The 72,089-nt window shown below is 38.9% G+C and overlaps 2 protein-coding genes across 2 annotated transcripts; one reads left to right on the forward strand and one right to left on the reverse strand.

Annotated features, from left to right (window-relative positions):
- Window positions 1-5,011: 5,011 nt before the first annotated feature.
- poc1a (POC1 centriolar protein A) lies at window positions 5,012-59,039 on the forward strand. Its single transcript, XM_022192294.2, has 11 exons — window positions 5,012-5,198; window positions 9,273-9,357; window positions 9,480-9,651; window positions 9,897-10,076; window positions 10,294-10,401; window positions 11,352-11,467; window positions 14,374-14,507; window positions 19,225-19,293; window positions 19,396-19,545; window positions 43,143-43,415; window positions 57,654-59,039. The coding sequence occupies exons 1-11, from the start codon at window positions 5,184-5,186 to the stop codon at window positions 57,762-57,764; spliced, it is 1,413 nt and encodes a 470-aa protein (XP_022047986.1). The 5' UTR covers window positions 5,012-5,183; the 3' UTR covers window positions 57,765-59,039.
- b9d2 (B9 domain containing 2) lies at window positions 5,459-6,709 on the reverse strand. Its single transcript, XM_022192306.2, has one exon. The coding sequence runs from the start codon at window positions 6,570-6,572 to the stop codon at window positions 6,045-6,047; it is 528 nt and encodes a 175-aa protein (XP_022047998.2). The 5' UTR covers window positions 6,573-6,709; the 3' UTR covers window positions 5,459-6,044.
- Window positions 59,040-72,089: the final 13,050 nt, after the last annotated feature.

The following is a 72,089-nucleotide window of genomic DNA, read 5'->3' on the forward strand; positions in this document are numbered from 1 at the left end:
ACACACTTGCTTCTCTGTACAGACAGTTGTTAACCTAAAACATGGAGGCGACTCAGCTTTTTTGCCATCATGAGTTCTCCTGCCAGACTTCCAAGCTTTTCCAATGGTTTGACCAGTAATTTCTGAGCTAACCTTGCAGATATCTGAACTGTGAACGCTAAGGCTGCATTTATTAGTTATGATAAAAGTGGTATGATTTTTGGACATTGTCCTAATAAATAAAACATATAATTTACAAGTCATCATTTACAGCCCTTATTTTGTTACTTTGTCAAAAATCCAGTAGAAAAACACACAGGAGAGCTCTATTAGGTAATAGAAATGCATAGTATTGCGTGAGTAAACCCTTCAGACTCTATTCAACCCTTGCCATGAATACTGATGTTGCATAACAGGAGCTTACAGGTCATACTACTCATCACACAGGTGAAAACACAATAAGATGTAGGTGCACTGCATAACAGGAGGTTACAAGTCATACCAGTCATCGCACAGGTGAATACACAACAAGCAATAGGTGCACTGCATATGGCCACAATCAGGTTGCTTAGGCCTCCTCTCTGCCCAGAATGAACCCTGCTGGCTGCAGCTACAAAGCATGGCATGACACTGTAGAACGGTGACACTGGTATGAACATTTAGGTACGCGCCACATACCATTTATCCCACATTATTTATGTACACTCCTTAAACAAAACATTCAGTTTTAAGCTAGACTTTAAAAAGGGGTGTATTATGCTCTGAAACTACTGTTAAAGACTGCCACTCTATGTGTGCTGTGCTGAATGTCAATAAGGAAGATGTCCACATATATTATCACGTAAAGTTCCTTTTTTTCATTGGACTGTTGAGCCAAACTGCGTTGTGACAGACAGCAGTGCAACGGTGCAGACCGAGGAGTTCAGCGAAATGTACAAGTGTTCACATTTCCTCATTCATGAAACAAGTTTGTTTCGATCATGCATCTAAAAATAAAACCACACCAGCAGTCAAGCGTTGTGAGTACTGCACTGGTCATGCCTTTAAGCAGTGGAACAATGGAGCAAAAAATCCAGCATTTACGCTGTTTGGCTCTAAAGGAGTGGACAGAGTTAAGGCGTGCCCTTCAAAACTTGAGGAAGAAGGATGCAGTGGATTGTTCCTCTGCACGCAACCAGTGCATTGTGTGAAAGCCTATTGTGAGTTACAGAGGAGCAGTCAGACATGATGGAGCTGCTACTTTCTTCCAAAGGAGAATGCCAGTCTTTATATAATAATATGTTCAGTGAGCACACGAGGAAGACACTTATTTGTGTGATTCAGATTTTGTCATTGTGCACATTGTGATTAGTCTTTTGACCACAAACTTCACTAGGAACGTGCTGTCATCAGTTGACATCTGCATGTGGAGCATGGCAGCACACTAAGCATTTCAGCGTGAGATAAGTTGTTGTTATGAAATCATTTTCTATTTCCAGGCAAAAACATTATCTCAGCCTCACCAGGAATAATTAAAGTAGCTTCTGGATGTTTTCTAAACCTGTATAAGTAAACACCAAGGACAAAGAGGAAGCTAAATAAAGGAGGGGGGATATAGCTTTTACATTCAAACTGTAAATTCTTTTAATGCAATTGTATTTTCATTTAAGTTTATGATACATAGTAAAGGATTTCCATACTTTTAGGTCAATTTAACTTACAAAAAGTAAGTTTTACTGTATTAATATGGTAACATCTCATTCTAGTATTTACCCGGAAATGATCAAAAAGCAGTAAGACTGTTAAATAGAGGCTCTGACATTTTTGGAAATTTGCTTTATTTGTTTTCATGCTGAGAGTCAGATGAAGGTTTCTCATTTCTCTATCTTCTCTGCAGATATACTGTAGCTCAGAGGCATAACCCAGCATAGCCTAGCTTAGCACAAAAATAATGAAAGCATAAAAATAATGAATAACATTGAAAAAAACCTTCGGGAATAAACATGCAATGCAAAATTTTGTAGCTCAGCAGAGACTGGATGCACTGTAAAACTGGCCTATGTCAAAATTTGAACAGACAAATTCCAACTTTGTGCAGCACAACTGAAATATATCAAGTTTATTCATTATTTTACTAAGTGACTTCTCATTTATTTGGCATGTCTTCTCTGCATTTGTTAACCTTTGTAATACAAAACATACAGCGTGTAAGCGGAGAATGCTGGAAGTGTTGGACAAATATAGGACAAGTCCACAAATGAACATTCTTGAAGCATTGTTGCAAACAGAAACAGCATTTATGAAAGTTCTTAGCTCCATAAAACCCCATAAATCGTGGTGAAATTAGACAGTATAGAAAGATAAGATTAGAGTCCTGAGCAGGTTTAAGAAAGGAGCCATAACTGACTCAAGGACTCCAATAGATAAACATTAACCATCAAAAACATCCTCTCTTACTGAAAAGGAAATGGACCAAGTCCACATTATTTTCCATGAACTACATCCTACTTCCCTCTGTAGCTTTGGACACTGGACTTGTTGAATTTTAAGATAAATGAAAAAGTCTGAATATTTACTTTGCGGCTTTGTAACCTTAAAGTGCAGCTGAGGTGCCGCCTGCATTACAGAGACTTAATAACCTGGGTGCGCCACTGGCGTCTTTATATGATGACTGATGAAAATTTAATTGCGGTTAGAAGGATTTCAGTTCATGCACCTGTTCCTCCTTCCTCCTCCTCCTAGTCAACATCTACTGGAAACATGCGGGTTTTACACTCGTTGAGAAACACAAACCATTCCCGTCACCTGATGTCGGGAATTCACAAAGAAATATCATTACATCTTGTGCAATATGTGTAGTGTAGCATTACAGTGACTGCTTCACCATATAATATAAACATGGGTGTATTTCATACAGAGTATACAGAGCCTACTTTACTGCAATAAAACAAATGTAAGGCTTGGACAGGAAGAAATCGGTCTCTCTAATTGCTTTAATTTCCTGTAAGAAGACATTTAAATGAATCAATATCAATATGTATAAATGGCAGGATACTGGGGAAGTCTTGGGTTGAGTAAATGTGGAATGTGATGTTTGACTCACACTAAGAGGAACAAAAATAAGCAAATATGTTTCAAAAGTGGTCGATGCCTCACATTTGAACAAGTGTAGCAGGTTTTGAAAATGCATTTGAACAAAATAATATATTAAATGTCTTAAACACACCTTCCAACTTGGCATTTTTAGAGAAGTGGCTCTTGAGTTATCAGGACCTGTGCACCAGAAACATGACTGTATACTGTGAAAATAGCATGAAAACAACATAATTATAGGTGGCAATGCCATACAAATATTAAAGCAAGGAGGGGGAATTATTGTATTTGTGGTATGAATTGTTGGACATATGACAAAGCGACTTTGCGGCTAAAATATTCCTCACAAAGGATTTAGTCATAGAAAGGGTTTGGACAGGTCAACACTGTTATTTCTTGAATGAATTATCACTGAAATATCATGCTAATTAATTAAATGAAGACTTGTTTACTTTAATTTTAGTCTTCAATTAGGATAGTGAGTATATTTGAAAACAAATAGTGTGTACACTCCAAGTGAAATGGTGAGATCTGACCTGTATTCGATGAGGTAACCTGCCTTTACTATGGTGACAGCATGCTGTATATTTGCACAGAGGTGCATAAAACTGGATTACCAACTAGGCAACGTGGCCAGGTATCCCAGCGCCCAACAACCATCTGGGCCTGACATGTTTCAGCGACATTAAAAACTGGTAGGATGCTCCGCCATAAACTGACATGATGAAGGCCTTGAGTTGGATTTCCTACTTTATTACCTCAGGTCTTTTCTGGAGGATGCTCCATGTGTCATAGCATATTCTTACATTTATGTATGTGTAAATTTTCTACAATCCAATCTTTTGTTTTCTTTTTTAATAGAAGACATTTTAACAAGTTACAGGAGGAAATACTCATGTCTAAATAATGAACATGTATTAGGTAGGCATTTCAATGAAACTGAGCTACTACTGATTTTCTAACTGTGATAAGTAAGAAAAAAAATCCTTATGCCTTATAGGGCTCAGCTGCTTATTGCTGCCTCCGGGCCCTCTCATAGGGTAATCTGACCATAATAATGCAAACTATTTCTAAAGATACAAGCATTCAAGTAAGTAAATTTTCAGAACTGATGATAGAGTATAATTTTAAAATTTAGTCCTTTTAATTAAGTAAAAGTAGTGTTGAGTTCACAATTTTACACAAGTATAAGCACATGAAGCATTAGCAGAAAAACTTATACTTTAAGTATCAAAAGTTAAAGTGCCTACCCAGTAAGCCTTGTTAGACTTTAATTATTTAATTTTTTTCTACACATAAGCTGCATTTTAGTGTTGTAACTGGGTCAGATGGAGCCAGTTTAAACTGTTTTACAGGAGTAGTTTAATACAGAACAATACAATGCATGTTATAAGAACAGATAAATTAACTGGATTAAACAATGACAGTATTTCCCAAGGGAACGTAGTGAAATGGAACCAAAAGGTAGTGTACTTAAAGTATAAGTGCCTCATATATATATAATGAGCAAAAATGCACTTTAAAAAAATCGTGTTCATCATAGCTTACTCTTGCATGAACACATCCTTGTGTACATTCATACTTCATGTTAAAGACAAGAGTTATAAATACAAGCTACAGCAACAAACCTTTGAAGGACTTGTTGCATACATTTGATATGAAATGTCGATGCACCACTGCTGACACCTGGTGGCCATCGTCGGTTACTACACTTTCAAACGGCCCGGTATTAAAATCTTCATTTAACCACAAAAATGAAATATCATTATGCCAGTACTTCACTCCTGCCTTTTAAACTCTACATACGTTTTATTTGACCATTCATCTGCAGTATTATCAGCGTTTAATATCAGTGTTTGTCGACAGAAACACCATCAGCGGCCCGGCTTCCCCTTTAAGAAATCTGAGCGGCCGCTCAGCGCCCAATCGCGGCGCGTAAACTGAACTTTGTTGTTGTCAGCAACTAGCAGCTAGCTGTAAGCTAACATTAGCGTGCCGGTGAGCTAAACGGCAGGGTATTGTTTATTCCGCTCGTACTAATACCAGAATAAAGCACAGTTATAGTTCGGCTGTAACTTTTAAAACAGCAGCAAGTCGTTCTTACCGGTGTTTGTCTCCGCTATCAGGGAAAAATGACTTCTGCACTGGTGAGTTTTAGCTGGATGGCACTTGTTACTTGGCCGCTGAGGATGAAGTTCGTTTCGTATTCGTAGTTTAACTCGGAGTTCTTGGCTACACCTTAAAAGTTTATTCATGCACTGATTCGTTGCTATTTTTGATATGATCCTCATCATAGTTTACCCAGTCTCATCGTGGCAAGAAAATTTTTTTAACACTTGTCAGGAGTGAAAGAAGCCCAGAGGTCATATAGCTAAGAAAAAGTACAATGACCACAATGTAGAAACGATTAGTTTTAAGTAAGTCATGGATTTAATTATGTAGTTACACTAAAGTACAGAAGCATTGGCAACAAAATATACTTGAAGTACTAAGAGTAGAAGTACTCATTATGCAGAATGGCATATTACAAATGATACATAATATTGGGTAATACTTGCGGATGCATTAATATGTTGATTACTTTACAGTGGGAACTGGTAAAGATGTACTTTCTGCTGGGCTGCTTGTGAATTTGTCCTTGTAAATCAGTAAAATTGCATCCTATTCTATTAATGTAACATTATACCTTATCATAGTTTGTATTGTCATACGACATCTGCTAAGTAACTGCAAATAAAGTAGAACTGTATTATATTGTAAACATATGGAAGGAGATAGCAAAATGTGAGGCATAATTGTGTCGTGGTACATATCAAAAAGAAACCAACTTCGTTAAGACTATAGCTTCTTTATTTACACATAGCGGTTAGCTAGTTAGTAAAAATATTAAAGCAACTTAATAAAAAAATGTACAAAACTGTATTCAAAACAAGTTATCAAGGGAATACAATGCTGCACAACATGTAAACAGTCCCTTAAGTTTTTTCAACGTGTCAGCTCTCGACGCCATATTTATCAAAGTGTCTCATTATAACGCCAAGCTCCAGCTCCACGGTCCCCATGGCTTCGGTGTGCAGCCTGTATCTGTCCGCCCCGCTGTATATGAGGTCCGGGTTGCGGAGCTGGGGACCTCCGCCGACGTACATTTGCGCTAGCTGCTCTTGCCAGGAGCCCAGCGGCCTCCAGGTCGCACAGCTTATCCGGTGGTGGCCGGGGCTGGAGGGGACGTGGCAGAAGCCGTAGCCGTACAGCTGGCAGCGTCCGAAAGAGTCCTGGTGCCACACTTGGAGGTGAAGCTTCGGCCAGCCTTGGAGCCCTTTCGTCGCGTAGTGCAGATCAATGGGGTGGCTCCAGTACGCCATGTCTCCGGTTTGAGGGAGATCCACCTGAGTCTGACCCTCTTTCAGCCCCGATAGGAGCCGCCATGCTCCTCCCGTATGAACTCCCCATTTGCAAAATAGGCTGCTTTGCGGGAAACCACTGGCCCCAACGATCTGTCCTATAATGTGGAGCTCTGCCATGACACAGTTGTCCTCCTGAAGCAGGACATGCGGCGCTGAAACTCCTCTGTTCTCGCCGAAGCTAACGGCTGCTCTAACGGCTAACGGTGACTAGCAACACGGCTCCCGTCTCCTTGGCAACTTAGCCTGAACCACAGTCCGCCCTCAGTTTAGCCTTCCAGGCAGTACTTCCTCATACATTTTAGATTCCACAATCATATTCTTATGTTTTAGAAACCTAAAGCCTGGCATTTTCCACATGACATCATTACAGTCTTTCCAGTGTTTTTCTTTAGCAATAGCTAAATTTAACTGGTGCCGATTAAAACCGGTTGCACAGAATATGAATCAATGCCGACCAGACTAAACACAGAGCCAATACTCTGACTAGACGTTTTTCCCTATTTGGAAATATTCACTAAATCACATTTGTAGACTGGAGACAAAATATAAAATATTTTCATACTTATCATATAATCAACCACTGCTCAAAAATAAGCCTCAAGCTAACCGCATAAACTTTATTATTCTTCTTATTATGTTCAGTTTCTGTGAGATTTAAGTACTCTCTTAAGTCAAGACAAAGGTCCCTGTGAAACAGCGCCACCCTGCGGCTGTATTTATTACAACTCCAGACTACAGGATTTTTGGAAGCCCAAAATACACTAGTTTGTGTATTGACAACCAGTGCTATCCTCAGAGGTAGAATTTTTTAAGTACTGTACTTGAGTACAGTTTCAACGTGATCATACTTTATTATTTAATTTCCATGTCTTAATATACTTTTACTCCACTACATTTATTTGACAGCTTAAGTTACTATGCACTTTACAAAATATAGATTTTTTTTTACATATTAAACACATGATGATGCTTTGTTTTACATTGAACTACCCAAGACACAATTGACATTAACTGGCAGGATTTAATCACTAACTGTTTTGATTATGCAATGGAACCGCAGGGATCCAAATTTCAAGGTTTCTGCTTCTGAAGTGTGAGAATTTGATTAACAGTTCCAGAGATTTGTTTGTTACAGACTCATAAAGTACAATAAATACAAAGTGGTCTGAACATTCTTTTTGAAAGACAAAAGGCATAAATAATAAGATGTAAAGTGAACCTAAAATGCACATTGTGCAAGTGTTTCTACCCTACGATTTAATTATTTTAATCATTTTATTCATTGTTAATCTTAGTAGTAGACTGTTCTTTTAAGAAAACAAACATTGGTGCTTTCAGTTTTGGATAACTCAGATGACACTTCTCAATATTTTCTTTTCTTTCTTTCTTTCTTTCTTTCTTTCTTTTTTTACAAACCAAGCTGAGAAAATATTTTTTTAAATATTCAAAAATATTAATAGAATTACATATATAATTGTATATTTGTCAGAGTGACCAGTTTTGTACATTGGTAAATTTAATCGGACTAATTAAAGTATAATTTCCATAATTTTACTTTACATAGTTTTTCTGAAGTAGCATTTTCAGTTGCAACTGAAATAGTATTTTTGATTGATTTTGTTTATGATTTTCTATCACCAGTTATACTGTTTTCTGTTACCCATCACATTTTGTGACCTAATTAACGATTTCAGCCACCGTCAATGTTTCTGCTGTCCTGTATCTCATATTTTGGTTAGCACTGCCAAATGCGTTCCCACCCAAAGTATGTAATATTTACAGCTGTGATAATAAAATTTGTGACCACGTGTCAACTAAATATTGACAAATGTTCAGGTTAGTGCAGCTATACAGTAAGATTTGAGCTGTCACAACTTTTAAAATTTGTATCTAACTTATATCTATATATGCAGGGTAAAGCATTTTTGAGTGACAGCTATAAAAATTGATGGCTCTGTCTAAATCCAATGGGAGCACCAATTTTGTCAACACCTGTCACAAGTAACAATATCATAGAGGATGGTTGAAAGGCTCGCCCTGGGAATATAGTTTAAATTCACGTAACTGAGGAGCTTCAGAAGTCCCACTGTATTTGTATATGTGTGGTCAGAATCTGTTCTTCATGAATTATCTCAAAATGAAGTGAATAGCTTTCCCAGAAAAGCACAGGCAGTTATGGTAACATATTACGGCCCATGGTTTTGGAATGGGATGTGTCACATGCAGTGGTCCTTTTTCACAGCAGACACTTTGACTTGTCGTAGCAGAAAACAACAAGTGTTTCTAATAATGTGAACAATGACTCTATTGCATTAAAATGTCAGAGAAAGTCACAGCAGTGAGCCAACACCAGGACCCTGAAACTGAGACAGCTACAAGGAGTCTTCAGTTAAAAGAGTGTCCTGCTAATTTTGATAAATGTGTGCATACTGAAAATTTTCACAAAACAATTTTCAGTATGCACAATTTACCAGTAAAAGATTTATCCTGCGCTATTTGCTTCCAAGCTGTATTATAAACAGTCATCTGTACAAACTCTAAACTCATCGCAGGGGATATCATCAGTCTTTAGCTGCGTGTAATAATAATGGGATTGTTTGCTTATGTTGCCAGGCCACTGTCAGTCACATCACACACCCACACAGCCCTGATGAAGCACATTAGCAGTTGTTCAGTGTTAAGCTCCCAATAATTAATACCAAATGATGACCTGTTGGAGGATTTTTTACTTAGATTTCTGCTGTTTAGTCATGACAATCTGTTAATGCAGTGTAATATCAGGTTTTCTCATGTGTCTCTCTCTCTTTGTCCACATAGTCTGATCCAACCCTAGAGAGACATTTTAAGGGCCACAGAGACACTGTGACAAGTGTGGACTTCAGCTGCAACATGAAGCAGATCGGTAACTACCACTGCTTTTCTTTCCTGTCTTTGTTTGTCAGCCTGTTTTCTTTCCATTTTATTTTCTGTGTCATCTGGTCATACACAGTAATCTCACACCACTTGCGCTCCATCTTCTTCCAGCCACGGGTTCTATGGACTCGTGTGTGATGATCTGGAACATGAAGCCTCAGATGCGAGCGTATCGCTTTGATGGACACAAAGATGCCGTCACTTCAGTTCATTTTTCTCCCTCTGGCCACCTGGTGGCCTCCGCTTCCAGAGACAAGACTGTACGTCTCTGGGTGCCCAGCATGTAGGTTTTGAAATATCTCTTCTTTTATGCAGCATTTTTCAGTATTTTCTCTTACTTTCATTGTGTCTCACCACAAAACTCCCACAGAGGACACCAATGCTGACTCATAAAGGCAACAAAACAAGTTCTGCTAAACATAGTTGATCTCCTTCCTCTAGCAGCACAAAGGAAAGCACACATTGCTGAACCCCCACTGGGTTTTATTTGTGTATTTTACACTTTTGTGTTGTCTTGTGTGTCTACAGGAAGGCTGAGTCAACAGTATTCAGAGCTCACACTGCAACCGTGCGCAGCGTTAACTTTTCTGGGGACGGACAGACTCTGGTCACTGCTTCTGACGACAAGACCATCAAAGTGTGGACCGTCCACAGGCAAAAGTTCCTCTTCTCTCTCAACCAGCACATCAACTGGGTTCGCTGTGCCAAGTATGAGACACACATGCATTTATCACAGTGTAATACCATACATCATATATATTGAATGTAATTTCCAAAGCTGGTAGTTTTTCTTGTAATTTTGTTTGTTGTATTTCTGCTTTACTATTATAACTTTTAATTATTCAGCATCTTTTCCACAACATCTTGTCTATATTTAGTGTTTAGCATGTTTTTTTATTTACAATTGTCAATGCTTTACTTGCAGGTTTTCTCCAGACAATCGTTTGATTGTGTCATCCAGTGATGATAAGACTATAAAACTGTGGGACAAGAACAGCAGAGAGTGTATTCATTCTTTCTATGAGCATGCAGGGTAAGGACTTGAGACCAAAATGCATGAGGGGAAAATGCTGATAAGAAATGCCTCGATGTGTGTGGGAGGAACAATCAGTCATCATGTGTTTTTTGTCAGTGGTATTTTGGTAACATCAGAAAAGAGACTTATATGTTTACTGATATCACAGCAATGATGAAAAGTGAAAAATATGACCTATTTGATCCCATAATAATGCATTGTTCTGTTTAAAGTGTTGTGACGAAGTCACTCAGCAGTCACTCAGTCATTACATTACCATCAGCTACAGATGTTGATGTTTTTGATTCATATGTATACCGGGCTTTGCAAAAGTTCTGTTACACTCGGTTTCATGATCTTTAGAGACGTTTACATGTCGGAGTGAAAGGTTCCATTGAATAAACTGAAAGTTCGACCTTATAGGCAGGTGTCCTTAATACAAATTTTTTTCTCTGGTGAAGTTGTATCAAGATGGAAATCAAAAGAGTTGAGATATCTGCTCTCCTTTGTGCTGAACATCAGCCGGATGACCGTCCACAGAGTTGCGGAGAGGCTAAAGAATGGTGAAGATCTTTCAGGTCTTCACCATTCTTGAAAGATCACTGGAAGATCTTCACCATTCTTCAGCCTCTCCGCGACTCTGTGGACGGTCATCCGGCTGATGTTCAGCTGCTTGGCTCTGTCAGACTTGTTGTGACCAGCATGGAGGAGAGCAGATATCTCAACTCTTTTGACTTCCATCTTGATACAACTTCACCGGAGAAAAAAATTGTATTAAGGACACCTGCCTATAAGGTAGAACTTTCAGTTTATTTAATGGAATTTTTCACTCCGACATGTAAACGTCTCTAAAGATCATGAAACCGTGTAACAGAACTTTTGCAAAGCCCGGTATATAAATATGGTGCTTTCATTAGTTGGATTAAGCTTCTGGAATAATATTATGATGTTAATTTTTTTCTCCCAAGTTATGCAAACTATGTGGACTTTCATCCCAGTGGAACATGCATTGCTGCAGCCAGCACAGACAACTCTGTCAAGGTTTGGGACATCAGATCCCATAAGATGCTACAGCATTACCAAGGTAAAGACACCTCGAAAACCTGCATAAAGATAATAGTATAATTATGATCTTTTGATGGAGCAAAACCCACAATTTGCATCTAGTCTTCACGTAAATCTTTGGTTTAAAGCAGAACTGTTTTTAGTATTAACTATTGTGAGACATTCTAAGGGAGAGACTGGCCCTTTAAGGAATCTTAAATAGAAATCTACAGCAGTGCTCTGTAACAACAGAGATGGCAGCTGTATGACACATGTTCCATGCCTCCTGCAAAACCCAATTGTCTGCTTCAACAGCCAAACAATGAGACATCCAGACAATTTTGTCGTTGCATTGATGCACGTTTAGTGTTGTGAAATTGTGAACATAAGTAGTAGAAATATCACGTGAAGAAAAATGCTTTTTAAACTCAAAAGCCCATGCTTTATAAGTGTTATTTTTATCAGAATTGATTGCTTTATGGTTCTCCCTCTGTCATTTAAATTGGGGTCTGGTCTTGTTAGCCTGAAATAACCACCCCAAGATGGCTGTTAAGTGACACAACTTGCCTGTTAGCTCTTTGAATTGATCATTTTTACAACCGCATCAATCCTAAAGACACATGTCGGCATTTATAGAAGAACTTAATGTTTCTAGGTGTTTTGTTTTGCCACTCACCAACACACCTGCAGTGAATCCTCACTTTTAAATGCAAATTAGGTGGTTGACAAATAATTAAAATAGCACCAAGGTAAAATTAAGTGTTAACGCTTGTGATTAGATTGATAATCACATTTTCTTGCATATTCAGGAAACCAAATGGTGATGCCATTTTGTCAGTCTGCCACTCAGGCTGATTGTTCTAATCAGCTCTCCTAAATAGATTTCAGTCGTGAGATCTAATAATGGATAATCACATCTGTCTGAGGAGATTGGCCATGAAGATAACAGCTTCTCCTTCTCCTCTCCTCTTTCACTCACTGAGTAAAATTATGGTTAAAATGTGGTGTGGTTGCTGTTAGACACCCATGAGAATTATTAATAACTATAAACACTTCCAGGTAAATGCATATAATGTATGGCTTATGCTGCTTGATGAGAAAACCTTAACCTTAGTCCTTTAAGGGATCGTGAATGAATATGTGGCCAATACCACAGTGGCAGAATGGTGCTTAGCTGTCTGTTAGGCATCTCTTCTCATTAGTGGGCGCTTTGCTGGTTAACTGTGTTCTCTGTCCACGTTTGAACCTGAGCCACACTGAGGTTACCTCCTCCTGCTCTTTGCATGTTTGCAGCTCTTCAGCATCTTTTCACAGCCAGAGATATCAGTGTTTTGTTCTATGTTGTTGCATCTACAAGCCAGCAGAGGGACCTATCGCTTGTTGAATGTCTTCTGTCCTCATTTTGCCCAGAACTCATTCATCACATGGCAGAATAATTACAGTCTGGGGAAGTTGTGATTAGTTGCTGTAGACTACTATACCTGATATAAAAGCGTATGTTAAAATAAACCAGACTTTAGGTCATTTTCAGTTACTGGAGAGGTGTGATGTATAGCAGTACACTACTGTGGCAGCCGTGCTGGTCAGCATCTGCTCACTTGGTCACTTGAAAAAACTGACCGGATCATCTGGCGTCTTGTAAAGAAAGGAAAAGGAAAGCAAGACTGCCCCTAAAAAGCAGGAAATCACACAGGAGTAATTATGACCAGTTATATATTTTCATTATATTTTTATGTGATACACACATATACCTAGAGTTTATTGAAAGATAACTAAGCAGAAACTAATTTTAAGTCACTTTTAAGCAAAAATATCAAACCAGTGATGGTTCCAAGTTCTCAAATGTGAAATCTTTGTTATTTTTGAATTTATATTACTGTAAAATTAATACTTCTGGGTTTTCAAATGTTGATTTGGCAAAACAACACATGTGATGATGTTGCCTTTACATGTGATCGTAAACAACCAGGCCACATCTTGATTCAGGCTGGCACAATGTTCAGGCTGTCAGGGTCCCAAAGATGGGATCTAACAAGAATCAATCATCCGTTCACTTGCCACCCTCCTTGCAGTGAGAGCCATGCATTATTTACTGAGCATCAGTTAACATCGACCCCATCTGTCTTAACTGCAGTGAAAACCGTACTCTACATATACTGCTTCAAAAACTCTGTGATAACAAAACGACAAAAGAATCAGCTTGCTTTTAAAAGTAGAAATACAGTAAATGAATGAAACTAGTTTTAACCCGATTTGTGTTTTTAATTTAACAACTTGCCTCAGCTGAAGCCATTTTTCTTTGTTCCTGTAAGTCTAAGGCTACAGTATGTGTAGAGCCTGATTTGCTCAGCTCGTTTTGTTTTTTTTTGTTTTTTTTGCAATTTACACAGTGTGAAATGGAAACTTCAAGCCTCAGCTGCAAACTAAAAATGGACTTTTCAGTGAAGTAGAAGACTTATTGTGTCCCACACATTTCCACATCTGTAATCTGGATTATTAAATGAGTGACAATAATGTGGAAAATGCATATCAAATTAAAAAGAAATCATCTTGAAAGTGAATATGTTTATGTTTAAAATTATATCTGTAAACTGTTGGAAGCTGGAGAACCCTAATTCCAGGATTTTGTGACTGGTATTTTTCATTGTGTTGTCTGTTTTAGATCACACAATTGTTAGAATAGGTGGTTGGATTATAATAATGTGGATCACAATTATTTTTAATTATCCCCTCATATTTTATCAGCAGAGAAGGTGCAAATTTAATACTGCAATAAGTATTGGTGTCTAATAAGCAACGTGATTTCTGATCATTTGTAGAAGGGCATTTTTCAAGTTGAATTACTGCAACAAAAAGTTTGTTCAAGCCCTGATTTTAAGTTTATCTCCCTCTCTGTCTTTGTTTGTGTATGTGTTTGTGCATGTGTGTATATGTCTTTTCTTCCAGTCCACAGTGGTGTGGTGAACAGTTTGTCTTTTCACCCAGCTGGCAATTTCCTAATCACTGCATCCAGCGATTCCACAATGAAAATACTGGACCTTGTAGAGGGCAAACTGCTGTACACACTGCATGGACACCAGGTAGACACACACACACACACACACACACACACACACACACACAATCCTACATGCACACACTGATATGCGCGTGACACATAAATGCTGTTTACTTATCCTAAAGTCTACCCTAGCAGTTCACTTTACCCGGTTGTGATCATGATAGGTCAAATCTGTTGTCTGCACTGCTTTTACAGTGTGTGTGTGTGTTTGTGTGTGTGTGTGTGTGGAGTTCAGTGTGGACAGTTATGTGTGAGAGTGTTTGACATCTCCTCTGTCCATGTTTGATTCTCTGAAGTGTGTCCGTGTGTGAGTGTGTGCGTATGATGCCTTTTTTGTATGTGGTGTATTTTAGTACTCGCCTGGCGAGCGGGCAGCCCACTCATGATGACTCATCTCAGGGTTGTTGGAAGGAAACAGGACTATGTTTCTGCCTCCATTCCTCTGGATCATCTCCTCCCTTTCTTCTCTTCCTTCTCCTCTCAGTTTTCTTCCCATTGTATTTTTCTCAGACCTCAGCACACCTCTCTCTCAGAAGCATCCACATCATGCTCCTGTTCTTCCCATGTTTTGCTCTTTCCACCTCTCTTTCCCCTACATCTGATGCACTCACAATTTGGCTGGCTGGACTAGCTGGCTGGACGGCTCACTGACTGTATCTGTTTGTTTGAACAGCTGATGGACTGGCTTGCTGGCTAGTCGTGGAAAACAGTGGCTTGCCAGTACCACATGTGGTCCATCTGTTTATCTATCCCTCTGCACACTTCGCCTGCCTTTCATTCTGTCTTTTTTTTGTCTGTGTCACCTGTGTTTCTCTCCAGCCGCTTGCCAAGACTCTTCTCTTTGTCAAGATAAAAAAAAAAGCATTTTTTCCCCTTCTCTCTTTACGCCTCCAAATTTGTCATCTCCTATACTTTGTCTCATTTTCTGTTGTTGTTCTTTTTGGCTCAGTGGTGACTCCGCCAATCTGTTGGTGCTGGGAGCACTCAGAGTGCTAATTGTCTCTCCAGTCGCATAACTAGAGATGGGAGAGACCCCCATCTGCTCAGTGTGGGTGTGCAGGTTGATGTGTTTATGGGATGTGTAAGTGTGGACCTGTGTGCGTGTACTTTCTATGAAAACATGTCAGTGTTTTGCTGTTGGATCTGACAAACGTGTTGTTTACCCTGCCTCAGGAGGACCTTACCTGGCAGGGTTGATTTGTGCTAATTCAGGTTAATTTGTCTCCGTGCTCCACTGTCTGACAGCTGACATTCACTGGGTGGTCCGACACTTTTTAAGAAGCAATTTCTCACCGACATACATAAGAAAATTTTATGTTTTAAAGACCCCAAAACCAAAAAGAAATACTAGCCATCTCCTGTAGCTTCATTGCCTCCTGCTTTAAACTGGATGGGGCATGATGTCAGGTGAAGATTGATTTTAGAGGTTAAATAAGAGGCATAAAAAAGACTAAAAAAAACTTCCAGTCTGCTGCATACACAGTATAGTTAAGTACTCTGTGGAGTTTCTGACCATGAGAAGTGCTGCGTGGCAATGTCTGTAGAGTATATCCCAGCTTTGTTTATAGCTCATGCACTACAAACACACAAGGCTTGAACCAATTGACAATCAGACTAACTATTGATAATTGCAGACATAAACCAATTGTCTTATCGATCAGCAGTCACGGTTAATCAGCACAGGTGACTCTGCTCCTTAATTTAAATCCAGCTATTTGTACTTATTTTTCCATCAGTCGATCCTGACAAGTGGCTCCATGGGGTCCATGAGCTATTAGGCCGGGCGATATAGCTGTAAAGTCTGTCACAGTTAAATGGTTTATTTCAGCAAATATCAATAAATATTGAAAATCTTACCCAGGCCTACATGATACTGGCTTTTTTCTCCCAATATGCTGTCTTTGCCTCAGCTTGAAACTCTGGCTAAAGCCTAAAATTCAAAAGCCTTTAATTATTGACATTTATCTTAGATTCATTTTTCAATTATTTGCTTCATTTGTCACCAACTTTGTCTGAATATGTATGCAGGACATCAAATTGTTTGTGAGCTAGTGAGAGTCTGTGTTCATGAGAACTAAATTGTTGCTGCAAACAAATTTATAATTTTTTAATAGTTGGAAGTTTGATAAAATAAAGCTAAATACAGATTCATGACATTCTGTCTTTTAATAGTAACCAATATTGACAATAGGACAACATAAAAACAGTGTCTGACCCTAAAATGCACATGTACCGTTTGTGTCTGTCTATGGACCGGGACCAAAACTGAATGTAAACATTGTATGTTTAAAATTTGTTTTAAAATTCTCTTTGCAGGTTTTTCTTGAGTAAGAAAATGCATTTAGTGTGTTTTTAGGCTTTAAAGTCACACACAATGTGAAAAAATCTCTACATGGACTCCCTATAAAGGCAGGCACATTTCCTGAAAGTTTTTCCAGGGTTCTGCATTTATAATATATTTGTGCATAAGGGCCTGCCAACGTTTGGCACATGGATGTCACATTTTTTCAATTTATGATGGACCTAACAAAAAACATTGTGCATATACAAAGATACATTTTTGAATGTGTTTGGTGCTCAGTAAATTTTCCATGTTTGTTTATACGGAAAACGTCTTTCTGACGTTTATCAAAGATATCAGACATTTTTCTGAGCCAGCGTGCACAGCTGATATTAGTAATACTCCGATCCACATACAGACCTTTTCCTGTTACTGTTTTAAACTCTAGTTAAAGGACGAAGTAAAATCTTTCTGTGGGCTTATTATGATGCCCAGATTTTACTGTAAACATCCTAAAATCTGTGATCCTTGTGCTTCTGGTTGAAAATAGTGTAATGCATGTTTACAGGATGCGACAAGGACAGAGTTTTGATTAAAAACTAAACAAAATGCATATTTAGGTATCTTTAGACCAGATGTGTCAACTTTTCCCACTCTTTCCCCAATACCAGTTCCGACATATAAAGCATCAAGCAGTGTGATGGTTTGTGCTCTTGTGCAAATTATTTGTATACAAGCATTACACAGCTTTAAAGCTGCATTAACTATACAAAACAATATTTCATGTGAATCAGTGATACATAAAAATAATGTGTTTATAACTGTGCTTAGAGGGAGATTTTAGAGAAATAAGAGTTTACAAAATAATAACAGTAAAAGTATGCAATAATTTTTATTAGCTGTTCCTTTATGGCGAGCGCCATATGAGACCTGTCTGGTTTAGGCAACCTCTGTTCATTTAACAGTGCATAAAATGGGCCAGTTAGGTTCATTGCTCTGTCAAAGTGTTTGTTGTGTGTGTGAGTGTGTGTGTGTGTGTGTGTGTGTCTGGCCATGGCAAGTGCCAGCCTGGCAGCAGGCATTAGTCAGAGCAGAGACAGAACATGCTGTCTGTCAGGCCGTCGCGTTACCATAGTGACACTGTCTGCTTCTCTCAGGTGCTTCTGGGAAACCATTCCTCACCCAAACCAGCCTGTCTGGGTGCCAGCCACAGGACACAGCTCCTTTTTTCTTCTCAGCAGTCTCCCTTTTCCTTTCTTTTCCAGTCTTTTGTTGGTTCTTTCCTCCATCCTCTCTTTGAACGCAGTCAGGGGGCCCGGGCTGTAATCGTTGACCCCATTCTACATCACGAGATGGAAAAAAAAGACTAAACATAAAAGACAGCGTGATTTTAGGGTTTTATTACCTGGATCCTGTCAACATTCCAGGTTCAGGCACGCACACATTAACGTACACGAAGGGTGCCAAAATCCTGACATCCCCAGGTGAGCCTACTTGGCTCTGACCATGTGTGACCTCACCCCTCCAGAGTCTCTGCTTTTTGTTATTGATTGCTCTGCTGCAGCCCCACACACCCACTCCCTCCTCCACACACACCCACACACCCACACACACACACACACGCTTTCAGGAGCTTCTGTTCTCAGCCTAATTTTGTTTGCTGAATTTGTTTAAAGATGTGTTATGAGCTTCTGAGACAAAAAACACTTAACTGTCTCCAGCTCTTGTCTTGTCTGTTACATATAACTTAATCAAGCACGAATCTATTCCCATATGTATATATATATTATCGTGATCTGCGTTGTGTTAAATTGTGTTGTGTTTACGCCCCCATGTTTACATTAACACCTACACTTTAACTGCAGCTACGTTGCTCGGCTAAAGAGAAACATTTAAATATTTATACTATTCAAAGTTACTATGCTTCATACATAATGAATATGCTGAATGCAAGATGTAAACAGTGTCATTTTCACAGGGTTTGTTTTGTCACTACAATTATTTCTGTTAGCTGATAAAACGTTCATCACCACTTTAAAGGTTGCAGAAGGTTACCAAATACATGAGTTTATTATCAAATAAAAACAAATATAAGAAGCAACGCTTTCACTTCAGGACCTGGATTGAGCTCATGTTTCTGATTTCAGCTCCAAAAACACTGACCTTATCAAGCCAAATTAGATGGTGATTAGTTAATCTTTCATTGCACTGATCAGTGATTTGACAAATAATTGTAAGCTTCATAGTGAGATTTAGCACAGATTTACCACGCTAATTACTTTATGTTTTTGACAGATTTTTTTGGAACACAATATTTCTTGATGACAAGAACGTTTAGAAATTTTGCCCTTGTTGGAATGACAAGAAATTTAGAAATGAAGTCAAATTAGGATATGATTTTATTGCATTATCGCCTTCATTCTTCGTGTCTCTGTTTTTCTGTTCCTCACTCCAGGGTCCAGTCACCTGTGTGGCCTTCTCTAGGACAGGTGAATACTTTTCCTCTGGAGGCTCTGACGAACAGGTGATGGTTGATTCTTTTAACTGATCCTAAACACTGAGCATGATGCAACCAGACTGTGACTTTGATGTATTATTTTGAAATACATTTCTAATTGCTTTACAGGTAATGGTGTGGAAGAGCAACTTTGACAGTGCTGAAGGCAGCGGCGGTGTCAGACTGCAACATAAAACATCCTCCAGCCTGCAGACGCCACCAGCCAGCTCCACAGCTCGCTTCCCCCTTAACTCACATCCATCTGTGCTTCATAGCCAGGTGAGTCCAGAAAGACATGGCAAGATTTTCTTTAATTTAGTTTTCCTGTGGTTTTAATTAGATAAAAATCTTTGGAAAGCCTGGAGTCAAACCAGGGACTATTTGGCGAACATTTTAACCACTTGGCCATTTGGTTGTCCCAAATGACAGCAATTCTGCTTTGATGGCCTATTTAGATTCAGCATTATGTGTTTCCTGGACGGCACGGGTGTAGGCGTGAATGTGAGCCAGTGGTTGTCTGTCTTTCTGTGTTGGCCCTGTAACGGTGATCCCTCCAGGCAGTACTCAGCCTCTCGGCCAGTGTCAGCTGGCAGAGGTTTGGGTAAATCTAATACTTTGGTATTATGTGCATCCCCTTTGCTCCTTCACACAAACAAATGTTTATCCCAGCTAGAGTTATACACCAGTTGCATACCACGCATCTTTTCCCACACGCAGCCTTTACATGCACACATTACTAATATCCTGTCAAATGATTCTGTTCATGTGTGAGATTTTTGACCATCTCTATTTAGATAGTTTTTCAGTGAAAAATGGGTTTTGTCTGATTTAGACTTCAGTAGGACAGAAGAATGAAAAGATTTTTTGAATTTATTTACTTTTCATATTTAGCGCTTTCGTGAATAATTTGACAGTACATGCATACACACACACATAGGATAGCTGCAGATGTGTCTCTTATCCACAAGGCCACCAGGATGCCGCATGTCTCAGACAGATTCCGCTGCTTTAAAATATGTTTGGTTAAACTTTGTGATTTCAAGCACGAGCATTTTGATGAATGTAGCAGTTCTAAGACCTGCTGCTTTCAAAGACTTCAGTATATATCATTTCAGAAAAAAGGTCATGAACATCACATCGATGATTTACATATTTTTTACAGCTTTGCTACTAGTGCAGTTAAATGTAGTATTTGTCATACGAGCAACTCAAGCAAAACTCTTAGGAAAACTCTAAAGTGTTGAGAAAAGGTCGTCTTATAGTTGGTTTGCTATCTATATACACACATACTCAGATACACATAGATATGTTTAATGCATTTACTGTAAGTGCTCACTTTAGCACAGACAGACTAACTGAAACAAGTGTGCACACCTATTTGCATGCATGTGTGCTGACCAACTGAAAACTCAAGCGAGACATGCACGTGCACAGTTGCCCCTCAGCTTATTTCCTCCATGCATATCCTTCCTTTGAAGTCTGCACTGTGGCCCAAAGCTACATCCATATCTCATATGCAGGGCAGGAACTGCCTGCTTTTTCACACGTCTGCATTTTGATATGGAGGTTTGGTATGGGAGTTTGTTTTCTCCTTTTCCATTTCTGGCCACTTAAAAAAGAGGAACAAATACAGAGAAAATTTATTATACTACTGGTTACTTTTAAAAATATAGATAATGACAAGTTATGAAAATTCAAACCAAGCAAGCCGTGATGAAGTGTGACTGTGTTTAAGTGTTCTCTTTGTATTACTAGCATAGTAATACAAAGTGTTCTCTTTGTATTACTAGCATAGTAGTTAGGTATTAGAGATGTCCTTACCACGTCTTACTGTGATTTTTGTGTCTTTTGATGTGCTGAAATAAGGCACCAGAAAAACTAAAAGTAAAGATTCGCAGTGCATGTTATGCTAAGATGTGTGAGGTTCTTTCTCATTTGGTATTTCCACAACAACTTGTAGGTTATGCTTAATGTTTTCTTGTCTGAGGATGTGTCTTTGTTTGGAGTTTGTAACTGAACAATGCACCAAAACACATTTCTAATGTCATTACAGTAACTGAGATTTTGTCCTGCTTCATACCGTTTTGACTTAACGTGACAACAAGAGTCTTTGGATAATATCCTGAGATTAAATTGATGCCAAAGTCAGCTATATTATTAAAAAGTCTTTTGATGGAAATCAAGCCTTACTGGCTCTCAAGTCCATTTTGTGGCACCATCGTCTCCAATTTCATGAGCGTAATTCAATAGAACATCATTCTGTTTTTCAGTAGGAGTCTCTACTTGCTCTGCCACACCCTGTCTGACTGACGTGTACGTCGATAAGTGGAAAAGTATAGTTAATAAACTGTTAAACAGACACTTTCTGTGGCTCGACTGTAAAACTTAAATAATGATTGTGATTATACCGTTTTAAAATGTGGGTAGAAAGCATTCTTTTTTGTATGACTTGCACTTGAACACATCATGAAACCCAGTGTTCAGTCATAAGTGTGGGTTTACTTCAAGTGTTTTCTGAGGAGTGTAATTACAGGAATTAGCTGCTATAGCAAGCTAACAGTTTAGATTGATAACTTATCAACAAGCTAAAGCAGTGGGAGCAGATAAATCAGAGATGGGAGCTTTTTTTTATGCCCTGTCAGTGCTGAAAATGATTATAGATGTTGATGTGTGAGCTGTATTCGACAGTTAAAGACTCTTTATAGCTCTGTATGACAACCTGTTAGAGGTGTACACACACACATATATATATATACACACACTGAAAACAAAAAATCCCCACCAAAGTCATGTTTATGACATTCAAGTCTGATGGGCTTGTTGCTTTTACATTTTGCCTGCTTGATCACAGCAGAAGAGAGGAAGTTTGGTTTTGTGAGCAACCACCAGCACGTCATTGGAGCCCAGTATACGAACTGACAATGGTAATTTTGTTTTACAATTAATTTGTTGACATTTCAGTTAAATGTTTAAAAATATCAGAAAGTACTTCATTTATAATAGGAGGAAATGCAGCACATCCTTACACTGAAGAAACAGGAATGAGAAATTCATGATAGTATTTAATTGATAACAGCCCAAATAGTTATGAAATACCACTAATTATAAATAGTAATTGCTAACCAAATGTTCCAGCATTTATATAGTTTTTTAATGATATGTTCAACTGTGCAGCCTGGTAATTTAATTCAGGAGCACTTTATCGCTAATCAGAAAAGATTAATTGTCCGAAGGGAAGTCTGGGATACAATCTTCCCTGTGGTTCCTGGTAACTGATTGTAACAGATGAGATTTTCAACTTTTACAGGACATGGCCAGTAATAGGCGAAGCAAAACAGAAGGCAAATAAATGTGGATAAACATCAATAATTTCACAGAGGAAATAAAAGCTACACAGCTTGACTGGAAAACATGACATTTTAACATTTTTTTTCTCTGTAAATGTAATGCAGTTGCCTGTAGATCCATGGCTACAGTGTGAACAGGAACCGCTAGAAGCTAATTCAGCATATTTTTAATGGCACCAATTTGACAAAATGTAAAAAAGAAGAAACATCTGTTTCAATACTTATCAGTATCTGACATTACAACAACCAGTTTATGAGCTTATGTGGTGGAAGATTTCATTTCTTTCTGTTGCTCTATTGGTTGCAAAATCTTTTTTTTTTTTTTGCATTTTTCCATCAGATTTCCATGCTAAAGCTCAATGTTACACAGGGTTAAGAACATGAAAATTAAAAAGGAAGGAAAGCCTCAGAGAGTATGTGTAAAATACAACAACAAAGCTTCAGATAGGACGGAAATTATATGAGGACCTGGGAGTTCCCTGACAAAGGTCATATTGGGTATCAGTTTACTTTATATTACAATCATCCGATCTATAAAAATGAATCTTGCACATCTGTGGCTTCTGTGTCACTTAGGCTAAGAACAGAATGAGTCAAAAATGTGGAAGTTACTGACAGGATTGAACTAAAAGAAAGAGTTTGACCAAAAGATAAACGAGAAACGATCAGATAGATAGAGCAGTGCCGCCATTAGAGATGTTTAAATATTAAAAGACCTGGAGGTGTCACGCACACACACATAAAGGAGACAGGGTGACACAGGCGGACTGGGGAACCTCAGGGAATGGTTTGGATTTCAACCCCTTTGACGCTTACTGTCTTACTTACATCAACAAGGGCACAGTCAAGGTCTTCTCTCTTTCACACACACACACACACACACACACACACACACACACACACACACACACACACACACACACACACACACACACACAAACACACACACACACACAACCTCCCAGTCTCTCCTTTCTCTTATCGATTGTTCTACTACAGTCTAGGCCCACCCACAGTGCTCCTTCCTCGCCTCTATATTTTACAATCCAGAAGACAAAAGCATCTTGAAGTCCTCAGCAGGTCATCCCTTTGTCACTTCCCCCCAAATTACGCCCTCGTAATTTTTGCAATAATGTTGTTGATTAATTGCTAAGATTAAAAGGCCGTCATGAACAGCATATGTGTGTTTCTTTCAATGCTAATTTTCATTTAGTGCTTACATTTCCTCAGTGCTTGTTTTTACCTCATGCTGAGTTCAGACCAAACAATTTTGGTACAAAAATAGCCTGACCCCAAAGACCAAACCAGTTATTAACAAAACCACTCGTGAAAATCGGCCTTTGCCCAAATATGTGTTTTGGTCGGTGTTACTTATCTTGAACATAAGTTTGTTGTTCCTCTGTGTGCAGAATAGTGAATGTTCAAAGTTTGACACCAGGAGGCTGTTTTCAAATCTATCCGTTGATGGTGAAAAGCTGCTCTCTTCACTTTAAGTCGGAGTTTAAGGTGTGAACTTGCAAGCAGGATTTGTAACATCACAACTGGTTTGGCAGCCAGTGCTGATCGAAAAGGCCATCAACACTAGTGGGATGTGAAAACTTGATGCCTGCTGGGCACAGACAATGAGAATGCACTTGGAGTGATGCAGGAGACATCTTACATCCAGCAGTTCAACTTGTGTATCTTAAAGAAAGATGATATTTATCAGAAAACCGCATAAGTTTTGATGGTGAAGAGTATTTAAGCAACGTCAGCAACGTGAAGGTGATTATTTTCCTTCAATTTACAGTGTGAATACATAACTTTCACTGTCCTTTAAACACCGGCTTTCTACATTTGTGGAGCCTTCAAGGCTTCTTTTCCTTATTCTCTGTCTGACTGTCTTTTTCTGTCTGTGCTGTGAGCTTGTAAATGGCTTTTAAGAGTTCTTCCACTTGACAGCCGTTATTACAGATGTGCCTAAAAGGGTGATTAGTGAATGGGCAGCTGGACCATGTGGAGAGAGATGATTAGCACGATGTATGAAACATATTCTCTTCTTCTGAGAACTCCTGTTCTTGTACACCCCCACTGAACCCTTTCACTGGGAAATATTGTTTTTCAAATACAGCTGTCTGAAGCTTCAGCATTAATGGAAAAGCAATCTGCTTGATTAAGTAATGACTGCAGCTCGACTCTGGGGTTTGAGTTGGCTCTCTGTCTGCTAAAAAAAGATGCGCACTCAGAAGACACATGTTCAAATGATCGCGAATGTATTTTTACTCGATTTGATGTATTCGGTTTTTACTCTAGCCCTGGCGACCTGTCCAGGGTGTCCCCTGCCTTCGCCCGAGTCAGTTAGGATAGGCTCCAGCACCCCCTATGACCCTAGTGAGGATAAAGCGGTGTATAGAGAATGGATGGATGGATGGATTTTCACTCTATCAACCAAACAAATGCAGTCTGTGTTTTGACAGCTGCAGAATTTAAATCTAAAAAATGTCAGACCCATCCAGAGGGTTTCGGTTGTTGTCTGGTCATTTTTACGGACTCATGCAGCTTTTAGGCATGAAGTTTCATACTATTTTATTGTCCTTTCAGTCTTTTTAGTACTGTATAGTGACAAGAACATATGTGGAAAAATCTAAAATTAAGATAAATTCTGGTCTGTGGTCTTATAACTGCCCTTTTGGGAAATGTGGGCATACACAGCAAGTAGCTGTGGTTATTTAAAATTATTCAAATAAACGTAAATTTTGGTAAATTATTTTCTGCACATAGCGTGAAATTATGTATTCCAATAAAGTATTAGTAAGAAGAACAAGTGTGACAACAGTCACATGGATAAATTAGCCATAATTGTGAAATTAAGGCATAAGTCAGGTTTTCTTTTAACTCAGTTACAGAAATTATGTCACTATCAGACATGTTGAGACTGTCTTCTTGCAAAGTACAATGTGGAAGTTAATCACATCTTGTTTCAAGCATTTGGCACACATCTCCAGGAATTTCCTGTAGTTAGTAAAGCTCCACTGACCACAAGTGTCCTGTTTTAAGAAAATGAAAACTTGCAGAATCCACAACTAAGTGGGTATTTAAGGTAGATGGTTTTTACAATGCCTGCCATGACAGTGGCTGCAGAGATAAACACAATGAAAATGATTTTTTTAGTCTTCCTTTAGTATGAAAAGTAAATATAAGAGTACAGCAGTATGCGCTTTGTTTAGTTTTGTTTTTTTATAACCTGTATATGAGCACAACATTTCACAATCACATAATCTTAACAGGGCTGCACAGTGTTGTAGTGGTTAGCACTTTCGCCTTGCAGCAAGAAGATCCCCGGTTCAAATCCCGGGGTGGGTCTGGGATCTTTCTGCATGGAGTTTGCATGTTCTCCCTGTGCATGTCTGGGTTTTCTCCGGGCACTCCGGCTTCCTCCCACAGTCCAAAAATATGCTGAGGTTAATTGGTTACTCTAAATTGCCTGTAGGTGTGAATGCGAGTGTGATTGTTTGTCTGTAATGTAGACTGGCGACCTGTCCGGGGTGTCCCCTGCCTTTGCCCGAGTCAGCTGGGATAGGCTCCAGCACCCCCCGTGACCCTAATGAGGATAAAGCGGTGTATAGAGAATGGATGGTTCATTAAATTTTTGCAGTGTTTCTAGTTGTACTGATTAGATTGCCTAAAATTCTATATATTTCATCTGATGTACAAAACAGAAACACCTCTAAAACCAGATTTTTTACAATAATTTTTTTTCAAATTTAATTGAAACATGAAGTCATTAAAAACAATAAAGACACACTTACTCTTTATATGCTCCTTTTTGTTTGATTTCACACAGTTAGTGCTAATCCCAGCTAAATAGTTTGACTGCAACAATCTTTCTCTCTCTTTCTCACGTGCGCGCGTGCGCACACACACACACACACACACACACACACACACACACACACACACACACACACACACACACACACACACACACACACACACACACACTAACATCATTAAGTTCATTCCTGGCACTGACATTTCTTTCATCTCTGTTTATAGATTGTCATCTGTCAGTTGTTACAGTTAAAGTAATGCAGGGAGCAGCACCTGGAAGTGAAAGCTTCCTAGATTTTTCTTTTCATGTATAATTTAGCCATTCATAATTTATTATTAATACAAGCCCTTTTATCTCTCATATACTGCTGCAAGTCTCACCCACGTGCCGCCTGAGAGGAAGCAGAGAAGAGAAAAATGTCACCTGCTCACCTAAATGTGATCGTTTCCTTCGTACTCGGAAAAAAAATTTCAAAGACTTCATGACTTTAAATGCTGAAATAAAAACAGAGAGAGACACTCTAATATAGCAAAAGTGGATCTAATGTGCTTTCATACATTGATTTATTTTCAGAGAGGCAGAAAAGAAGTAAACAGGATGTTCTCTGGCTGAAAGCAGCATGGCAGAAGCTGTGGAACACTACTGCCAGTCATAAATCCAAATACCTGATGGCAGCCTAATTAAAGAGATGCACAAAATGTAACATCAAAAAACTGTAAACCTAGAATTAGACATAAAAGTCACATGTCTGAAAATTTCAGTATCCTTGAAAAGAACTACGTTGTACACAGATCAGCCTCAGCATTAAATCCACTGTTCAGAGAAGTCAGTGACATTGATTTTCCCATTACAATGGGACCTGTTTATGGGTGGGATGTATTAGGCAGCAAGTGAACAGTCAGATCTTAACGCTGATGTGCTGGAAGCAGAAAAATGGGCAATTAAGGGTCTGAGTGACTTTGAAAAGGGACAGATTGTTATACCTCTCCAAAACAAGGTCTTTTGAGGTGTTTCCTGAATGCAGTGGTTAGTACCCACCAATAGTGGTCCAAAGAAGAACAACCAGTGAACCGGAGACAGAGTCATAGATGTTAGGGGTCAGTGGTAGGGATAGGGAGCAGAAGCCAGCCCATGTGGTTGGATCACTGTAGCACAAATCACAAATAGTATTCACTGATGGCAGTGCAGCCTTTTAGCAGGATAATGCGCCCTGACACATAGTGAGAGTGTTCCAGAGATAGTTTCAGAAACATGAGAAAGAGCTCAAAGTGATGACTTTGCTTACAAATATTCCAAATCTCAATCTGATCAAGCATCTTGGAATGTTCTGGGAAAACAAGTCCAATCCACAGATGCCTCACCTCGTGACTTCCAGGATTCAAACGCTGTGCTGCAATGACACCACAGGATACTCCCAGCAGCTTTGAGTCAGAGCCTCAACGGGTCAGTGCAGTACAACCTTTAGCAGCTGGTTTTAATGTTGTGGCTGATCAGTGTTTGTCATGTGGTACAGTCATTTAACTATATTTGCCCTACATCAAACTAGAAATAATGAAGAAAGTAGAGTAAACAAGTTTTTACAGGTAGATTCTACATTTGCAAACAAAATAGCTGTTACAGCAGTAATACATAAGAGGGCATTTTGTATAGTTATTTTTGGTACAGTGATAGTTTTAGATGGAGCACGCACCTCTGTTTTCAACATTCGACTTCAAAGTCACTAGAATTTACATGAATCTGTGTGCTTTCTTGTGTAAATATTTGCTAGATAAGGAAAAATCAAGATATCTATAAATTTTGAAAAGCTTAGAAAGCATTGAAGTAGATCTCAGATGTCAAAAAAAAACAAAACATGCTGATAGAAGTTGATTAACTAAAAATGGAATAGTCTTATTAGTAGACTCTATGCACATGATCGTTGTAGTTAAGTTTGTTAGCAGCATCACTCCTGTAGCAAACTCTACTGCTACTGTTCCTACTGGGAAGCTCACTGTCCCACGATGAAATAAAATAAGACAAAGTATAAATTATAGTAAAAGCATAAATGAATTAATGATTTCAAATCTCTCCATCCATTTCCTGTTTCCTATTACAGTACAGGCTGCATTAATTAGATAACTAAAAATGACTGCTATTTCCTGCTGGAATTTAAGTAATTTCCAATTAAATGGCTTAGTTTGTCTCATATATCAAAAACTGTTCACAGAAAAATTAATTAGGTTTTGCTGGGCATTAACTCAGTCATGCACGTTGTTGTTGTACCCTCAGTTTCCAGGTTGTCAGTTACACCTAGCTAAAATCACTACAATCTAACACAACAATCCTGCAATAAAATTGACCGTCACAGAGGTCATGTTGTTGAGTGAAGTTTTTGTTTAAACTGTTGCACAGGAGTGCCACAACTTTATGGTTGTTTTGGAGGAGGTAGCTTGCAGTGGTGTTAAATGTATTGCATTATAGAGATTTTTTATTTGACCTACCCTCGTTACCAGAACTTGCATTGACAAAATAGTAGAGTCAGGACTTTCTTCATAAACTAGAACTGAGTCTATCTTCTATGTGTAAAAATATTTTTGGTTTAGAACAGCATGGAAGAACATGATAGAGAGCAAAAGACACAGTTTGAGTGTAAAGAAAACACAGTTCAACACTTTTCTCATTCACTTTGCTCCACAATTTTGGATCTATGTCAGACTGAGATGTCCATAAAAATAAAACCTGTGTAACAATACATAATAATAATGATAGTGACTTCAATAAATACTTCTAATTATAAATTCTCCTCGATGTGGACACAGTATCAGTCAGACTCTGGTGGCAATTCACTACAATTATTTTAAACTATTTAAAATCTACATCTACATTATTTTTTATAGCAACTATTCTCAAGTTGAATAGTGTTTAACATTACAAGCTGTTGGGATGTTTTTATTTACTGTTCATCATAACAGTAAATATCATAAATGAACAACACTATTAGTTATTTGGGCAATTTGATGACTCCTGTATTAGTTTAGATTATTATTTATTTCTTTATTAGTACATTATCCTGCATTATGCATCAGTTGGTGCCCTACCTAATACTTGCATGCATCATGAATGACTCTTTGTTATTGGTGTAGGTATGTTTGAATGAAGCTGTGAGAAACGCCACATGAAAGTGACTTATGTCTGAATGACATAGTACTGTCACTTTTACAAAATTGATGAAGCCAGCACTGTTACATGCGCCATTTCTGAAAGGGCTAGACACACATTTATCTCAGAATATGGTCAGAACACCGTACGATAACATTAAAGCGTTTCATATTAAATTAAAGAATCCCTTTTATGACATGATTCCAGCCTGTGTTTAAATTGCCTAATATCACCTGGGTTATAAAAGCATCCCTTCTAGCTCTGCTGGATACCCAGTATTACACAATACTGCCTTTGTCAATAATTCACTCCACCAGGAAGAAATTGACTAATGAGACAGTAATGCTCTGTTTATTCATACAGAAGCAAAGGCCACCCATGCCCGCTACCCTCTCAGAATCAAATCCACAGGGATTTCATAAGTAGCTAATTTGATATGCTTATCCTTTAATGTACTTGGATGTGTGTCTCCATGATAATTTGCCAGCAATGGGCACTATAGCGGGAACATGTAGGCCTATTTTGTTGAGCACAATAAGCCAGCTTTAAAATGAGATCCCTCCAACTAAAGATGGAGAGTGTGTGTGTGTTTCAGTCAGGTTGTTTCTCTGCTCAACACAGCTGAGCAAATCTTAATTTGCTGCTGTTTTGTTGTGTGCGCATAGATGCATCAGTGCATGCGTCTGTGTGTGTGTGTGCGTGCGTGAGTACCAACCGCTGCTGACAGGCAGATCAGCTCCCTCTGATCACATCCGCCATAATCCCTCCATCCATCCCGCACCCCCTCCTCCTCCTCTTTCTGTCTCTAGCTTCACATCTGGGTCTTTCTCCCACTCACGTGTGCAGACAGACGAGCTGCACGCTCACAGCAGGCTTCCCTTCACAGCTCAACACACACAAACCACTGCACTGCTCTGCTCAGCTTTAGGATGTGGCGTGGAGAGAGAGAGAGAGCGGGGAGGGGGTTCAGAGACTGCAGTAGCTGTATGAACTTTTATCTCCTGCACCGTATTTAACCCGTTTTCTTTTAAAAATACTTTAAAAAGATTAAACCACAGTGGTATCCGTAAACATCCACCAATCACAAATGTGTCTGATACAGTGTCGGTGGTTGTGTGTGCATCTTTAAGGTACTGGTATAGGAAGGCAGGTGGTATTGTTCTGACAGCGGGAGTTGAATGCATTTGACAGCAGGGGATAAAGAGAAAGGCAGGGGGTGTGACAAGGGAGTGTTGAAGAGAGGATAGCAGTGGAGTCAAACAGAGCCTAATGGCCTAGTGGAGCGAGAGAGCATCGGCGAGGAGCAGGCAGCCTGAAAGGTAGGGAAAGTGGAAAAGCAGAGTGAGCACGTGAGCAACAGAAGCACACTGGAGACAATAAAACAAGACAATAGCAACAAGGGAACATTTAAGAGCCATTAACAAACACTTGCTCATTCCTTTTACATGAAAATGAGAGACGATGATGATCAGGAGGAATGGGAAATGTGAAAGAAGCAGTAGAGGGAAAGCATGAGAAAAGCAGTCGGAGAGAAACGGAAAATGAGAGCGAGAAACGCCCTCCCTTGTCGAATCTGTAAATTATAGTGGAGTCCACAAGCATAAGTCAGGACTGAGTCACACCACAGGCTTCATTCATCAAAAGCATCACTAGCAGTTTGTCATAAAATGTTTGCTCCACTCTAATTAACTGAGATGTCAGCAGCTGGTGAAAATGTTTGCCTACATCTCACTGTTATATTCTGACATGCACACACCTATCAGAGGGGGAAATATTGTCCACAAGAAGACACAGAAAATCAAAAATTGATAAGCGAAAAACATCTTGTTAACTTGAAGGTTGCTTTTTTTGCACTGTATCTTATGATTGCTGGATCCAGTATTCAGCATTTTTCTGATTAATGGTATTGTTATTTTTTTATACCCAATTCTTAATAAAATATTTTATTAAACAATCATTGGTTAACTCATAATTCCCATCGCTACAGGAAAAAACAACAGCGACCTCCAAGCCTACACATTGAAATTGCCAAGTTTTCCAGTAAATTTAGAATAGGCCATAAAATGTTTTTTGATTTAGTTTTTTTTCTGTGATCTAACTATTTCATGATAATACTTGCGTGCAAAGTTACCAACACTACAGGGGCCCAGCTGCTGCATCATGGGCTTAGCACTGCCCAAGATGATTGTGACTGGTTTAAAAACAATTGCACACAAATCAGAGAATTTCCCCCATTTTTAACAGAATGATAAGGAGGCGTAGACAGACCATTGTCCAGCACTGTCACGGCTGTGTGCAGATAGGTGGCTATGCAAGACTACTTTTGTTCTGGTGCTGATGGTCTGTCACTCTTCTGTCTCTTCTTTCTCTTTCTGCAGTACAGTACTGTTCAAATAATGATCTCAAGGGGTTATAAGTAATCATGAAAAGTTGGGACATCTGTAGGATTTGGTTGCACCAACTTTCAAGGCTTGATCAATCTTCATTGCTGCAGAACAAATTTAAGTTGTTAACCCATTTTCTTGTTCCCTGAAAAAAGGCCTTTTTGTGTAATTCTGAAATGTAATTTATTGTTCAATTTTGGGAATCCTCGCCTTTTTTTTTTTTTTTAACCCTTTGGCAGTTTACCACTTCCCTTTGCGCCATTTCAAGCTATTCATTATACTTGAAATACTTGAATTTCAATAGAAAACTGGAAAAATTGGGGCGTTGTACAATTTTTGACCGGTGGAGTATACAGGGTGTCCTCGGTTTACGACGTCCTCGACCTATGGCGTTTCGCCATTATGCCGAACTGGTTACGTGGAACTAGTTGGCGAGTGGACGAATACATGGACATGCGGCACTATAGAAGGAAGACAGCTTTGTTTTCATTCACCGGTTGTACGTCACATTGTACACTAGAATATGATTTTGCCACTGTGTTATGAAAGCATGAGAGAGTAGGAGAGTGTGAGTTGTGACATACACGGAAAATCGACTTATGCCACGCCATTGGAATGGAATTCCAACCTTTGTCGAGGACCCCCTGTATTGGTTCTAAATTTCAATTGTTGGCCATTTTGATTACTAATCATCCACATGGGTATTGGCTCTGGAAGAAACGTATTGGTTCACCCCTAAAAACATACTTCCTCTGTAGCACATCAAGAAGACTTGTTATTGCCAGCTATGCCATCTGTACGAGGCGCAATGTAAAGGAAAAGGCCTGTCTGAATGATTGCCATTAATTTACAGTAAAAACAGACATTAACCTTAAACACTCGATTAAAACTCTGAGGCTTGTTTAAAAGCGACAGCTGGTGTCAACACATTGAAAGCCTGATACCATTTTCTTGTTCATTACAGTGTTTTTTCTTCTTCCATTGGCACGAAGCAAGTGGAACATCACATTATTATGTTTCTGGTGACTCTTAAATGGAATTTACAGAAGAAAGTCTAATAGTATTTTTTAGCCAATATTGGTATTAGAAATTAAATTGCTTTTATTTTTAGCTCCATTAATAGCATTCTTAGTTGTTAAGATAAGTTGTAGCCTATTGGTGTAAAAATACGAAAATAAATTCAAAAGGCTCATATATATGTATATATATATATATATATATATATATATATATATATATATACACACACGTGGACAAAATTGTTGGTACCCCTCAGTTAAAGAAGGAAAAACCCACAATTCTCACTGAAATCACTTGAAACTCACAAAAGTAACAATAAATAAAAATTTATTGAAAATTAAATAATCAAAATCAGCCATCACTTTTGAATTGTTGATTAACATAATTATTTAAAAAACAAACTAATGAAATAGGGCTGGACAAAAATGATGGTACCCATAACTTAATATTTTGTTGCACAACCTTTTGAGGCAATCACTGCAATTAAACAATTTCTGTATTTGTCAATAAGCGTTCTGCAGCTGTCAACAGGTATTTTGGCCCACTCCTCATGAGCAAACAGCTCCAGTTGTCTCAGGTTTGATGAGTGTCTTCTCCAAATGGCATGTTTCAGCTCCTTCCACATATGTTCAATGGGATTCAGATCTGGGCTCATAGAAGGCCACTTTAGAATAGTCCAACGCTTTTCTCTCAGCCATTCTTGGGTGTTTTTGGCTGTGTGTTTTGGATCGTTGTCCTGTTGGAAGACCCATGACCTGCGACTGAGACCAAGCTTTCTGACACTAGGCAGCACATTTCTCTCCAGAATGCCTTGATAGTCTTCAGATTTCATCGTACCTTGCACACTTTCAAGACATCCTGTGCCAGATGCAGCAAAGCAGCCCCAAAACATTACTGAGCCTCCTCCATGTTTCACCGTAGGGACAGTGTTCTTTTCTTCGTATGCTTGGTTTTTGAGTCTATGAACATAGAGTTGATGTGCCTAACCAAAAAGCTCCAGTTTGGTCTCATCTGTCCAAAGGACATTCTCCCAGAAGCTTTGTGGATTGTCAACATGCATTTTTGCAAATTCCAGTCTGGCTTTTTTATGAGTTTTTTTCAGCAGTGGTGTCCTCCTTGGTCGTCTCCCATGAAGTCCACTTTGGCTCAAACAACGACGAATGGTGCGATCTGACACTGATGTACCTTGGCCTTGGAGTTCACCTTTAATTTCTTTGGAGGTTGCTCTGGGCTCTTTGGATACAATTCGAACGATCCGTCTCTTCAATTTGTCATCAATTTTCCTCTTGCGGCCACGTCCAGGGAGGTTGGCTACTGTCCCGTGGGTCTTGAACTTCTGAATAATATGAGCCACTGTTGTCACAGGAACTTCAAGCTGTTTAGAGATGGTCTTATAGCCTTTACCTTTAAGATGTTTGTCTATCATTTTTTTTCGGATGTCCTGGGACAATTCTCTCCTTCGCTTTCTGTTGTCCATGTTCAGTGTGGTACACACCTTTTCACCAAACAGCAGGGTGACTACTTGTCTCCCTTTAAATAGGCAGACTGACTGATTATGAGTTTGGAAACACCTGTGATGTCAATTAAATGACACACCTGAGTTAATCATGTCACTCTGGTCAAATAGTTTTCAATCTTTTATAGAGGTACCATCATTTTTGTCCAGGCCTGTTTCATTAGTTTGTTTTTTTAAATAATTATGTTAATCAATAATTCAAAAGTAATGGCTGTTTTTGATGATTTAATTTTCAATAAATTTTTATTTATTGTTACTTTTGTGAGTTTCAAGTGATTTCAGTGAGAATTGTGGGTTTTTCCTTCTTTAACTGAGGGGTACCAACAATTTTGTCCACGTGTGTATATAGGTAGTGGCTACATAGATCTCCATTTCTGATAATGATAGTAGAAGTAGAAGTAGATTGGTAACTGATGTCTGAAAATGTTGTGACACCACACTGACAACCCCCAATGCTGCTGCTGACAGCTCTGCATTGTACCTGTTAGAGCTAACTTTAGTTTCAAACTGACAGGACAGACTGCTACACATATCACCTTGTAAAGTGATGAGCTTAAAACAGTTAAGCGCTTAAACGTAGTTTCCAAGAGCTGTTTTATGTTTGACGGTCACCTGCAGCGTTCACATAAAACACTACTCTGTCTGTCACTCTGTTGGTCTTTATACAGAACATTAAGATCAGCTTTTATCCTAAATATCAAAAATTGAAGGAATGCAAAGAGATTTTTACAGGCATTTTATTCACAGAGAGGCTTGGGACTTTTCATAGTAGGCAAAGTGTAAATGTTAGAGATAACATTAACAATGGCTCCGGTGTATTTAAATGTCAAAGTCAGTGAGACAGTGTGTCAGTGAAACACCATGTACAATACCAGGACCCTAAAACTGAAGCAGCTAAAAGGAACACAGCTATCATTCATTTTAATTATTTACACCTGTGCTTTTCCTCCTGTGACATGAGAGGTTTTTTTGTCTTTTTTTGTCAGCTCACAGAATTAACAACTCAGTTGCTTCGGCTTAATTAGATTTACCAGCAAATGTTGTCACTATAATTTAAGATTTCACCTGCTACAGGTCAAGATGCTTTTGATTATCTTTGATTAAGCTCCAATCAAAAATAAAAACAATAATAAAACATCACTATTCAGCTTTTGGTTTGACTTCCTCCTCTCATTCCCAGGATTTTGTACTAATGCTGAAAGCATAAGAAATAATTCTATGGAAGAGGAGAAGATTACAATTTCTTTGTCAGCAGTATGCTTAATATACTTTTCTATGAGCAGTCATTTTGACTTGTTGTAGCACAGGTGTAACTAATAATAGTAGTGACATTAATGATGGCTCCATTACATTGAGATGTGCCAGTAAGCCTTCTGCAGAACATCACAGAGCTCTGGCATCGGCTCAGCTGCAAGGAATGCAGCCATCATTAACGTTATGACTTACACCTGCGTTTGGCAAGTCAGAGTGTCGCTGTTAGGAGGTCTGTAGTCAATTATCTACAGCTGAATACATATATATTACGTAAATGGCATGACCGCACTTTTTCTAAACTGGAAATTCTTACTATTGCAGTCACTGCCGTTGTTCACACATAAAACTCAGCTGAATGCTGAAAGTCATGCAGGGCCAGATACACCGCAGCACCCTTGGAAGGTTTTCAGGGTGGTTTCAGGGAGATTTAAGCCTGGCACATGTTTGCTGTTTCTAAGGAAGTTTATTTTTATAGCATCTTTCTACAGCAGATATCAGAAAGTGCTTTACAGTAAAGACAAAAAAGCAAATAAACGATGGAGCAGCAGAGAATATACATGCTATAAAATACGATACTAAAAACATGACAGGAGCAAATTCTAAACAAGTTGGCCTTAAGCTGGGTTTTAAATGTGTCCAGTGGGGGAAAAAGGACATCCACAGTTTAGCTGCTACAACCTACGGCTTTTTTTTTTTTGACTTAAACATGCTCTCATAAGAATCTTGAACTGGATTCTTCATTTAGTGGGAATCCACTGTAAATAGATTAATGCTTTTCAGAAGACTTACACTGTGTCCCAGAAGAAAAGGCAACACCTTTGACCAATCGCACTTGAAGCACTTTTTGCTCTTACTAAAGGTTTTTCCTTATGTCTGAATTCTTGCTTGTGTTGTACGTCGCTTTGGACAAAAGCGTCTGCTAAATGAAATTGTGGAATTGTAGAAGTTCAGCCTGTTTCACTGGACAACATGTTTGATTGTTTGTCACAAAAATAGGTCACACCTTCTGAATCAGGTACTGTTTGATTGTTTGTCTGGTCAAACTGTCAGGTCCCAGTATATAAATTTCTTGCTTGACCAGAATTCTTTACACTCACAACCAAATTTTGGAAGCCTTTTTACTGTGGCCAAGAGTAAAGGTGGAAAAGCTACTCTTTCAGATTCGGAGATTTGTACACAGGCCATTGCTCTTCGAAATGCAGGAAAAACTCGTCAGCAGGTAGCTCAAGACCTTGGCACAAGGTCTGGGTTCAGAATTGGAGGCAAAAGTACAACAAAAGAGGATCCTTCAAAGACTTACCTCGCTCAGAACGTCCATCTGGCCTAACTGCAAGAGCCAATGATCTGATGAGAAAAGCCAAGTGTAAAAGACACCAGTCATGGCGGCGACTCAGTCAGAGGCTTAAAAATCTTGGAGAAGATGTTTCTAAAAGCACTGTGCATCATTATTTAACAGAAACATTGCAGCTGAAAGCTCACAAGAGGCAACGTACCCTGTAACTCACCAAACTGCAAAAGGAGAGGAGAGTGGTTTTTGCAAAGAAGTACAAAAGACTGGGAGAACTGGATTTTCCCTGATCATTGCCCTCTCTACTTATTTCTAACAGCCAGGCCATTAGGAAACAATCGACCCTGTGACTGAACGGAAAATGTTTGACAGACATTTGGAAATGGTATTATTGCAAGATGGTGCCCTTGCTCACCCTGTCTGTCTGACTCAGTCGCATCTTTACCAGTCCACCACCGACCACCATGAAAAGCTCCACTCGAGGGCTGTAAAGGAGTGGGGAAAGATAGAACCATCCACACTCAAGAACGTCACGAATGAAAGGGGAAAATACTGGTTACTGAAAAAATTGATTATACTTCATATTCAGTCTTTGAGCTTTGTTTTTCTGGGGAGAACAAACTTTTGGAGAAGACTTTGTATTGCAGCTGAAAACGGAACTGTTGAGATGGGATCAAATAAGTGCATGTTATAAGATTGAGTTATCCAGTAAGCATGGCACAGTATGTCAATGCTGGCTTTGTACTGTTAGAACTTAGCATTTTCACATTTGAGTGTCCCTTGCATCAATTACCATATTGACCCGATTATGTTGGAAAAGGGGTTTGTCCAGCTGTTTCCCTGAGATACCATTAACAAGGAGAAGAGAGCTGTCATCACTGAAACTTACTCTCTTGTATGAATGAAACATGAAATATGTTTATACATAAAAATTTGTGCTTCTCGCCAATCGCTCACAGGCTGTTTTGTGTCAGGGGTCAAAATGATTTTCTCTAACAGTTAGCATTTCTCCTAATGTCTTTTGGAGCTCATCATCCGTGACAGCTGCTTGACAGATTTTCTCTCCGGTTCATTTCTGCAGTGAAGAGATGTTTTCAATCTTCATGCATTTATTTCGTCCATGGCAGCAAAGCACATTATACAGGCCTTCAGAAACTGCTGCAGGTTAAACTGAAATAATGAGACACTTTAAGGGCTGACTGACTGAAAAACTAACAATAAATGCATTGAATGCACTCGCCAGTTCAACAGCATTAATTCAACAAACAACCCATAATGCATCTCTCCGTAGAAAACCATGTTACATGAGCACTCTCCTCATTTAATAAGTAGAATCTGATGTTGTGAACACATAATTGCCTTGTCCTTGAATACAGGATGACCTCCACTTTTTCAAACCTTATTTCCGATTAAAAAATGTCTTTATATTTACGTCATTACGGTCGTCAAACCCAGCGGCAGTCACTCTTATCCTTTTGGATAATTGAAGCCTTTCACTGTCAGTTGGTTTTAATTGTCTTTAATCGTGTTCAGTTACTAACATTGACCTGTTTTTGACTCAATATCATCCTATTAAGACTGAAGACTCACTGCTGATGCAGAAACAAGACATATGAGTTTTCCACTTGACAACGGGGGAACCTGCTCTGTGTGTGAATGTGTGTGTGTTGTGTGATGGATGCTCTTGTATGCAGCTTGCAGGGTTTATCGATGGCTGGCTGTGTCAGACGAAGAGTTTAATTTTGGCCTCAGGAAATTTTCCATTGTTGGTTTTTCCACTCCAGGTGATTCATTAGTAGGGTGGTTACTGTGTTTGTGTGCACGCTAACGTGCACGCGTGTTTACACTTGTGCGTACCAGGGTTTTCCTGGCCCCACAGTAGACTGCATCGGTGCTGGACATGTCAGGTTTGCAGAACAATATAATGTTTAAGCATCAACGTCGCTATGTACGTGTCACATTGCTCAGAAATGTCGACTATATCAAGTATTTTACTGCAAGTAAGGTTTGCCATTACATAAATGCTATACAAGTTAGTCATAATAACATCATTTTCGAGTGACATTTAGATTCTTAGCATGCAATAGAAAATGTGACAAGCAGTTTGCATAAATGTTGTTTTTTTTAGAAAATGAAAACTTTTTAAAAGGATGGATTGTTGTGCAAATAGTTTATCTGTAACTTAACATATTGTTATTTAAATAATATTTTCTTTAAGAAAAGTAGGAGTACCTTTAGCAATGACTTTGTGTGTGGTTTTTATATTCAGTTTCATTTTTAAACAAAGCTTTACAGAAATGCTTAGCAGACCACCTTAGAGGTAGCCAGACAATACTACTGTATGTGTGTGCGCGTATGACTCTATATGTGTGCCAGACACATGTATGCACATTTGTCTACATCCATGTTTTTCTGTGTGTGCTTATGTGGTAACCAGTGCCTGCCTGTGTGTGTTTAAGCAGCTGTTTAATACAAAGCTGTAAGGCGTACTCTCAACAGGAGTTAATCCAGTCTTGGTGAAGCTTGTAGGCTCAGCAGAACTGCTCTATTGTCTCTCTCTCTCTCTGTCTCTGTCTCTGTCTCTGTCTCTCTCTCTCTCTCTCTCTCATTCTCCACAACCTGTGTATGCATGTTGTATATACTTTTGTTGTTTGTCATATGATTGACAAAAGACGCTGCTGGTTAAAATACTGTAATGGTAATAAAACATTGTAGTTAAGTGTGTGATTGTTGTATATGAATCTACTTTTTACTGAACGTAGGAAAAAATAGCTTGAAAACTCATCACTAAATCACATCACACTCTGTTTGGCATATTACCAACACCAAAGCATAACTACAATATTTACACACAGATAGGTGACAAATTAAGAATAAAATCATAACCTTGGACCTCTATAGTAAAGGGATGCCGTGCTTTTATTATGCCGTGAGCTTAGCCTAGCCGTGCTAGACAACCCACGGCAACGAATTTAATTCTCTGCCAGGGTGGGTCTCGTTACCCTCCATAAGGCTCGAGGCTGGATGCTCCTAAAACTGGCCGGACGAATCACCATGAAGTGTAGAGTCAGAAGGCGGGCGTAACGAAGTGACGACAGAGGCGCGACGATTCTGACAGAAACAACCGGCGCACAATAAACAGTTATCTTTCGACTCGGCTTTGGCCACAGCCCTTAAAGATTTAAAGCTAAAATTCAACTTGAAAGATAAACAAAGGACGGCACTGAAGTGTTTCATTGAGAAGAAAGACGTATTTGGACTTATGCCGACGGGATATGGCAAATCCTTAATATACCAGTTGGCTCCGCTGGTTGGGAAGCTAATGGGACTTAGCCACAATCCGCCAGCGCTCTAAGAACTACGTCAGCCTATTCGTTGCACTGATGGGTTGTATACCTACCCAATTGCTGCAGAGTGATTTGCAAGACAACCTTTTAGCCCGCCTCCCGCCCTATGGAGCGGTCCTAGACCCTTGTGCCTTCAGAACATGGGTCTAGCGCGGCTAGGCTACCGTGAGCTACATTTTACTGACAAATCAAGCTGCCCCCTTCAAGTATAACACTGTTATACTTGGCAGGGTCAATGTGTCATAAATTTCATCACACAGTCCAAAATTTGTGTCTACACAGACAGTATGTGTAGCAACTACATAAGGACAGTAACTGTATGCTCAGCAGTAGCAGAGCACAAAAGACATAGACGCCGATATGCTGCATATATGGAACAGAAAGACTAGAAAGAAGCATTAACACAACGACTTTCATGTTTCCGTCCTACAGCAGTCTGTGTGCGCATCTTCAAGGCCTTGGAGGAAAGCATGTGTAAGAATCAATACACACATTCTAAATTATCTATACGGCTACGATAGAATATTTCTCACTCTAACTGAGATTTTGGACACGTCTCACAGTGCTCTTCACCACCACTACCGATTGAGGGAAGAACTCTCGGAACAATGGTGCTCTGTTTCTTCAGCAGTAAAATCTGTCTTATAATTTCTAAAACTTTAACGCTTAAGCATTCAAAATCAGTGATTGTTTGGTACAGTTACAGCTGTCCAACTGAAGGTGCTGCTGCTCTCTCCTCACAGAGAGCTACATCCACACGACAGCTTATTCACTTAAAAATATTTGTGACTCTCATCATGGAAAATGAGCTAAAAAGCCACTAAAGTTGATATAGGGCACTATGTCGCTGAAAGGATTTTAAAAGTCAGTAAGTCTAGAAGGAGAAGCAGTTGACAACTCTAATGTCAGCACAGAGAGAAGCAAAGCAAAGCTTTAGCATTGTGTCTGCTGTTTTAATTCTGTTTTAAATATAGGACAGCAGCTCATTCACAGTGGTCATGGATGTTTATTCTGCACAAACTAGACGTGTAGTGGTATGTGCACATTTTGATTTTGTGCGGTAAACAGGATGTTGAGAAATAAGTTGGTTTCCTCCTGTATTTGAAAAAAACCCTTCTTTTGAGTTCATACCTAGTTGATGCACTTTACTTGGAGTCGACACCTTGCATGAACATGATAACAAATATTTATTTAGGTTACTAGCAGTGTATTTAAATCATTTAACCCAGTTTAGACGTGAACCATGTTCAAGCTCGTAAACAAGCTGCTCTTCCACCATTTTCTTTTCAGCTTGTAATGGATCCTGGCTGTGCAACGACATTTTCACATATTGCATTATCTTGTAGAGCTCTCCTGGCTAAAGTGGACCACTTTTATATTATTTTTTTTGCGTGTATCTATAGTGCAGTGCCCAATGGCTACTATTTCATACACCGTACAATTTGTCTTTCATGTTAATGCACTTTCTGTGAGTATCACTTTTTAAAACCCCTCATTTTAAGACACCGAATTTTTTTTTTTTTACTTATTTTGTCGGAACTTACTAAGGATGGCTGAGGAATAGATGTGAAGTCATATCACTGTTTTGTGTATGACTGCAGGGAACCACTGCCCATTTTACTGTGGTAGTTTGCATTAGCTCTGTCTGTGGCAAAAATGGCGAGCCAGGCGACAGCTGACAACTCCGCTCATCTGGCTTCATTTAGGAGCATCGCAGTTTGATGCTGTGTTTAGCTGAGTGTGAATGGGTTTCCCGGCGTGTGGTGATGAGTAAAACAGTTAGTGTCCCACGCTGAGAGGGAGGAGAGACGTTACACATATACACACTAATCTCCACAATCAGACAGAGGTCTCTGTGGGAAGACAGAAATGAGAAGAAACCTTAACATTTGTGGATAGTTGTAGTTACATCGGCATGGGGATGGTGGGATGTGTGTTTCATGAGCTTATGCTTCACTGAAGTCATCACAACATGGGCAGACTGACAGGAGACTTCTGTGCCAAAATATAATTTGTCGATGGGAGGAAAATCCTGAAAAATCAACTCTAAACCTATTTAGTTCTGATTTTATGATTTTTTAATGTTTTTTTTTTCTTGAGTTTTTCAGTCTGAGCTTGTTAAATTTTTATGGCGCCTTTAAAAACCCAAATTAATATCTTACTACAACCAAGTTTAAATTTTACAGGTTGAATAGAGCTTGACTTGACTACATACACTCAATAAAAAACTGTGAAGCTTAATGAAAAAAGAGAGAGATGCGATGGTGACATCAAGATGAACAGTATTGTAGACAGAAAAACATTTGAGTCACAAATGTCTGTGGTATCGACCACACACTCAGTCCATAAAATGTGGTTGTCATAGCAGTGACAAAAACAGATTGTTGGTAATATATATTTTTATGGGCTGAGTAAATCTCAACTGTGTTGTCAGGAAATTTAATATTAATATTATTGTTGCTATATTGTTTGTAATTTATTAATGGTTTAATTCAGAGCTTGCTTTTCCCCCCAGAAAGTGACATGAGTAAAAGGTGCGGGTTTCTAATGAAAAACTGCTTCAAAGTTCTTCATGTTGGTTATAGATGGAACGAATAATATCCTGGTTTTATTGTGTCAACCACTGATGGCCCACCAAAGCAGAATCTACATGACACAATGCACTGATGACACTTTTGCCTACAATTGAAAGGTTCTCCCGTCACGACTAAAGCACAACGGAGGCATCAGATTTCTAACAACTCTTCACCCTCTGCCCTCTCTCTTTTCAGACTTCTGAACCAGCAGAGCATTTTCACAGACAGGACTCTCAAAGTGCTGCCCACACTCAGAGCTGCAGTCGTAGTGGCAGCCACAGCAGAGCAAATCATTCCCACACCTACAAAACCCCCAGTATCAGTTCCTCCTCTACACACCGGACACAAGGTTTGCAGCAACAGCCACGCCAGGAAGAATCACAGTCCCATGCTTCAGATGGAGGGGTCCCCCCTGGTCTAGCAAACGCCCTCGAACACATCATAGGTCAACTGGATATTCTCACCCAGGTAAGCAAAAGATGTGCTAATCTTTCACGACCGACAGCACGCACTGTACTTTGGCTGTGCCTGCCACCCACACTGTTCAGAACAAAAGCTTCCTTTACTTTACAACCTGCAGGCCGGTGATGGTTTCAGCAAAGCACACACAGAAGTATTAAAAACCCACAACCCTTCCATGTTGTTTAGTACTCCATTAAACTGGTGCCGTGATACTACACTGGTATGTGTCTATGGCAGATTTTATTCCTCACATTTATAGTCTCATTTTGCTATTTCATTTATAACCTTCTCTACAGATGATGGGATATACAGAGACTGTATACAGACAGTGAGATCTCTGCGTTATCATGGCCTTGGACACCGCCTATCCAAACTACATTTAAGTTTTTAAAATGTAATTTCAGTGCTGTATGTATCATGAATGAGACTGATCCTGGAGGAAAAGCTTAAGACAAAACATAAACAAAGCTACTGTTGGCTGGATTCACCAAGTTGAGAAAAGTAGGTCTTTGTGATATGGCTGAACTAACCCTCTAATATTCATCTTTCACATTCATTCATACACACCTCAATGTAACAGCTGACAAACTGCAACAATAAGCTGCACAGAGAAGGACGATTGTTCACGGTTGTGTAATCTGCCCTTTATATTGGTTTAGTTATTGCCAATCATTGTACAAACATTTACACAGAAATCCCTCTTTTAGATACATGCACAATGTACTGGTGTGTTTGGTTCAGTGTTCTCAGTGTTGGTGGCTGGTGAAGTCCAGATACAGTTTAAAGTTGGACCAAATCAGAAAATGCAGAGCTATGAACAGATAACAACAGCAACCACTTTAAACTCCCAAGGCTCTGCTTCTTATCAATTTATGTCCATTTTTATGTTGCGGGTTTTTGTTTAGCTTCATAAATGGAATTAGTGATGGACACTGAGAGCCATGAGGAACACATGTTGTTGAAACGTGAGGCTCTGGCTGCAAAAATCTGATAACAAATCGCAGTTATATTTTAGGCCTTGTACAGACGAAGAATAGTACTTTTGTTGCATTAAGATTTATATTTAAACTACGAGCTCGATGGCAATGCTTGAGGCTGCAGCTACAGCAAACCACAACTTATTGCGAGGTGTTCAGACGCCTGTTGCTTCTTTTATGTGTCTGATGTGCTGTTTTTATTCTCAGTGGTAGGTTGATATAAATACACTTTATGCTAGAGGCAGAATTTCAGTCATTTGTGCTTGTTGTGGTCCATATTCCTCTGATAACCAATAATATTTATCTTACAAAGTATAGATACTTACAACAAAGACCTTTTAAAATCTTGTTTTGTTAATTCTTGTCAGTAGAACCAAATTAAAATGACCATGGCTCAAAGTTGAAAAGTAATGAAAAGCATCCAATGAGGGGTTACACTGAGGTTACCTTCTGGTTACACTGAATGTCATGTATGTGGACCATTTGCAGACCAGATGTGCTGCTGACTGCATCTTTGGATACACCTATAATGCAAATTAGCTTAGAGATGTGTCAAAACATCCCTAAGCTAACGGTAAGGTTTAATTTTGGGATTGCTTCGTTGCCAGCTTCTGGATCTGAGTTTGTGTTATACGGGCAAGTTGACATAGACTACAGTGGACTCTGTAAAGTTACTAAGCAACCGTAAAGTGGTTCTGGCAAATAAAGGCCAGCTAAGTGATCGTGGCTCCTAAGTGGAAGCCCTGTTTGATAGAAAGCAGCAATTTCCTATTCACCAGTAGTTTAATTTGAAAAAATATGAACAATTGCTTTGTAAAAAGGACCATGCACAGCTTGTGTTATAATATCAATTGAAGACTGTTCATTTTTTTACATTAGCTGCACAAAAGCTCCACTTACACACTTGTCACACACCTGGAGTAGCTGTTTTCATTGATTGAACTGAAGCCTGGTGCTGTGGCATCTGCTCTGTATACATTACACTTGCAATGTAGCTACGGGGTACTAAATGGACTAATATTGGTCCTGAGCTTCGTTGTTTAAAAAATGTTGCCTGACATTGACATGAAACTGGCTAAATCGTTGCTGATGAAGAGAACAGGGGTCGATCTGGTTCTAACTGTTACATGTAACCAGCATTAGTTTTTAGATCAAACATAACTATTCACACATTTGTATGATGGCTAAGTAAGTAGTAAAACATGGTTGTGGATGAATTATAAGTTAAAGACATCACATTTTTACAACTCAAGTGCTTCTTCTCGTTCAGCAGGTGTTTGATGAATTGTTTGACACTGTTGGATTTTGTAGCCATGGTGATCCCGAATTAAGTGTCACCCGAAGTCAGTTTAATTCTCTCCACTGTCGCCTCGGTGCTCTAAAGTCACTCTGCTGTCCACTCTGTGTGAGAAGAGCTCAGTCCTGGCCTTGTTTAATCATGCAGCCACACAGAGAGCAGAAAAGAGAGGCTAAAATCACCACTCAAAGCAGACGTGTTCTCCATTCACAGTATGAGTCACATGATTGGATGTAATTATCAGCTAAAATCCCATTATCCGAACAATAACAAGCATTACATTTTCTTACTTAGTGGCCAGTAACGTCAACCACCAGTATTTCGTGCATCCCTGATTTTTCTAGATGATTAAAAACCATAATCCTTCCCTCCTATTGAGAGCTTTTATTGTGGGACACGTGCAGCTGTGCATGTTGGATGGATACAGGGAAGAATCACCCATTAGTTTATAGCATTAAAATTTAACATCATATGCTAATCCAATGCTGAATAGGGAGTGTTTAATTAAAGGTATATGTTTATGGAATTTGATGGTATCTTATAATACTAGCATATTTCTTCCTGAGTATTTAGCTTAAGCTGATTGAAAGAGTCTTATCCAGACGAGTGGTGCTGGTTACACTGCCTTAATTTGTCATTGTGGTGTTCTTTGGGCCGTCTTTAATTAGGAATGTGTACATTTTTAACTTGTAAATTCTATTTTTTATTACTGGAGCAGCATAAGAAATGTACCTACAGTCATTCACAATTTTATTTTCTTTCATACGAATACCTCAGGAGTAAAAGACTCAAGACAAAATTATGTGTACAAGAGGCTTTCTTTTTGCCAAGGACCAGCAAAGAATTTACAGCATTTAAGGTTTCAGTTCAACTGAACAAAATGGAAAAGACAGAGTAGAAAAACAGCAAAAGAGAGAAACAAGATCAGAGTGATGTGGTGAAAGAGATGTGAGAGAGGTACAGTGAGGAGGAAAAGACCAAGTGGGCAACAAGAGGACACAGAGGCGAGAGGAGCTGAATGAGATGAAGCAGAGAAAGCACAAAGAGGTTCGGCGTGCGTGCGTGTGTGAGGCAATGTTTTAGCTGCACGTTTGTGCGCCCCAAGGAAAATACATCATTCATATAAGAGTGCAGGCAGCACTCAGTGGCGCACTTACTGATAGTAAGTGTAAATGCTTAATGGCCTTGCCAAGACACAGAAACACTGCTTGTATATGTGTGTTTCTGTCAAAGGTTTCTACTGGCTTGTCTTTCTTTCTTTCTTTCTTTCTTTCTTTCTTTCTTTCTTGATGAAGCTACAGTCAAGCATGTGGGAGCGGTTAATATCGGCCCAGGGCTACCAGGCAGCTGACTAACCCCTCCCAGGGGGTGGTGCCAGCCTCTTCCTTTCAAGTCTACTGTACCTACTGTTGTGGAAATCTGGATGAGCTGTAAAAAAAAAAAGCAATCAAGGTGTAACAGTATTTGACTTTTGCATTTTACTGAAGTATAATAAGGAATAATAAAGAAGAGGCACACAGAGTATTTCAGCTGAAAGGGCTCATACACCAGGATTATGTTCAGAGGTCTGACCAAAGAATCAAAAACAACACAAGCTATTGCAGCATTTGTCCTTCAAACATTAGTTTCAGTTTTCTCATGAAGATAACAGCCACTCCTCAGCTGAGGAATGTAGATAATGTGCAGTCAAAACCAGGCTATCGCGACAGTGAGACCAAGGTAATGATACATTTTGCTACAACATCCCCTGACCCTGATACCAGATGAGTGGTCTGCATCTGGTTTTCTTCTTAAGCTCTTTTATTGCTTGGTTTCATTCTTCAATGCTGGAAATTTGGGCAATGTTTTTTTTTTTTTTTTTTTTAGATTGAATCATGAGATATTGTAGTTAATAAATCATACATGGTGGTTTCTGGAGACTTTTCCTTTTAATTGCATATTATATCAATGCAAATTTTTGGCCACCTATGCTAGCACTTGATCTCTCATGCTGTCATGGAAAAAGAATTTCTCTTCCCGTGTGGCTTTGCAGTGATCTCCAGTAGTGTTGGTTCAGTAGGGGACATGCTCATCATATGGCATGCAGATATGTACAGACTGGACATGAGACAAAGAGAATGGGGGAGGTATGACATGCTAAAAAGCCCTGGATGGCTGGGAGATGAAACCAAAGAGACCTGGTTTCAGATTCTAATAAAACTATATAATAAAAAACATTACAAATAAAAATGAAACTCCGCTGACCTACAGACAGTCATAATATGCAAAGAAGCACAGCAATACTGCAGCAAAGGCACAGAAGAAAAAGACTGGTGACTAATTAACATAAATGTGAACAATGCAGGCTTTAAAATGTTTACAAATTATATTTTATGATGAAATGCACATATGTTTTTTATTTGTTAATGGGTTTCTCTACATTTTAGACGAGGAATGGTGTAGAAGTATGCATAATATTCAATAAAATAAATAAATTGCACGCTGAGTGCAGGCTTGTTCATACTAACTGTTAACACGATGGATCTGTCAGACACAGCTTGTTTTAAAAAGGCGTTTCTACAGAAAGCATAGTTCAGACCACTGCAAGTTGATGTGCTCTACTTTATGATCCAGCGTGTAACAACCTTTGTGGAGCACTTAACACACTGTATAATGCCCAGGAAACAGCGGTGTGCAAGTAACCCAAACTCCTACTTGTTAAATACATTTATATATTTGACAGTGGGCTTGATTGAGTTTACAAGTGTAATCCAAGATACATTTCTTTTCCTGAAGTACAGACTTCACATACATGACCTACATTCTTTTTACTAGTATTTCTGTGGCATGCTGAACCTACTTTTTGTTGAAATTTACATCCAGAATGCACTCAAGCAATGACAAGAAATAATGTAACACTATTATTCTAATTCCTTTTCAGTGTTTGTTTACACAGAGGCTTAACTCACTGCTGCCCATCCTGTGGAGATTACAGCATATTTCTGCACTGTATTCCTACTCCTTAATAAGTCTTTTTGTCAGCATGGTTTTTCACTGTTACATCTCTTTGCAACTCTAATAGTCAAGGAGACTAAGAGGGAAAATGATGAATTATTCAACTTTAAACTGGAGCTTCCAAGGCGTCAGTTTGCTGTGTTAGCTGCTTTTCACTTGTCTGCACTGCCCAGTTCTTAAGCCCCATTCTTTTCCCTCTTTCTCTCTATTTTATTTTTTAATTCTTAGTATCTGGGCACAAATCAGGCTACATTTACATATGTGTCACATGTTTCCCCTCTTTTAAAAATCTTTTCCCTAAAAAAAAGAAGTCAGAAAAAAAATGAAAGCTAGATATGAATCAGTATGAAATTATTCCATTTAAAAACCAGGAGAGTGTAAAAGGACAGGCAATTAATTAAAAAAAATCCTCTGTGAAGGTGAGAATAAATGTTACATAAAATAAACAGTATAATATAACTAAATACATTACATTTGTCATCCTAACAGTCACTGTAATTTCTCAGCATTATGTGGATAGTTTGTAAGAAAATTAATACGTTTTTAAACATTTACTTATGTTTACATTTTAAATACTTCCTTATTTACTTATTATTCATTAGCGGTATAGAACTTCAAAAGTGTAATTATTATAAGTAATAGTGTCAGAAACAAGAGTGGTACCAGTGGTGTGGGGATTATTTCAGATTATGACATATTTCATCTAAGACTAAGAAAGCTGTCAGTGCAACTGGGCCCAAATCTCCACTGTGGATATAAAAGCTGGATTGTTTTTATAGTATGGTTTATGAAAAAGGGACTTCTGTAGTATCCTATGTTAGACGTGAAGACAAAGTTTAGGATCTGACGTCCATTTGGCACCTGCCAATCTCTGGAGAACATTTTTTGTAACAGCAGACCTGTAATAAAACAGACAATGAAATAGTGCAAACCAACCTCGGGAACTTTGCTGTTAATAGATTTCTGTAAAGCACTTTGTATTGCAAATTCTTATATAAAAAGTGCTATATAAATAAAGTTTGATTTGATTTGCTGTTCCACGTTAAAGTTTGATTTAACAGATCTTAATGATTTAAGAAGTAAAAGTGAAAGACTCTGAAACAAATACAAAAATCGTTATGTGGTTTAATCTTTCAAAAACAGATGGAAAGTATTTCTATGTAAACTGTAGATTGCACAAATTTCCTTGAAAGGCAAAATGCATTTCTACATATTGCATATTCTAGTGTGATTTTTAGTGCATCGTTACATTTGGCACCATTATTGTTTTCAGGAATTCTATGCGATAGATCATGAAGAATAGAACAATCGTTCTAATCAGAAGGCCCCAAATTTATATAAAAATAAAGTTTGTAACACCAGGAAGGCATACAATGCAAAAGCCTCTCATCGATATACAAAAGAAGTTTGGCTTCAAATTCTCATCTCGCTCTTCTAAAAATAGAGTTTGTTGTACTAAGTGCTTTAAAAATGGTTTTATTGTCTCCTAAACAAAAAGGGCATTCAAATGTCATCCCTGGCCAGTCCCTCTTGACAGTGGAAAATAAAAGTAAAGAGGGTAATTTATGAGGTAGTATCAATGCCTTGGATAAAGAATGCAAAAATCTGATCCTTGCAATGACTAGAAATCTTTACCCAAATCTCTATAGTGTTTCAACAAACTTCTCCCTTCAGTGCATCCCGAGGAAGAACCAGTTCAGGTATCTTGGTGGATGTAAGTGAGATGTAACATTAACAAGTCTGTAAATGTTGGAGTGATGATGATGATGTTGAAATTAAACCAGAAAATGTGCCTTCTAAACTTGAGGCAAGCGCTTATTTTAGCATCTATATCGAGAAATGAAATCAGTTGATATGATTCACTCTAAGGTTCTTAATCTTCTGGTTCATCTGAGCTCACTGGGCCAGAGAATCCTTAAGGATTTCAAAAAATATACATATCTGCACAATCTAATATAAATTAGAACAGCATGTTTTAAAGAGTTTATTATTTGTGATGGGACTCATAGTCATTTGGGCATTCACCTTGAATCTTGCCTTCTCATCCGTGTTCATCTATTACACCACAATACCAGAGAAACATCTTCTCTGCTTGATCAGCTGCTGATGAATTACACTGTGGTTGAAAGCCCAGCAGTTAATGGGAACCTTGGGATGAATTAAACAAATCTTCTAAACTGAGTTAATTATTAATTGTTGAATAACAGTCCAGCATCGTGGGTATACTGTCCATGGAGTAAAAGAAAAGAGATGTGTTGCACTTTAAGACAAAAAATAAAGAAATCAAATACTTATCAACATCCACTTTACTTATCTGAACTTCTATTTCTGCGTCTAAGCTGTCATTGTAGAAGTGAAAGAGGGGAAAAAAGGAGCTCCAATAATAATTATCCTGTGTTATTTGTCAAATTTTCCCATTAATAAACAGCTTGAGAGTGCTTTGTTTTTGATAGTGCTCTCCCTCTTCTAATCCATCGCTCTTACATGCCTCACACTAAACCTGCAGTGCCCACATTTATCCTCTTCTTTCACTCTCTCCCTCTTAATTATGAGGAATCTTGAATGAAGAATGGCTTCATTTAGTAATTAAAGTGCAGCAGCGCCCTTCCTTCTTCCATAGACATTTCGACGGTTGTTTGCTAAAAGTATTTTGTGAACTTGCTTTGCTTTAATATCGCTCATGCTACAAACTGTAACAAAGTGATTTGATACTAATGCTGGCTCCTTTGAAACAACATTGTCTGGCTCTGTAATTCCCCCAAACTACCAGAGTATCTTCATTTCCTAACCTTTATCTGTGCGTCAGAGCAGATAAGCAACCTAAAAGTCATATTCTTGTAAGAGAAGCTTGAATGGAGTTGCTAAGAACTTTAAGTGAAAGTGAAAGAAACACATCCCTGTACATTCCCTGAGTTGTTATCAGTTTCTATGATTGAAGTGTGGGTTGTAGATTTTTTTTTTGAAACCTCTGTTCCCTATGCAACGTTTGTTTGAAGAATTGCAAAGTTCTCGCTTAGGTGTTTTTGATTCTATGGAACTGGAAGACATCTGATTTGCATGTTTATAGTTCCTGCTCCTGTGGAAGAATGAAGCAATTTCTCTTAAAATTGCACCCAAACCATTTCATTTACTTCCTCTGAGCTGTAATGAAATATTAAAACAAATTTCAAATACATTTTCAGAGACTTGGACATAGAGACAAAATTAGTTGAATGGCAACGAGAGGGCTCCGCTCCACATTGGGTTTATATTAGAAAACATGACTTCTTTCCAGTCTCTTAACTTTGTCAAGCTGGTGTGTAGACCAGTATTTGTTTACTGCAGACACTTTGGCATTGATGTATGGACAAGCCTTCTACTGAATACCTTCTAGATTTGGACAGTTAGTTGGGTGGGGGGGGAGACGTCAACTTGTTACCATGTCATTTTTTAGTATTCATTTGACATTTCGTGACCAAGTGAATGAGGAAGTAAGCATTCTTTCGGTGACTACTAAAGGAAATGATTATTATTTTAGCAACAGTGTGGTCTTTGTGTTGTTTGACCATCAGTGAGCACAGACACATGTATTTTTAAACTGTTAAATTCAATCAGCACATACCAGAGCAACAATTCTAAACATTTTTGATGTTTGACTCGTGTTAATGCAGAAAAAATTTACATAAATGACTGATAAATATTGTTGTCATCAGTAATTATCAATAATATTATCAGTCAGTATATCAGAAAATATATGTCCAGTCCTGCTGATCTGCACAGAGCTAAAAAGTTTCTACTTCTTTGAAACTGAAGCGCTTTTGGCGTGGTCTTTGAGCTAAATGCATGCGAACAAGCTGACATTACCATATTGACACTAAGATAAGGCTTTGTCTTCCTTTTGGAAATTCTTTCCCAGTTTAACACTGATTTCACATCCACACCGCTCTTATTTTCTATTTTACTAATTGTGTTGCTGTATTTATGTTTAGTAGTGGTATTTTTAGTAGCTCAGCTAGCTACATTTAGAGGAAAGAATTGACTTTACCACCTACAACCCAGCACCATTTGGCCTTCCTTTGACTTTCAGACTGTTGTAGCATGGGTCATACCAAAGCTCTGAGACTTTGTAACAGAGGCCAGTAATGCTCGGGGCAATGGAGAGTATAATGTGTTCTGGAAAGAAAAAAAAACAGCTCGCTCTATTTTTAGGAGCATAAAGATTTGGTTTCCACTCCAGATGAAAACTATAGGCCTGTATAATGTTGCTGCTGCCTGGGGACACGTGCAGAATCGCACACAGAGACACCAATAGCTGGTTGGGCTGAGGAACGGGTATCAGGTTGATGAGATAAACAGGGTAGTATTGATTTGAAAAATGGAGACAGGCCGAGGGAGGGAGGAAAGAGGAAATACTAGTGCTCGTATAATGCAAGAAATAGCATCTTATCTAGCTCGATGACCCAAAAGAAAACACCACTCGCCCACATACTGTTGAACTCATTGCCGTGTGATGCGTATGTTAGACTCTAGTTGTGTTTCCATGTAATTGTCAAGTCAGTTTGAAGCAAACTTTAAATGAAAACACAAAATGTAAATTAGGCTTGTGTCCATTCATTTTGGAGCCAATAAACTGGACTGTTCAGCGTCGGCAGAAGGTGGTCGCTTAGGCTAAGTTACACATGGCTGTAATAAACAGATAGAAGAAGCCGGAAAGAAAACCATTTGTCTGCCACCTGGCTGAAAACCTTGAAGAAGAGCAAGTACAACTTTGAGAGAAAAGGATAGAAGTCTTAAGAAATAGTTTTTTTTCATGTCAGCTGCAATTTGCCTTGCTTGACTGTCTTCGCTACATCAGAACTTATTTGAAAAAGGTTTTTCCATCTCCCATCAAGTACAGTAACACTTGTTTTGTTTTGTTTTTTGTTGAGTCGAACACTATCTCAAGTGATACAAGTTTCCGTGCTAGCAAAATTGTAGAAAAAAAAAAAGGAAGATAACTATCTCATGCATTACTTCAAAATGTGTATAGAAATATACAACGGAAACATGACTTATGTGATTATCTAGATTTGATCATCTTTGTCATTTCCTTCATCACTATCGGTTTGTTTAGTCATGCCTGGTTGTGTGTTTGTACATGTGGCTCAGAGAGCTCAACGCAGTGCTCAGTAATAAGATCAAAGCAGAAGTTTTGAGATGTTGAAGTGGTTTCCAGTAATTTCTCTGAAAATAATGTGATTGGCAGGATGGTACAGAGAGCCAAAATGAAACCAAAATGTTTGGGTGCAGGAATAAGAAATACCACTGATATTTTATACCCGCCGCTAATATTAAGAAACCCTGCACTAGAATAGATATAGATTAATAAACCCTACACATTTGCCGGTTAACCATCCCAGATTGAGAGGCAAATCTATGAGCAGATCAATTAAGACGTGTTTGTATGAAGAGCAGGACAAGCAGGCATGAATCCTGTAGGCATTCTCAAACACTTGAGATTACGCAACAACAAAAAAATTTAAGCATCAGAAGAAAGTGCTTGTAAGTTGCAAGAGCTTTAGTGGATGGCAATTTGTTTGTTTTTCCTAGTTAATATGTCCACATAGTGTTTTTTTATATGGACAACATGAGCAAAATAAGCAGTCAGCGCCATGACCGAGCATTTCCACCTTGAAGCTGTCATGTCTCGGTTTTCATGCGTAACAAGCCCGAGGAGCCAATTCTGCCCTTACACTTGCATTGCGGGGCTTTTTATATCGTTGTGTGGAGTAGTCTTACAGTGTTTGCACAGAATCAGTAAGCTGATGTTCTCCAGCTGCAGCAAAAACAGAGGTGAGAACTTCATAGATCTGCAGTAGAGATGTAGAGGTGCATCTAGTCATTTTAAGGTAAGACAGGGTTTTACTGAAAAAAAAAACAAACTTTAAATATGTAACTCTGATGCACAAAAATGTGGTTATCATGGCCTAAATCGACAACCAGTGAGAAATGCTAAGTGAGCGATCGTCTAGAGTTGCTAAAGCTAAGGAAAAAAAGAGGTTAGTTTTGGTGTTTTTTGTTTGTAATGTACAGACATTTCACCGATGAAATGACAGCTGTACTGTACACGTCAAAACCTAAGAAATACTTTCATGAATATTGAGAATGTGTGATCTGTCCTCCCTCTGTTTCAGGTATTATTTAGCTTTTCAGCCTGTTGACCTCTTTTGCATTTATGTTGTTGCTCCCCTTCTGTATTTTTTGCTATCTCTTGCACTCTGTCTTTTCAGATGATTGAAAATGAGCAATTTAAGCCTCTATCGTTTTTACACTATACTCAGTGACTTCACTACTCTTTCTAGGCATACTGAAATGTTTTGATACTTGGTTTTCATGTAATCAAGCAACTGATTTTTAGAGTGTCAGAGTTAATCTATGGATGGAAAATAACACTGGAGAACTAATCTGGTAGTTTTAAGAAATGAACTGACTATGTGCTAAGACCTTTTTTTCAATGTCATCGTTACGAACAATACCCTGATTGTATCAAGTCACAGTCAGATGATCATGAAAGATAAACATTCCTGGAATGGAAATTAAATAAGGGTTGGGAAAAAGTCTACTTTGCAATTAAAACCCTTTAAAGATGCGAAGAATCCAGGATTTAAAGACTATACTTAGACACACTACTTTCTATTTGTAATTGAGAGAACAGCAATCAGATGATTCCCACCTTTGTGGAAAGTTGGCAACCTTTGATCTGAATTAGTTACGGTTTTCATGTCTATTCATCTCTCCATCCATGCATCATTTCTTACCCACAGCTGGTTGTATTGGGATCACTGCTTGGGAAGTGACTCATCTCTGTGCTGCTTTCTAGCAATTTTTAAATTACACTTGCTGGCACAGGGAGCGACATACCATACAATTACAGGTCAAGACATGCTGACATACTGACATGCTCTTACTGGTCCAAGTCTGGCGTCCTCATTCGTCTGGAGATGTAGCGTTTATTGTTTGATTGTTCCTGCCCTAAACGAAATTTTTGTTGCCAAGCACTGCCATTCAAAACTGCCTAGCTGTGGGGATTGTGTTTGTCACCAGGCAACATTAGCTCAGTAAAACAATTATGTCAGAGATGCAGAAGGAACTGTTGCCACTTTGGTGTTTCCATTCATTTGAGTTTTTTGCTTTATTTTTGCAAGATTTATGTTGTTGCATTCAGTTAAAATGTCTCTTGAACCTCTGTGCCACTTGTTTACATTTTTATTTGCTTACTAAATGTAAATTCAGAGTAGAAAAGCTGTCTTAGCATCTTGTTCCATCATGCTTTCTCCTGGCAAAGGGCAAAGACCCCAAAGTTTCTTCACGAATCAAAGAGAGACTCGCATTGTCGTTCAACGTGTTGGCTACATAGTTAGAATTGCAAGCCAAGGAAAGTTTGTCTTGTGTAGCACCTTTCAAACACAGAGGACATTAAAAAAAATAAATAAATAAAGTTAGGGAAAATGGATTAAAATGCAACCAGACAAAAAAAAAAAGCAAATTGGTTTTCTCTGCAGTTTTAAATGATGTAATAATGGACATAAAGTGGAACTGACCAAAAAAATAACTAACAAATGCACAAAAAGCCAAGAGTTTTTCAGTAAATTTGAAAGTGGCTATTGCTGTGGTGCATTTATCATCAGGATCCTGCTGCTCTGATAAATGCAGTTTAACATTTGGAGGATTTTAAAATGATTAATTCCTGGAAATTTATCACTCTTTCCTGTGGTTTCTTGCCTTATATAATGTCTGATTTTGAAAATAAATCTGTCATAAATTAGTCCCAAGAGGACATTTATTATACTTTTCTGATGAGGTTGTTATTGGTGGAGCTATTTTATTGTGTTTTATGAACGTTTTTAAAAATATATGCTTTAATTTTTGGACATTATGTTGTAGATTTAGGGGGGCATCTGCACTCTATGCTCCACCTGTTGAGCTTGTATGCATGTAAATGTGAATGAGTGTTCAGTACATATGACATGCTTAGTTTTGTGAATGCGCAGATGCTAAAAATGGCATAACCCCAAAGGTATTTTTTTCCTTAGAAATGGGAGCAGATTTAGTTAAGAACTTTGTTTCACAGTATTCATCTCTGGTTTTGAGTGAAAGAACAAACATATGACTGTTTTGTGAAACAGTCTAGAAAAAATCTGCATTATTCAGTTTTCCTCAACCATTTAAAATCATATTTTCACCCAAGGCCATTAAGCGATTTCTACACTACAGCAGCAGCATTTACCAGAACTTTTGTAGCTACGAGCCTGTCTAAAGATTGAATAATAGTAGTAATGTGCTCAGTCTTTCTCATTCTTGCAAGTATGAATATGTCTCTTATGTGGACGTGAATCCTTGCTATTTATTTTCATCATAAAAGGCTGATTCTGTTATTGCTTTGATACGGCTGCCGAGGCTAAGATAAAATAAAGCCCGGTTCTATTCTTAGTAATCTGCTCATTTAGACAGTGGCACCCCTGGAAACTACACCTGAAGGCCCCTCTGATAAACTCGCTCAGATGGCACAGTGCTCAAATGTGCAAGCACAAATACACAACAAATACTGTCACTGTTAGAGGATGCTGAGAGGGAAAGTATGTCGCACTGTGATCTCACTACCCACACATGCCCGTGCTGTATCGGAAAGCAACTTTCTTGTCTTCTCTGTGTGCGTAAGAGTGTTTATGCAAGTGTGAGAGGGACAGAACAAGAAAGGGTGCGTGCCAGACACAGAGACTCTAGTGTTTTGGGCTCAAGCAGCAGATTTCTCTACGATAATCAGCTGGATTGTCTTGCATGCACAACATCTGTCTCAAACACACACAAACACGGCCATTATATAGTCATTACTGTCAGTCTGATTCTGTACAGCCCTCACTAACATGCTCTTTCTCCCTCATCCATCCCTTCCTTCCCTTCATCTTTCTTTGTCTTGCCCTTGCTGCCTTCTTCCCTCCTCTTTCCTCCTCCATCCAGACGGTTTCAATCTTGGAGCAGCGGCTGACGCTGACAGAGGACAAGCTCAAGGAGTGTTTGGAGAACCAAATGGAGATCGGTTTACATCTCCAGAGGAGAGAGGAGCCTTAAAGATGGCGGCATCAGAGAGAGTGTGAGCTGCGCTGTGGTGTGGGGGGAAAACATGATCACATCAACACCATAGACAGGAGTTTACGCATTGAGTTGCTGTTAAAAATATGAGGTTTCAGTCACACATTCACACATAAAGCAAGGACCGGGCCTTAAATGCACACGGAGCCTCACTGCTGATGACTGATGTACTGTTTCTGGTTATTTCACAAAGAGATCAGAAGAGAAGGAGGTGAATATTAGAGAAGTTCCTCTACAGCAGTGCTGAGCGCACAGTCTCTTTTCTGCTGACAAAGGACCTGCAGCTACTAGTCACTGTGTGAGTGTGTGAGAGAGAGAGAGTGTGTGTGCCTGTTTAAAAGTGACAACACATGCAGGGGACTTTCATGCTTGCCTATGCACTGCGCATTGATTGGTGTTTCAGTTTGTCTCACGCAGAATGACATCAGTGGCCGTATGTGTATGTAAACTACCAAACTGTTCATCGGCAGAGTCGTCATTCTAGTTGTCATTTTTCAGATAGAGAAAAATGGCAACAATCACAATCAGCCAGAAGTTGGTGTTTCTCACTGGGTTCATTCTGCAAAGATTCACTGATTTTTATTCGTCTTCCATCTTTAGTAGTGCCTTTATTTCTCCAACATGAAGAAAGTCTCAAATGCACAAAAAGTCTGGTCTTTGTCCAGGCTGGTAAGTTCAAGACAGTTCGGGGTCATTTTGAAGGAAAAGTCTGTAATTTTGTTGCTGTCAACAGCTCCCAAGACCAAAACCGCCGTGCACTGATGCTACTAACAGGTATTGTCTGTGTGGCGAAAGCTCAATGCAGCTTATTCCTCTGTGTCCTAGACCTCTATTGTTGTCCAACAGCTGTTAAAAACACATCAGTGAGCCGCACTGAATAATATGCTCGTTCATTACTGCAGGGATGCCTGTATTTTCTGTACAGCACCTGTGAAGCACCTTGTTTACTTCCCAACTTCCTTAGTTTTATTCCAAGGGGTCATTGAGTTTAGTGCCATCGACAGGGCTGGGGAAGTAAGAAAGATTTTCAAGGGAATCAGTGACAACAAGAAAAATTAAAAGAAATATCAGCCTCAGACTTTGAAATAGAATAATAATAGTGCTATATGTATTGGTTGTAAGTCAGATTTAGATTTTTTTAATGCCGTTCGAAAGATAATCATTTTGATTCGTCCCAGTTCATTTTGTGTCTAAACTTTTATACTCTGACAGAAACATATTGTGTATATTTCTTAATAAATGTTTTAAACTCTGGACTTTGACATGAAATTAATTGAAAAAAGGATTCTGGGTCCTCTTTCTTAACAGTGAGCCCTGTTTGTGTATTGAGCCAGAGAGAGAGAGTTTGTTTTCATAATCGCTGCCAAATCGATGATGTCACAGGTTCATTTTAAGAGGCTGCTTCATCCTCTGGTCCGCTGAGCTCAAACGAGTTACCGGAGAAATCATGACTTTCCTGTCTTTATTGCCCTCAGCAGAGATGTTAAGACCATGAGCTGTGAGCTGTGTCATCCGTTGCTCATGGCGAGTAATTTTCAACCCTTTCTTTGCCAGATTTTGAGTGATGATTTATTACAAAAGCACGGAGGTGGCTGCTAAATACGCCTGGCCCTGCTTGTGTCCAAAATCTTTATGTTTCACCCTCCGAGTAATTTACGTAACCTGACCGCTGGTGCTGGATCAGTACTTTTATTTTTAGAAGCTTCAATGAAAATGAGCCCGAGGCTGTGCTTACACGCACTCTGTGATTTCTCGATGAACAGATTTAGCTGAGCCCTAACTATTCATTCATTTTATTTTCTTTATTTTTTTTGCATTTAACAATCTGGTAACAGGATCACAAAGTAATGAGCGACACTGAGTCCTATTATGGAGACTTCAGTCTGTCTTAGAGAACAGTGCAGCTCCATTAAGAGGGGAAAATATTAATGACTGTTTCTTTAAGACCCAGCTCGGGCTGATGGAAAAAGAAGAAAAACAAAACCGGAATTCTGGAGCTGTGCTGCCGGGCCCACTCTCTTCCTTCCTGTCTGGGGCCCGTGGACACACACAGACACACACACACTCATACACACTCACACACACACATACATACACTCACACACAGACACTCCAGCCAGAGAAAACAGCTCCCTTTACTATGGGCCTCAACCAGACGGCCTGCCAGGAGCCCTAGTGGAGGAGAGGAGGGGCTGAAAGAGTGGGTTCAATAACTGCTAAGCTGGTGTGTGTGCTCCTGTACGTCTGTCTTTGTGAGGACCAAGCCTTGTTTTCCGTTAGTCCTCTCTTTAAACCAGACCCTCACAGGCCTGTCTGGGGGGGGGGATAAGACTTAGTTTTAGAGTGAAAGTTAGGTTAAAGTGTAAGATCAGCTTCGAGGAAAAGTCATAAATCAGTTAAACAGGCGGTGGATTTAGAGAAAATTTTACAAATCTGCCACTGTTTGATAATCCATCAGTTAAGTTATTTTTAAGGGTAAATGCCAAACATTCTTTTGTTTTCTCTACTTAGGATTTACTACATTGCTGTTTTACATCATTGTGTGTTGAACATCTTTGGTTTTGGTTTTCTGATCTGCATAATTTGGTCATTTTTTTCGCTGTTTTGTGACATTATATATGCAAATTAACTGCGCATATTACTTTAAGATTAATCATTAATGAAAATAATCTTGATCTTGACAACATTGACATAGCAGGGCATCTGGCAAAAACTTGAACCTCGCTTATCTTTTGGAGTGCAACAACATCCGCCAGTGATCAATCAAACATGTGCCCATTCCTAATAGATCACTTTACAACACGAAAGCGGAACTTCTATTGTTTACTTGTTAACTTTCTAGAACAACAAAATCCCTATTCAGAGTAAGACAAACTTCTGTGCAGTGTTTGGGCACCTGATAAGTCTTCAGACTAATGGAGCTCTTACTTAAACTTGAAGCAACACACCCGTACCAAGCTGCCCGTTAACATTTGCGGTTACGCATAAAGTTGGGATGGTTCTGGTTGGTGTTAGGGGCTGCAGGAAATGCACTATCTCAGAGAAGGTCCTTTCAAATATAGCTGTGTAAAACCGTGCTTGTGTCTGCGCACTAGAAAGAAAGCAGAGAAAAGAAAAGTTAAAGAACAGGCCGCTGTAATATGTAAGCCATGTGTGGCCACAAGTGTGTGTGTAGGAGGGGGTTGGTGATCCTATGAGGAGAACATCTGGATATGTTTTTCCTGGTGTGCTGTGGTTGCCGCCGCTGTTTGCCTGTATGTGTGTGTTTTAGTGCTTTCCTAGTTCACTGTGTCAGGTCTTTGTACTCTCTTGCACTTATTGGCTTTTTGTTTCCTCGAACGTTGAGTCATTTTCTGACAGTTTTATGAGACAAATGCAGAAACGATACCTGTGAGCTCAGACGGTCAAACCTCTGTCTCTCTACAACAGCAAGTGGAGACTGCTGCCAGTCAGTTTTCCCAAAATATCTACAGCCAGTATGTAGTCTTAGAACTACAACTTGTATCCGTTTGTGTTCTGAAATGGAGATTTTCTGACCAAAATACTGAAATAGTCATTTCATCAGTGTGGCGGTCGCTGCTTAATGAGCTGACAGGGAGCTGGATGTTTTGTAGTTCTAGGAAATAAATTAGAGGCGGCCTGAGGATACAAAATACACCGAAGAGTTGTGAGGAACTCGAGTAAAAAAAACACAGAACAACCCAGCAGTTTAGAAACCATAAGTTGTGATGTACAAAAGTTTCCAGTGAGTCACAGCAAAGGCAGGTGCACTATAAGTTTTTACAAGCCCTCAGAGATGTTCAGAAACACAGACAGAGCCACATGCAAGAGGTAGACAAAATAATGTAAACACCTCATGTAAAAATAATTGGACTACGCTGGAAGTCAACCACAATTACTAACACTGCTAACAAGGAAAAAAAAAAAGAAGTGCCTCATTTTAACCATTACTTTCTCAGCATTTGATATTTTCCTCTGACTGCAATAAACTAATAGAAGAAAGAAGTTATTTGGTCCCTTTTCCTGACAAAACTGATAAGCGGTCAAGATGACGTGGGTATCTTAAAATCTTCAAGCATGGCATCTGCCTATAGTTTATGTTGTAGCTTACTTGGCTCAGTTTTTAGCAAGACAAGAAAGGTTCCACAGCAAAAGTTGACAGCATTTGGAATGCTTTTTTGACACATTTTGTGCTGTGAATAGCTGGTAAAGATGGTTTTAAATTTTAAATTGGCTTAATGGTCTAAACTGCAAATCAACAGACACTTAGCAAACGAATAAACGCTGTCAATAATGTTATACAATTAGATACCGTTGTAAGCTATGGCTGTGCACCCAACTAGCAGTTGAGAAGAAACGTTGCAAGGTTAGCATTGAACTTCATTCCTTTACCTGCCAAGAGCTGAACTCAAGCAACGCCGATGCTAATTCTTGTTTTGCTTCTATTATTTACTTTCTTTGCCAGCAACTCCGTCAACATGAGGGACAAAAGTTATTGTACGCCCTTTGGACAGTGCTGCTTCTTCTTCCTCTCATGTTGGACTGACTTTAGGTAGTTTCTTGAGAGTACAAAGTGGTATTATGAAACAGGACAGGCTAGTGGTAGCTGTTTTGCTTGTTCGCCTCACTGGATCCCTCTGCAACGAGAGACATAGATGCTTTTGATACATCAAAGCTGTTATTTTTTCACAAGTTTAGTTAATTCTTGAATGTTTTAAACTTTAATTTTTAAACTGTACCCTTAAAATGTAGATTTGCCATTTAGCAACGATCATCTTCGTGTCCTTTTGGTATTGAATGCAGAAAGGTAATGATGATGAGCTGGATGCCTTACACAATGATAACCTACCTAAATTAAAAAAAAATAAACCTGTTAGTTGTTGTTAGTTGTTTTTTTTTTCCATACCGGACTCAAGATGGCCTCGCAGTCAGTTTTTTGCTTACACCTGAAGCTGACAGTTCAACATTTTTCACAACATTTGTGGCACTTCTAATGCCAAAAAGCGAGTGCAAATGTCTTCCAGGAAGGACTCTAAATATGTGCACTGCTGCACTTTTTAGCATAACTTAACCCAAAACATTATTTTGTCTTCAGTTGTTTGGAGGATAAAAAATAAGCTAAAAAAACAATATAAAACAATCATGAAGTATGTACAGGTGTACAAGTTTCCAGGAACTCTTTACAGCAGCGAGCCTTAATCCCACCATGTCTTCTTCGACCACTGCTGGATTTTGGCAAAACTCCCCTGTGCCTCATTTCCTGCTTCACCTCTCCTCCCCCGCCTCACCCCCCCTCTCACTCCCCTCACTGCCTCCCACTTCTTCCCCTCTGAGACACTGAGCTGTGCTTGACGGCAGCGGCTGAGGTTTGGCGCGATGCTCCTCCGGCCCACGCCTCGGCTTCTGCTCCAAAACCATCTTTTCCATTTGATCCCAGAAGGAGAGAATGGATGGAAGGAGAGAGGTTAATTTTTTTTCCTCTTCTGTTGAAAGACGATACACCAAAAAAGGTTTTTAATTTTGTTGACCGACCAGCCTGTTGTGGCAATATGAACAAGGCGCTGCACTTCATCTGAAAAGCAATTTCAGCTGCCCTCTTATCAACATTCCATATCTGGATTCAACAAAATCTTAATTTTATTCACATCTGCTGCCCAGTAAACATTTTCATTCTGCACACATCTGTAATTTGGATTCGCTAAATATACAGTTGCTTACAGTACAACCTTCAGTGCATGTTGTGTAACCTAAATTCTCCAAGGTTAGCGCTAAATCACACATGATCTGCAGTGCTGCTGCTGCTCTGGCAACACAAACAAAACCAGCTCGTACACGCTTCAAGTTGTGTAATTGTGTGCTGAAAGTTGAAAATGTAATGACCTACTTTACAGAGGGCCAACCCATAAAACAAACCTGGTGATAAGCCGGTGAACACCCAGCCCTTCTCAAAGCCTCACCTCAGCCTCACCTGCCTCTCTAAAGGTCGACCGCTCCGACACACACCCAACACTTAGGGCAGCCTTTCACCAGACATGCAGCTACAAATGTACCATGTTTGCACGGCTCGTTGGTTTCCTGAGCAAAACTTTTATAAAGTGTTCATAACAATTTCACTTTCTGATATGTACATGAATCAAATGTTATGTGTTTAAGACTGTTGCTGCATAATCAGTGCCAGGAGTTTAAAAATATCAAAGATGTGAATTCAAATACCCTCCATGTAAATCAATCCAATTAAAGCAATACACCATATTGTTTTCAAATTGTTAGATTTTGTTTAATCTCCATTTTATTCAATCATGTAACAGTTCTTTTTTATAATTATTGTTGTGTAATTGAGAAAAAAAGACCGTTAAATTCCCTCAAATCCCAGACTCATTGCAGGGGAAAATTACCTTGACATTCAGTATTGTAGGTTATCAGGTTTCACTGGAAATATGTTGCTGAAATGTGGAAGGAAGTGTATTTTTTGAATAGTAATGCTTTCAACCATGCCAGCACTATTTATGACTGATGTCTTGAGGTGTGTCAATAGGTTGTTAGAGAGGAACTCTGGTATATTTCAACCTGGCATGTTTCCAGCGCTGTGGCTTTTGTGGCATGTTTTCTTGCTAACTTTGCACTCCTCGCTCCCATTGTAAAGATCTGAGGAAACAGCATTTCCCAAGACAGATAATTTCGACATGAATCATCTTAAGTGTTTGTTTTTGAATCTGAAAGAAAGCAAACAGAAATTTGCCGCCTGGTACGGACATTTTGCTAACTGTTTTAGCTTTTACTTACCATGGCTGGTGTAGCTTTCGCTCAGACTGAAAATAAACGTTTAAAATTTTTCATAGAAAACTTGGCCTTCTTTGGAAAGTTGCAGGAAGTTCTCATGTATTGCTGAAGGCCTTTCCCAAGGTGTTTTGTGAGATTTCTCATTTCCCCATATCACTACAATGGAGGGGATTAGTGCAAAGTTAGCATGACACCTCGAACCACAGCAGAGACATTAATGGTAAATATGCCACAGTCAAATAAACCACAGTTCTCTTTTTGAGTCTCTTTAAATGCAGAGCTGACGGTCACTACCAATCTTTGTTATGACCTGCTTGACATTAGCAAAGGCAACACAGTCTGACATAAACATAACCCATTAAGGCCTCATACACTGAAGTGTTAATATGCTGCCAAAACCTCTTGTATAGTTTAATCTAAGTTAAGTACTATCACGTAGAAGATTGTACAAGGTATGTTAAAGTGTTTTTACAATACTACTTTATTACAAATTGCAGCATAGTACAAAGTTTCATGATAGGCTAATGACAAGACAATATCTTTATTTATGCATATCTTTATTTCAACAAAAATGTCTGTATTTAGATTTGCACAGGAAATATTAAAAGAATTCTAGATAATTTCCTGTGCCCTGACAAATACTTAGAAAATATCAATATATGTACCCAGATTATTGAAGTAACAAAGCATGGGCATGTGAATCTCACCTCTAAAAATCAAGAATAATACACTGCCTGTCAAGAAAAAGTCGCCACCTGGATTTAACTAAGCAAATAGGGAAGAGCTTTCCATTGGATAACAGTTTCAACTCCAACAGCTTATTTAACTCTAGTTAATGCAGTAAACATCTTCTCATTTCTTAAACAACCATGTTGGAAGACATACACACGTGGACAAAATTGTTGGTACCTCTCAGTTAAAGAAGGAAAAACCCACAATTCTCACTGAAATCACTTGAAACTCACAAAAGTAACAATAAATAAAAATTTATTGAAAATTAAATAATCAAAATCAGCCATCACTTTTGAATTGTTGATTAACATAATTATTTAAAAAAACAAACTAATGAAATAGGGCTGGACAAAAATGATGGTACCCATAACTTAATATTTTGTTGCACAACCTTTTGAGGCAATCACTGCAATTAAACGATTTCTGTATTTGTCAGTGAGCGTTCTGCAGCTGTCAACAGGTATTTTGGCCCACTCCTCATGAGCAAACAGCTCCAGTTGTCTCAGGTTTGATGGGTGTCTTCTCCAAATGGCATGTTTCAGCTCCTTCCACATATGTTCAATGGGATTCAGATCTGGGCTCATAGAAGGCCACTTTAGAATAGTCCAACGCTTTTCTCTCAGCCATTCTTGGGTGTTTTTGGCTGTGTGTTTTGGATCGTTGTCCTGTTGGAAGACCCATGACCTGCGACTGAGACCAAGCTTTCTGACACTAGGCAGCACATTTCTCTCCAGAATGCCTTGATAGTCTTCAGATTTCATCGTACCTTGCACACTTTCAAGACACCCTGTGCCAGATGCAGCAAAGCAGCCCCAAAACATTACTGAGCCTCCTCCATGTTTCACCGTAGGGACAGTGTTCTTTTCTTCGTATGCTTGGTTTTTGAGTCTATGAACATAGAGTTGATGTGCCTTACCAAAAAGCTCCAGTTTGGTCTCATCTGTCCAAAGGACATTCTCCCAGAAGCTTTGTGGCTTGTCAACATGCATTTTTGCAAATTCCAGTCTGGCTTTTTTATGAGTTTTTTTCAGCAGTGGTGTCCTCCTTGGTCGTCTCCCATGAAGTCCACTTTGGCTCAAACAACGACGAATGGTGCGATCTGACACTGATGTACCTTGGCCTTGGAGTTCACCTTTAATTTCTTTGTAGGTTGCTCTGGGCTCTTTGGATACAATTCCAACGATCCGTCTCTTCAATTTGTCATCAATTTTCCTCTTGCGGCCACGTCCAGGGAGGTTGGCTACTGTCCCGTGGGTCTTGAACTTCTGAATAATATGAGCCACTGTTGTCACAGGAACTTCAAGCTGTTTAGAGATGGTCTTATAGCCTTTACCTTTAAGATGTTTGTCTATAATTTTTTTTCGGATGTCCTGGGACAATTCTCTCCTTCGCTTTCTGTTGTCCATGTTCAGTGTGGTACACACCTTTTCACCAAACAGCAGGGTGACTACTTGTCTCCCTTTAAATAGGCAGACTGACTGATTATGAGTTTGGAAACACCTGTGATGTCAATTAAATGACACACCTGAGTTAATCATGTCACTCTGCTCAAATAGTTTTCAATCTTTTATAGAGGTACCATCATTTTTGTCCAGGCCTGTTTCATTAGTTTGTTTTTTTTTAATAATTATGTTAATCAACAATTCAAAAGTAATGGCTGTTTTTGATTATTTAATTTTCAATAAATTTTTATTTATTGTTACTTTTGTGAGTTTCAAGTGATTTCAGTGAGAATTGTGGGTTTTTCCTTCTTTAACTGAGGGGTACCAACAATTTTGTCCACGTGTGTATCCTGTGGTCATGGAAAGGATGCTAATCTGTCTCAGAAGGGTCAAATTATTGGCCTGCATCAAGCAAAGAAAACAACTAAGGAGATTTCTGAAACTACTGAAATCAGGTTAAGAACCGTCCAGAACATTATTAATACCTGACGGATAGTGGTGAACCATCGTCTTCAAGGAAGAAATGGTGTCGGAACAAACTCTTGGATGATCGCTTAAACGTTTGGTGAAATCACATCATAAGGAATCAGCAGTAGAACTCACAGCTGTGTTTAATAGTGAAAATAAGAGCATTTCCACATGCACAATGTGAATCAAACTCCAGGGATTGGGACTAAATAGCTGTGTTGCTCTAAGAATTCCACTGATCAGTGAGACTAATCAGAAAAAGGCTTCAGTTTGCTAGGTAGCATAAAGATTGGACTCTGGAACAATGGAAGAAGGTCATGTGGTCTGATGAATCCAGATTTACCCTGGTCCAAAGTGATGGGGGCATCAGGATAAGAAGAGAGGCAGATGAAGGGATGCACTCATCATAACTAGTACCTCCAATTCTTTAGGGGTTAGGGTTATGATCTGGGGTTGGTCAGGTTCAGCAACGTTATGTTCCCAAAGAACAAGGTCAGCTGATTACCTGAAGATACTGAATTAAGTTTTTCTTCCATGGTGGCATTGGCATGTTCCAAGATGACGATGTCAGGATTCATGGGGCTCACACTGTGAATGAGTGGATCAGGGAGCATGAGACATCATTTTCACACATGGATTGGCCTCCACAGAGACCAAACCTCAGCCCCACTGAGAATGTTTGGGACATGCTGGAGAAGACTTTGCTCAGTGGTCCAACTCTCCCATCATTAATTCAAGATCTTGGCAGAAAATTAATCCAACTCTGGACAGAAATTAATGATGTGACACTGCAGAAGCTTGTCGAAATGATGCCACAGGGAATGAGTGCCGTACTCAAAGCTAAAGGCGGTCCAACAAATTTTTAGTGTTCAACTTGTTTTTTAGACGGGCAGTGTATAAGTCTAAATGGTTTCTAAATAAAAGTTGTGTAACTTTTCCAACCTGATTTTCAAAAACGTCAGAATTTCTTCTTATTGCAGGATTCCTCTTTAAAAAATAGAGGTTGCATTGGAAAGAGCCTGATGAAAATGTGTCAAATTTCTATGAAAAAATGGCGAGCAAACTATTAAAAGAATCAAAAGTTGTCGTGACCATTTTGTTTTGGATTTGATGACAGTACCAGACTAACATTACTGAAGAATATCCGATGCCCTCAGAAGGTTCGTCTGTTGGTATCTATATTATGTAAAACCTGAAACTTTGCATTCACAGAGAGCATTTAAGCTTAATGACACGTAATGGCATCAGTCATAAATATATCTGATTAAAATTCATATCAGGTTTCCCACCCTAATGTTGTGTTATGCAACCTTGAGATGAATCTGTATTTGTTGCAGTGGAGATCCAGGCTCTTTTGTAGAAATGAGAAACATTCAGAAGACACCAACACTTTTTTTGTCCACTTGTCATCGCCATAGACAATTGCAGCTCTAATCCAAATTTACTGACTGCTGATTTTTCACATCCACATCTGGCAGTTAACCTAAGCGTTTCATTATAATAATGTAATAGCTGCAGTCATGATGTCATTTGTATATATATATATATTACTCATATTAATGTTATTTTGATATTTGGTTAATCAGCTTCTCTCAGGCTGGAACCGAGAGGAGGAAAGTGAAACTCCTGAGGAGAACAAATCGTTGGAGTGTTATTTGGCCACCTTTGGCCATCTGTCTTTATGGCCCTGCCTCTGAGCTGTCACAGTGATATAATGGGGTGAGGCTGAAGGTGTGTGTGTAAAAGAGACAGAAGGTGAGCTGAGCACTGAGTTAACATACGATGACTCACCTCGGTGCTTTTACAGTCCTGCCAATGTAGGTACAGTGTGTTTACTCTGCAGGTTGATTAGATACAGTAGGCTGGGTTACAGATGGTTTAAAAAAAGATTTCAATCTTTTAAATAAAGGGAATCTTTGTTGCTTTTGTCATGTTGGTTCGGTGATTTATTAAAATGGGAACCAGTCAAATGTGTTTTCTGGAGCTGTTCCAAACTGACAGCCAAGTGTTTTTGAAGACCGGTTGGGTAACTAAGTTTTCGGTTGGATTTCCCCTGTCAACTTCCTGACAAATGAAATATCTATTCACTCAAGGTGCCGATCTCGAACCATATTGTAACACCCCTACTTCCTGAAAGTTACATTCACTAATCTGCTGTAATGAATACACTGGTGTCAAAGGTTTAAGGCGCTAAAAGTAAAGTGAGGAAGCTTCAAAAACAATACCATAGTTTTCATTTATATCTCAACTACATCAGGATTTCTCTCAGCCCTTAAACAGCTTGAAAACTCTGTAATCCCATAATCTGAATTTTTTAAACATGTCTACAATTTTGACAAGTTTTAAGAATTGACTGGACTATGGAGTTAACCTTACTGTTATAAAATTAAGTCAACTTCACTCTCACTTTTAAATGTGTTTTGGGGGAAATGTTTTATTGATCACGCTGTGCAAAAGGAAACCAATGTGGAATCAGCACTGGTGACAACTGTGCAGCAAGTTAAATGAGATCTGGCTTGAGAACAGCACATGGTTGAAGCCTATTGAAAATTACAAATTTGAAATCTTGTGCTATGAACTCCTTGAAAAAGGAACTTTGGGAATAAAGGCATTCGTCACATCAAAAGTCAGAAAATCATTCAGTCACCGTCAAAAGCCACCAGCAATTGACTGCCATCAATAAATATTGTTTTGTTCTGTATTTAAATTGAGCTAATCACCAAATTGGGCCCATCTGCACTAGCCTGCAGAGGTTTTTTAGTGCCCTGGAAAAACATAACCACTTTGAAGTTGGAATTTTGTATTTCTGGATAAAAACTAAAGCTGGTTTCTGTACTTTTCTTCACTACTCTAAGTATGAAGCAGGTCTAAATTTCCTTATTAAAACCTGAAGAAATTCTATTCATATAAACTGCAGTAAACTGGAAAAAAATAAATACAATCATTTAGGTTTGACCATCTTTTGTTGCACAGTCTTTCCGAGTTCTGTCAGTATCTTACTGAATAATTTGCCACAGTTTTTCTGTGGATTTAATCTGTCTTGATGCCTTCCATCACTTCATCCTTTCATTAGTGCAAAATGTTGAGATCTGTGTGCTCTATATTATATTAGAAAATCCCTTCTTGGGACCAATCAGACACCTCCCTGATGGTATCCCATGAAGGATAATATTCTAAACATTCAAAATGCCAAAAGATTTTGCACAGCACTATATATACAGCAACGTTAAAATCAATAATGATTTAATTTTGAGACCATTTGTATAAACATTCTAACAAGAATAAGAGTCTACAGCCACTAGCAGCTGTAATGTCTAAATGCTCACTTGTTGATTACTCTCACAACTATTTAATAATTTCCAATCATAGTTAGCATTAAACACAGCTGAGGCTGATGGGAATGTCATGGGTTTTTCCGTTATTTTGCAGTGCTGGACAAACTCAGATTTGATGGTGGCGCCAAAGGAAAAGTCAGGGGATTACCATTACCATGAATGTCTGTACCAAATGTCATATGAATGTAATAGCTGTAATAACTCAGTCTGGATCAAAGTGGTGTGTCAAATGACCATGGCTTAAAGTTTAATCAAAGTCACAATCTGAGTTTTTAACTCAGTATATTAATACAACAAGGTCATCTGATCATCTGTGACTCTTAACAAGATTAACTCTCAAATTTAACAGTGCTTTTGTGTCTCGATCAGATTTTCCCAAGTTCTGACTGTGTGCCTTTCAAACTAGCTCTTTTTAGGCAGACCGTGATCTTTCAGTATATCTCATTTCATGGAATGGTCACAATCATCGACTCCTTTTGTCTGAAGGATGGAAAACAAAAATCTGAACAATCATCCATGTTTTGTGTCTTCAGACTGAGGATACAAACATGTTTCTATCGCTGTCGACTCGTCTTTCACTTCCACTTTCTATCATCTGTCTCTCAACACGGTCTCCATTTTTCTTGTCTTATGTCGGTCTCTCTATTTCTCTCTCTTTCTAGTTTGGTCATGAATAATGAATTCACCTGAGCGACTTCTCTGTGGCTCAGAGTTCATAGCGTAAGCACGTGTTCACAGCTCTTTGATAGTCACACACACACACTTTAAATCTACACTTAAAGACACACACAGCCATGCTCTGTATCTCTCTTGGTTTCTTGAAAAATTCATGGCAGCCATTGCTCACACGCATCCGCCAAGGACATCAGCATTAACTCCGACTTTCTTTTGCTTGTGTGGCCACTGAATGCTCCAGCAGCTCACTCAAAGATCTCAGCTCAGGCTGCTTCAGTCACTGCCTTTGAGAGGGCATTCAGGTATTTTAGAATGTTTATCCTAGAGGCCAGCATCTTGGTAAGAGGTCATGTACATGGAACTCACGCATAGTCCTTTTTATTTACCCTTTACATCTATGACTCACTATTGAAACCTGACTTTTGAATGATATGCCATTTCTTTAGTCAGTCGTGGTTTCTGGCAGAAAATGCTGAAAAACACCGATCACGAGCTTAGAGACCCAAAGGTAATGTCATCAGAATCCTTGCATTGTCTGAACAACCCTCTAAAACCTAAAGATACTCAACATACAACAATGTACGAGAGAAGAACATCAACAAATCGTCACATTATGTTTCCTGGATAAATGACTTCAATGCACAACTTGATTATAGTAAAATGTCAACACATAATTATATAAATCTATTTTTTGTCTACAGAGCACTTGGAATCTGTAATTCACGCTATTATTTTCGGAGTAGATTTCCGCAGATTTGTATATTTGTGCCCAGCAAACAGGATCTATCTAAGCTTCAGCTGCTTGAAGAAGCATCTCTGCACTGGCTGTAGATTACTTTTAAAGCACTCAGCATGGGATTGCTCCATTTCTG

This window comes from Acanthochromis polyacanthus, chromosome 5, assembly GCF_021347895.1.
Source record: "Acanthochromis polyacanthus isolate Apoly-LR-REF ecotype Palm Island chromosome 5, KAUST_Apoly_ChrSc, whole genome shotgun sequence".
Lineage (NCBI taxonomy): Eukaryota > Metazoa > Chordata > Actinopteri > Pomacentridae > Acanthochromis > Acanthochromis polyacanthus.

Excerpts from the sequence above, each read along its gene's own strand:
- b9d2 (XM_022192306.2), bottom strand. The coding sequence starts at position 6,572 with ATGGCAGAGCTCCACATTATAGGACAGATCGTTGGGGCCAGTGGTTTC.
- poc1a (XM_022192294.2), top strand. Across the intron at positions 9,652-9,896 it reads CGTCTCTGGGTGCCCAGCAT|GAAGGCTGAGTCAACAGTAT; the intron begins GTAGGTTTTGAA and ends GTGTGTCTACAG. Across the intron at positions 11,468-14,373 it reads GATGCTACAGCATTACCAAG|TCCACAGTGGTGTGGTGAAC; the intron begins GTAAAGACACCT and ends CTTTTCTTCCAG.